The sequence below is a fragment of the Vicia villosa genome, unplaced genomic scaffold, assembly GCF_029867415.1.
Source record: "Vicia villosa cultivar HV-30 ecotype Madison, WI unplaced genomic scaffold, Vvil1.0 ctg.003510F_1_1, whole genome shotgun sequence".
Taxonomy (NCBI): Eukaryota; Viridiplantae; Streptophyta; class Magnoliopsida; order Fabales; family Fabaceae; genus Vicia; species Vicia villosa.
Window position 1 is genome coordinate 83,059 of NW_026706223.1, and position 72,089 is coordinate 155,147.

General features: G+C 32.7%; 2 protein-coding genes and 1 long non-coding RNA gene across 9 annotated transcripts; 2 read left to right on the top strand and 1 right to left on the bottom strand.

The window, feature by feature from the left end:
- The first annotated feature begins 12,557 nt into the window (after positions 1 to 12,557).
- LOC131641083 (long chain acyl-CoA synthetase 1-like) lies at positions 12,558 to 19,039 on the top strand. The gene is made up of 19 exons (XM_058911407.1): positions 12,558 to 12,705; positions 12,938 to 13,109; positions 13,192 to 13,255; positions 13,354 to 13,443; positions 13,704 to 13,760; positions 13,865 to 13,913; positions 14,113 to 14,189; positions 14,388 to 14,427; positions 14,526 to 14,620; positions 16,002 to 16,169; positions 16,269 to 16,379; positions 16,484 to 16,571; positions 16,673 to 16,739; positions 16,837 to 16,912; positions 17,029 to 17,146; positions 17,325 to 17,710; positions 17,797 to 17,979; positions 18,609 to 18,728; positions 18,835 to 19,039. Exons 2-19 carry the CDS (start codon positions 12,964 to 12,966, stop codon positions 18,886 to 18,888), a joined length of 1,989 nt encoding a protein of 662 aa, XP_058767390.1. The 5' UTR covers positions 12,558 to 12,705; positions 12,938 to 12,963; the 3' UTR covers positions 18,889 to 19,039.
- A 14,145-nt stretch (positions 19,040 to 33,184) lies between these two features.
- On the top strand, positions 33,185 to 36,928 carry LOC131641084 (uncharacterized). 5 transcript variants are annotated; one of them, XR_009295429.1, is made up of 7 exons: positions 33,187 to 33,469; positions 33,787 to 34,114; positions 34,524 to 34,691; positions 34,980 to 35,137; positions 35,277 to 35,711; positions 36,003 to 36,094; positions 36,213 to 36,926. It is a non-coding gene; the product is annotated as an uncharacterized LOC131641084 (long non-coding RNA). The 5 variants fall into 5 exon arrangements; XR_009295428.1 differs by having other exon boundaries at positions 33,185 to 33,469; positions 35,277 to 36,094; positions 36,213 to 36,927; XR_009295431.1 differs by having other exon boundaries at positions 33,188 to 33,469; positions 35,277 to 35,386; positions 35,560 to 36,928.
- Positions 36,929 to 39,558: 2,630 nt separating this feature from the next.
- Positions 39,559 to 43,557, bottom strand: LOC131641088 (probable pre-mRNA-splicing factor ATP-dependent RNA helicase DEAH2). 3 transcript variants are annotated; one of them, XM_058911411.1, is made up of 7 exons: positions 43,095 to 43,556; positions 42,574 to 42,776; positions 41,359 to 42,443; positions 40,819 to 40,944; positions 40,480 to 40,718; positions 40,251 to 40,369; positions 39,559 to 40,062 (listed from the first exon to the last, which is right to left on the bottom strand). In XM_058911411.1, exons 1-7 carry the CDS (start codon positions 43,359 to 43,361, stop codon positions 39,936 to 39,938), a joined length of 2,166 nt encoding a protein of 721 aa, XP_058767394.1. In that variant the 5' UTR covers positions 43,362 to 43,556; the 3' UTR covers positions 39,559 to 39,935. The 3 variants fall into 3 exon arrangements, 2 of the variants coding, with proteins under 2 accessions (XP_058767394.1, XP_058767395.1); XR_009295432.1 differs by lacking the exons at positions 39,559 to 40,062; positions 40,251 to 40,369 and having other exon boundaries at positions 40,696 to 40,718; positions 40,819 to 41,045; positions 43,095 to 43,557; XM_058911412.1 differs by lacking the exons at positions 39,559 to 40,062; positions 40,251 to 40,369; positions 40,480 to 40,718 and having other exon boundaries at positions 40,844 to 41,055; positions 43,095 to 43,557.
- Between the last annotated feature and the right edge of the window lie 28,532 nt (positions 43,558 to 72,089).

A 72,089-nucleotide genomic window follows, 5' to 3' on the forward strand; every position in this document is an offset into this window, starting at 1 on the left:
TAAAGATGCTCTTTTGACATAAACTTTAAACAAAATGCTATGCAATACTATAAATTAATAAACATGATAAACTTAACATAAAAGCAATAAAACAACCGAATGTGTTACCGAAATGATGAATTTTTGCCGGATAAACGACGGAAACTTAATAGAAATGGTGACCGATCACAACCCCAAACTTATCTCATTGCTTGCCCTCAAGTGATGTATTGAGACCAAACAGAGGTCACCCACGAATTTCTCTTTTCCACAACACAACCTTTGTCTTTCGCAATTCGCTTCCTTCCTTCCCGATCAAGCGTCTAGCTTCCTGAATCAAACTATCTACCACACTTTCACATCAGAGGACTTCTTTACCTGCAAACTTTTTCACACTCTCACCAGATCTCTCGGGGTTAAAGTGTTTGCACTCACAGTACCAAAGCATGCAATATCAACTCTTAATTTTGAATGTATTATATCTTCACTACACACAGAGATTCTACACACTTTATGAGGTCTTTTGGGTTGTAACGGGGCTTAGGTACGGTAGGATAGACAAATAAATGGATAACAAAGGGGTTTGGATTCGGCATTCATGATGTTTTTCTCACTTTTGTGACTAATTAATAGCTCGGGGTTTTATTCAACTTTGACTTTTATTCACTCAATTTTTCAATGAGCATGTTGGGGTCTTTAGTCACGGCAAGTGCTTTTCTCTTTTCTTTTTTTCTGCTAGGACATTTGCATGCCTCTAATTTTTTACTTCTTATCTTTTTTTTTTCTTTTTATGCACTTACCCTTTCTCTACGTGTTACCACCCCAAACTTATCTTTTCGCACACTTTATAATTTACAACAATCATGCCGAACAGGGTAGAAAGTGTATGGTTACGGGTGAACAGGGGTTTATTTCAAACAAAAAGGCTAAGGCTCAATGGGGGTTCACAAAGGATAAACATAAAGTAAAGGATGGATAGAAAGGCTAAGGGTTAAACAAACAACATGCCTCAGTGTGTGTCCTCATGTTGTGCTGTGTCAAAAGAACATACGCAAAATCAAAGTGATAAGGTCATACCTGACTGAAATCTCATGATGATATTTTTGTGTTTGGCCTTTGTACTCTCACCATGTTGGTTATGCTTACAAGCTCTGAAGCCTCCTTGTGTCATGTGGTTTCTTTCCCGACTCGGGTATACCATACAACCATTTCGGTCAGGTGTTACCAAATCGCGTCCAACCTTTAATTTTATCATTTCATGGCTGCATCAACTTCCGGGGTGCCTCGGGAGATCAAGTATGGGGAGTATCTTTCATCCACTAGCTATCAATCTCGGATTCATCCAACAACTATCTGTCACTCTGTAACACAATGGTACACCAGAAAACGAATAGTAATGCTAAAAACAAAATAAAAACAGAAACAAGAGCAATGCAAGAAAACCCCCCCACACCTGAACTAAACATTGACCTCAATGTTTTAGCCCAACTGCGGAAAGGACTCACATAGGGTACATCAACTCCGGCTGTCGTTTTAAAGCTTTCACCAGAGAAACCCCCTTTTTATTACCTGAAATAAAACAAAACAAAAGGAGAAATACGTTTGTTAAAAGTGTGGGTTGCCTCCCACGAAGCGCTTCGTTTATCGTCGCATGGCTCGACGGTCCATTCCCCTTGTTATGGTGGCATATATGACACAAAGAACACATCATCTTTTTTCTTTCTTTTGTTGGGTAGCAATCCCATGAACTTAAAGTACCAATGATGTTGCTGCCAAATCCTTTTCAGCTTGATTTTATTGAACAAGGCATAAATGTCTTCCAATACTTTGTCAATTTCTTGTCTTTCATCTGCCTTGTTGTAAAAATAGTTTTTGGGGATACTCTCTTGTTGATGATTTTCTTGTTGGGTGACCACATCTTCACAATTTGTTAAATTTGTGGTTTTATCCAAAACTCAATCATCTTCAAGTTTCCTTATTTCTTCTTCCCCATATTTCTTTTTTACCTCAAATTCTTCTATTCTTACTGCATCCTCTTCATCTGATATTATGCATTTTTCTTCTGGTTCCACATATTCTTCTTCCAACTCTAACTTTCTCCAAATAAACCTATCTGGATAAATGTTAGCTTCCTTACATTCATTCATAAGGATTCTTACCTCTCTCTTATATGCTTTAAAAATTGTAGTCGCCTCTTCCAAGGTGACTCCTGAATCAGGCGACCAACATGCAGGAGATACAGGTGGCAATGTATCAAAACAATACATAGCTACAAAACTCAGACAATTTGTTAGTAGCAAAGTATAGAAGAATTCATGAAGCAAAAATAATCTTACTTTTTTTCTTTTTTTTTATAATAAAATCAAATTCAAATAAACAAAAACTGAAAACAAAATTTTAGTTGACGAGCAACAAAATTTCAATTGAACTAAAATTAAAACTCTATATTTTGGCAGTCCCCAGCAACGGCGCCAAAAACTTTATCGGTAAATTAGCAGGTGTACTAATCTGCCAACATAGTAATAATGGGAAATCCCAAAGTATCGATCTCAAGGACTGCACGTTAATATCGAGTTTCAATAGTGGTTCAATTAAACAAAAACTATATTTGGATTTTTGATTTGCAATTATAAATTAACAATAAATAAAAATGACAGAAAATTGACTAAGTGGTTTTAACAAATATGAGAGCATGCTAGGGTAAAGTGTATGATTTGCCCTGTAATAACCTTGAATTTTGATTTCTTCAACAAGTTCATAACCTTTAATTACCGCCCTTTAGAGTATTTTCCCCTAAGTTCTTAGTGGGAAAACCTTTGAACATTCATCCTAAATCCTAAGTCCTTAGAGAATTATGATAAAATCAAGCCTTTATGTTATCAAGAGTTAACCGATAACTATAGGGTATCCCTAGTCCTAGGTGATATCTACTATAGTCTAATCGTACAAAAACCTTAACAACCGTTGTCCAGCTGGTTGTTAACCGTAAATCAATCTTGTCGGTCCGACAAAGAAAGCATAAAAACCTTGTACAATTAAATTAAATAAGAAAACAAATCTATTGATGAACTCAGGAATTCAAAATCATTACAGAATCAAATCAGGGACACCCCCTAGCATTAGGGTTTAGTTACTCATATTGTTCAAAGAAAACAAAATATAAAATAGAGACATTACAAGAATTGAGATGAAAGTTGATCTTCAATCGCTTCCGTTCATGAAAACCTTCTTCTCTCCCAAACCCTTGTTTTCTCCAATCTTCAATTGTGTCTTCTCCTCGCCAAAAAGTCCCCTTTTCCTTACATGAACTTCGTTTAAGTAGCTTCAGTATCAGTCTCAGTGTCAGCAAAAAGTCCAAAGTACCCTTAATACAAGACAGAGTAAAATAGATCAAAAAGTGAAGTTTTTGTCCGCACCCAAAAGCACGGGCCGTGTTTTTTCACACGGGTGCCCGTGTTTTTTTTCTGATTCACGTGGTTTGGAATTTTGCATCAGGCCCAAAAGCACGGGCAGTGTTTTTTCACACGGGTGCCCGTGCTTTTCCACTGTCTTGATGTTTTTTTTTGTGCTTTCCCTTGGCTTTTCCACACGGGCAGTGTTTTTTCACATGGGTGCCCGTGTTTTCCTCCTGATTCTTCAGAAACTTCCATTTCTCTGCCTTCCAGAGTCCCCAAATTGCGTCCATTGTTTCCTCTGATCAAACACATCAACCTGAAACACTAACACTACCAAACAAAGGCATAAAGATGCTCTTTTGACATAAACTTTAAACAAAATGCTATGCAATACTATAAATTAATAAACATGATAAACTTAACATAAAAGCAATAAAACAACCGAATGTGTTACCGAAATGATGAATTTTTGCCGGATAAACGACGGAAACTTAATAGAAATGGTGACCGATCACAACCCCAAACTTATCTCATTGCTTGCCCTCAAGTGATGTATTGAGACCAAACAGAGGTCACCCACGAATTTCTCTTTTCCACAACACAACCTTTGTCTTTCGCAATTCGCTTCCTTCCTTCCCGATCAAGCGTCTAGCTTCCTGAATCGAACTATCTACCACACTTTCACATCAGAGGACTTCTTTACCTGCAAACTTTTTCACACTCTCACCAGATCTCTCGGGGTTAAAGTGTTTGCACTCACAGTACCAAAGCATGCAATATCAACTCTTAATTTTGAATGTATTATATCTTCACTACACACAGAGATTCTACACACTTTATGAGGTCTTTTGGGTTGTAACGGGGCTTAGGTACGGTAGGATAGACAAATAAATGGATAACAAAGGGGTTTGGATTCGGCATTCATGATGTTTTTCTCACTTTTGTGACTAATTAATAGCTCGGGGTTTTATTCAACTTTGACTTTTATTCACTCAATTTTTCAATGAGCATGTTGGGGTCTTTAGTCACGGCAAGTGCTTTTCTCTTTTCTTTTTTTCTGCTAGGACATTTGCATGCCTCTAATTTTTTACTTCTTATCTTTTTTTTTTCTTTTTATGCACTTACCCTTTCTCTACGTGTTACCACCCCAAACTTATCTTTTCGCACACTTTATAATTTACAACAATCATGCCGAACAGGGTAGAAAGTGTATGGTTACGGGTGAACAGGGGTTTATTTCAAACAAAAAGGCTAAGGCTCAATGGGGGTTCACAAAGGATAAACATAAAGTAAAGGATGGATAGAAAGGCTAAGGGTTAAACAAACAACATGCCTCAGTGTGTGTCCTCATGTTGTGCTGTGTCAAAAGAACATACGCAAAATCAAAGTGATAAGGTCATACCTGACTGAAATCTCATGATGATATTTTTGTGTTTGGCCTTTGTACTCTCACCATGTTGGTTATGCTTACAAGCTCTGAAGCCTCCTTGTGTCATGTGGTTTCTTTCCCGACTCGGGTATACCATACAACCATTTCGGTCAGGTGTTACCAAATCGCGTCCAACCTTTAATTTTATCATTTCATGGCTGCATCAACTTCCGGGGTGCCTCGGGAGATCAAGTATGGGGAGTATCTTTCATCCACTAGCTATCAATCTCGGATTCATCCAACAACTATCTGTCACTCTGTAACACAATGGTACACCAGAAAACGAATAGTAATGCTAAAAACAAAATAAAAACAGAAACAAGAGCAATGCAAGAAAACCCCCCCACACCTGAACTAAACATTGACCTCAATGTTTTAGCCCAACTGCGGAAAGGACTCACATAGGGTACATCAACTCCGGCTGTCGTTTTAAAGCTTTCACCAGAGAAATCCCCTTTTTATTACCTGAAATAAAACAAAACAAAAGGAGAAATACGTTTGTTAAAAGTGTGGGTTGCCTCCCACGAAGCGCTTCGTTTATCGTCGCATGGCTCGACGGTCCATTCCCCTTGTTATGGTGGCATATATGACACAAAGAACACATCATCTTTTTTCTTTCTTTTGTTGGGTAGCAATCCCATGAACTTAAAGTACCAATGATGTTGCTGCCAAATCCTTTTCAGCTTGATTTTATTGAACAAGGCATAAATGTCTTCCAATACTTTGTCAATTTCTTGTCTTTCATCTGCCTTGTTGTAAAAATAGTTTTTGGGGATACTCTCTTGTTGATGATTTTCTTGTTGGGTGACCACATCTTCACAATTTGTTAAATTTGTGGTTTTATCCAAAACTCAATCATCTTCAAGTTTCCTTATTTCTTCTTCCCCATATTTCTTTTTTACCTCAAATTCTTCTATTCTTACTGCATCCTCTTCATCTGATATTATGCATTTTTCTTCTGGTTCCACATATTCTTCTTCCAACTCTAACTTTCTCCAAATAAACCTATCTGGATAAATGTTAGCTTCCTTACATTCATTCATAAGGATTCTTACCTCTCTCTTATATGCTTTAAAAATTGTAGTCGCCTCTTCCAAGGTGACTCCTGAATCAGGCGACCAACATGCAGGAGATACAGGTGGCAATGTATCAAAACAATACATAGCTACAAAACTCAGACAATTTGTTAGTAGCAAAGTATAGAAGAATTCATGAAGCAAAAATAATCTTACTTTTTTTCTTTTTTTTTATAATAAAATCAAATTCAAATAAACAAAAACTGAAAACAAAATTTTAGTTGACGAGCAACAAAATTTCAATTGAACTAAAATTAAAACTCTATATTTTGGCAGTCCCCAGCAACGGCGCCAAAAACTTTATCGGTAAATTAGCAGGTGTACTAATCTGCCAACATAGTAATAATGGGAAATCCCAAAGTATCGATCTCAAGGACTGCACGTTAATATCGAGTTTCAATAGTGGTTCAATTAAACAAAAACTATATTTGGATTTTTGATTTGCAATTATAAATTAACAATAAATAAAAATGACAGAAAATTGACTAAGTGGTTTTAACAAATATGAGAGCATGCTAGGGTAAAGTGTATGATTTGCCCTGTAATAACCTTGAATTTTGATTTCTTCAACAAGTTCATAACCTTTAATTACCGCCCTTTAGAGTATTTTCCCCTAAGTTCTTAGTGGGAAAACCTTTGAACATTCATCCTAAATCCTAAGTCCTTAGAGAATTATGATAAAATCAAGCCTTTATGTTATCAAGAGTTAACCGATAACTATAGGGTATCCCTAGTCCTAGGTGATATCTACTATAGTCTAATCGTACAAAAACCTTAACAACCGTTGTCCAGCTGGTTGTTAACCGTAAATCAATCTTGTCGGTCCGACAAAGAAAGCATAAAAACCTTGTACAATTAAATTAAATAAGAAAACAAATCTATTGATGAACTCAGGAATTCAAAATCATTACAGAATCAAATCAGGGACACCCCCTAGCATTAGGGTTTAGTTACTCATATTGTTCAAAGAAAACAAAATATAAAATAGAGACATTACAAGAATTGAGATGAAAGTTGATCTTCAATCGCTTCCGTTCATGAAAACCTTCTTCTCTCCCAAACCCTTGTTTTCTCCAATCTTCAATTGTGTCTTCTCCTCGCCAAAAAGTCCCCTTTTCCTTACATGAACTTCGTTTAAGTAGCTTCAGTATCAGTCTCAGTGTCAGCAAAAAGTCCAAAGTACCCTTAATACAAGACAGAGTAAAATAGATCAAAAAGTGAAGTTTCTGTCCGCACCCAAAAGCACGGGCCGTGTTTTTTCACACGGGTGCCCGTGTTTTTTTTCTGATTCACGTGGTTTGGAATTTTGCATCAGGCCCAAAAGCACGGGCAGTGTTTTTTCACACGGGTGCCCGTGCTTTTCCACTGTCTTGATGTTTTTTTTTGTGCTTTCCCTTGGCTTTTCCACACGGGCAGTGTTTTTTCACACGGGTGCCCGTGTTTTCCTCCTGATTCTTCAGAAACTTTCATTTCTCTGCCTTCCAGAGTCCCCAAATTGCGTCCATTGTTTCCTCTGATCAAACACATCAACCTGAAACACTAACACTACCAAACAAAGGCATAAAGATGCTCTTTTGACATAAACTTTAAACAAAATGCTATGCAATACTATAAATTAATAAACATGATAAACTTAACATAAAAGCAATAAAACAACCGAATATGTTACCGAAATGATGAATTTTTGCCGGATAAATGACGGAAACTTAATAGAAATGGTGACCGATCAGTATATACAATTTTACTTGGTGAAAATATTAAAAGGAATTTGATTTTAAAAGGTTTTTTAAAGCATACAAGATTTATTTTTGATTTAATTTTTAAATGACCAAATAATAAATATTTTGGGGATTTTAAAATATATTCTCAAAATAGACGAGATAAATGAGAAGTGTGCAAAAAATTAAGTTAAAATATTTTTTTTTGCTATTTTCAATGATTTATTAAAGTTGAAATAAAAGTGAATAAACTAGTGACAAAAAATTAAGGTTTGCATTTGGTGGGACTTGAACTTGTGCCCTCAAGGTTGCAGCTCAAAATCTTAGCCACTGGGCCAGGCGTTTACATTTGATCATAAGGCCCAATCAGTTTATAAAATAGTAAAATGAATGGTAAATGGTTAAAACGAAAACAAAACAACAAAAGTGCGAAAAGGGGGATTCGAACCTACGCCCTCATATACTAACGCCCTAACTCACATATTCTTGCCATTGGATCAAACGATGAAGTCAGTTAAGAAATGCATATCATTAAAAATAAAATAAACTAAGTTCATGAAGTTTGAAAACCAACGTCATCTTCAACCTCACGTTCACCATTTTTTTGGAAAATCAACATCATCAAAGCTCAACCATTTTCAAAGATACAAACATGAAAGTTGTTCATTTTTTAATACGAAGCTAACCATGTATCATTCATTCATTGATTTTAACTGTAACTCACTAATTTCCAGAAAAAACATGATGAACCCTAAAACTTCAAACTAAAATTAAATGACTAATATGTACAATCAATCCCTAAAACCTTAGGGCTTTTATTTAGCACATCAAAACTAACAATCTGGTATCAAGAAATGTTAAAATTGATGCTTAAATGATGAGGTTCAAGGATGAGCTACTTACCTCTGCAACTAGAAATCAAGGATGGACTTAAAGAAGTTCTGGGAGTGTTTTAATGATCCAGTTAGCTTCCCTGTGTTCTCAGGAAGCTTTAGTAATGCTAAGTTTGGACTGAAAGTGGTTCAATTTTTCTGGAGACCTCGACTTGCAGAGATGAACAAGTGAAATATGGAGATTTTGATTTATGTGTTTCAGTTAGATTCTAATGCATACATAAGTGTCTATATGTTATATAGAGGGTTTTTGAATGGTTAATTTGCAAAAGGGATTACAAGAGATGAGAGATTTGAAGTTATGGACTTCAAAGCTAAAAATGGAGAATTTTGACCAATTCTGACTTGAGAGAGTTTCAGAGAGGTTTGAGGGTGATTTCTGGTGTGTCTTAAAGCTTAGAATTGGTCTCTATTTATAGGGAAATAAGGGAGCTTCAATCTGATCACATGGAGTCTTAAGGCTCCATAACTTGTTTTTGAAGCAAAGTGGTGATCATGGTTCCAATGCATAGTACAAGCATGCTTAGAGTTGTTGGATGCTTTGGACAAGTTTTGTATGAGCTTTTGGTGGAGTGTATGTAGAAGAAACAAGTTAGAAGCTCAAGACAAATTAACTTTTTGATTAAATCCTCTTAATCATAATGGAAGTCAAGCCTTTATGCTTAAAATGGTATAAAATTTTGGATAATGCTTGAAACACTTGGGAAATGGCTCAAAAGCAAGTGTAATCCTCTGATCATGGGGTGTTAAACAAGTTATAGGACCTGTCTTTGTAGATTTTGTGATTTTGAATTGGTTTTGCAACTTGGTTCCTTCTTGTTCATGACTTGAATTTCAAGTGTTATGGTGCCATCTTATTTAATTCAAAACTTCCAATCTACACATGCTATAGAGGTGTTCTTGTACTCTTTGAAAAGATATAACAATGATCTTCAACTTTAGTCTATGGTTCTCCTTCAGATTCATCTTGGATCTTGGTGAAAAATGCCCATGAAGTTTGAAGAAAATTAGGTTAAAACACTTAGAAAAATTTGTTAAGTGTTGGAAGAAACTTTGTGAGTCCATAACTTTCAAATGGTTGATTTTTTGGGAAAACGTTGCAAGTGGCAAAGTTGTAGTTTGGACTGAGATCTACAACTTTTATGTTGGAAGTTTTTCCAAATTCTCCTTTGATTTTTAAGTAACTTGGGCCTGAAGTTATGACTGAAAAGCTTAAAAACACAGAAATTTTCTAAGTACTTGAAATCTTACAACTTTGACTTTTGTTGACTTTTGATCCTTGATTGATTTTCTTGATTTTTCTTGATCAAATGACTTTAATAAACATATATTCATGATTTTGATCTTCTGAATTCCATCGTTGACCACATTTCTCAAAAGTCAAAGGCAGTATTGAATAGTTGAATTTTTCCAAATAAATTGCATTCTTGTAAATACTAATTGAATCAAGCTCTTCTAATCAAATAGATGATGTGAGTGAATTATAATGAGGCATTGGAGATCCTTGAGCCATGATTTGAGCTATGGGGTCATGTCTTGATTAAAAGTCAGCTCCCCATGTGAACTAGGTCAAAAAGCCCTAATTAGTGCACCGGATGAAATTGGAAGTTGTTAATCTTGAATTGAGTCATCCTTGGACTTGGATTTTGATGAGGGGAATCACTTGAGCATATGAAAATGCTTGAGATCCTTAGTGGTCCTCAAAACCCTAATTTGCCTGAGTCTCCTTGATCAGTCACCTACCTTGGGAAACAAGCAACAAGCACAACATAATTTTTTTTGTATATTTTTGGTTAGTAAATGATATATGAACAATAATGATAATCACACTATTCTCAAAATGAGGTGGGATCTCAGGGTAAAAAGTGGGGGTACAACAAACACCAGTAAACATGAATGTACTTCTCAACCCTCGCTAGCAAGTTGTTAAAGTTTTGGGGGAATCTAATCCCAATATGTTTCACGAACTTAGACCCTGGTTGGAGTAAGAGACTCAAAGATAATTTTCCGCTTCATCGTCGACACTTTTGACCAGATGGCTTCCATGTTGAACCTTTCAATGTATGATTGAAGGGATTCATCTTTTTCCTGTCTAATTGAGCTTAAGTTTTCCACTGACTATGGTTTCTTTCAAGATATTTTGAAGTGAGCAGAAAATCGCCTATGGAGCTCTCTCGAGGAACTAATTGACTCGTTTTTTAACCAATCCATAACCTCTGCTTTTAGGGTCACAATAAATAACTCGCACTTCTCTGACCCCCTAGATACTCTAAATTTTAATAGGACGTAAAGGATTTCCCCGTACTTATAGGGGCATGTCCAATAGTTTTTAGAGTTACCTGTGTATATGGTGTTTATCCATTCTCCTAGTAAAATCATTTTGGAATGATACATCCCCGTCTCTTTCGAAAACGTTAGAGGATGAGGAACATGAGACATGGTGGTTGCGATGATGGAGATTCCTCTGAAGGTTACTCTCAGATTCTAATCCTAAGGGAAAATGCATTTGTGGGAGTGGGGAAAGCGTTTCACACCTACGATTGCCACTGGGTTGGCAATGTTGGGAAAACTCTGTCACACTATCAGCATAGTTTGTTACTACATTATTGTGGATCCTAGGTATCACAAAACAATAAGTGTCAATGGTTTTGACTCCCCCTCCCCTTGAAGTTTATCATTTTTTAGTTTCAACGCCTCTGAGTTTCTATTAATTGTCATCAACAAATATCTCTATAGGGTGTTAGCCTTTGTGTTTTTCACTGACATTACTCGAGTGTTGATTTGAAGTGTGACATTGTCTCATTTTAGAGGAGGAGGTACGATTTCTTCGACTGGGATGGGAATCCCTAAAGGTCGATGAAGTTTGTTCTTCAGTGGCCGAACAGGGATGGCCTCAATCAGGGTTTTAAAATACCGTCTACAATTGCAAAAATGGCCACGACAAACGGTATTGGTAGATGTCATTACCGATACCGTTATCATCATTTTTTGTGTTAAAGAATAAATTATGGTTAATTCACACCGCGATGACCGTGATCAATCTCGTGACACCTGTACAGACCGAAATTGTGAAAGCCTTTACACGACCGTGACACAACTGCGATTTTTTAAAAATCCCGGCCCCAATCGTCAGCAGGGGTTGAATCGAATTCCCTTAGTGTGGGGAGGATGTCATGAGTCCATCTGTGTTGTTGTTTACCCTCACGATCTTACTGGTGACAAATGGGTACGATTAGCATTTTGCGTGATTCTTCTCTCGCGGTTCACCATTTTGACGTTTGAATAAAGTGTTTGAAAGTAGTCACTCTCAAGGGTGTGAAGTTGGTATGATTTAAGTGACTTCTTGTAAGAGATTGTGAGCTCCAAATGTGGTTTAACATCATGATGAAGGTTGGTACTTGCAAACACTGAAACGTCCAAGTAAATTTCTATTGGAAGCAAGAGGTATTTTTATGCAAATAATGTGTGTACCTTGATTTGACGTTTTTCTTTCCTTTTATATAGGTAGTTTCTAGAGTTTTTGAAGACCTAAAACCTTCTTGTGCACGACAACGATCCATATGGACATGAGTCAGGGTATAATTTGTTTTCTCATCTAACGGTCCTCCTTCAATCATTTGTTTGAGTTAGGTGTTTTTTTTAAAACATATCCATAGCTGGTGGAATGGTACTTTTATCTAAAGTTGTTCGCTTTCTCGTCATTATAATGTTTTCATGTTTTAATGAGATAGTTCTTCGGCCTCCGGTGGTAAGTAAAGAGTTTGATAGATTTGTTATGAATTAAATGCCTCATTGGACCATTGAATCTGCTTTCAGCCCAGACAATACACGTTAAGTTCTCAAAAAATTCAAATAGCTTTTTAAACTTTTATATGATTGAGTTTGGATACCATAACCACATCAATATCCCTATTTCTAAGTGTAGTGTCACTAAGTCCTACTATTGATTGTTTCTATCTAACTATACTATTTTGTAAGAATAACAGTAAAACTCTGGTGGCTACAAAAACTGCATTCCACTTTAATGAAAAACCATGAGTCACTGAGGTGGTACTCAACAATATTTATTAGTTTTCTAACCACCACATTTACAACTCCTAGCTATTTTTCATGCTATAAATATCATTCACAACCTTCTTCACTCTCAAATAATCAAATACTATTTCATCACATGCCTTTCACTTCCATTTTCAATTAAAGTTTCACCAACTCATTGTAAGTGATTTTTCTAAAAAAAAAATTAATATGATCTCAAGTTTGAATTTCATGATTTATAAGATTCTAGCTAGCAGTTAGCACCTAATTATAATGTTGTCTCTATGTGACAAGAAACAATATAGTTAAATTTATCAGCATTGATATTTATTATGCAACAAAAAGTGGACCATAGAAATTAAAGTTGGATTGGACCTTTTCAATTTTGAGATTCTTAAAGTGCGTCATTCAGGTTTTTTGTGGCAAGTTAGAACAAGAATGAAGAGGTTTTCAGTTGAGGTTGAGGATGGAAGAGAAGGTGGAAATGGTAAGCTTTCGGTTGGTCCGGTTTACCGGAACCTTCTCTCGAAAGACGATTTTCCTCCAATGGATCCTGATTTCAACTCTGCTTGGGATATTTTCAGGTAAATTTTTATAATGTTTTGTGATTTATCAATAAAATGAACATTTTTCTGAATGTTTTGTTTTTATAATGATTGATTGTAGTATGTCTGTCAAAAAACATCCTCAAAATCGGATGCTCGGATGGCGAAAAATTGTTGATGGAAAGGTTGTTAGAAGTTCAATTTGTGTTATGTAACTTGGTTTAGTTATGTATCTGTAAGATAAGGTAATTTTTTTTGGTTTGTTTTTGGTTTATGTTCATAGTTTGGACCTTATGTGTGGAAAACATACAAGGAAGCTTATGATGAAGTTTTGCAAATTGCTTCTGCTTTAAGAGCTTCTGGTGCTCAACCGGTAAGTCTTTGCAAAAGAGCTAACTCCCTCACAATGTCGGATATGAATTGCGTGGATTAGTGGATTTAGTAGTCATATCGGTAGTTGTTTGAACAAGATCAGACATATCGGACATATCGTTCAGATTTTACATTTTTTAATTTGTATCGTCTGATTTTGATCAACCAATTATCGATATGACTGACTACATTTTTACCGCATATAGTCAAAATTGCATAATTTATACTTAAAATTAAATTTTTATGGTGATTTTATCATAGGGTTCTAAAGTTGGAATTTATGGATCTAACTGTCCACAATGGATTATAGCAATGGAGGTTTGTCACTCTATTAAATTTTTTTTTTAATTCTCTTTATATATCATTTCTTCTATAATGTTATAATAATTCATAATCATGTTTTGTTTATCATGTTGGTGCAGGCTTGTTGTGCACAAAACTTCATTTGTGTCCCTCTCTATGACACTCTAGGTAAGTTCTTAAAAGAGAACATTTTCTTGATTTAATGGGAATTTCTTAATTAGTGCTTTGGTATAAATGAGAACATTTTTCTTGATTTAAAGAGAATTTTTTGAATTAGTGCTTTTGTCTAAATGAAAACAATTTTCTTGATTTAATGGGAATTTTTTAATTAGTGATTTGTTCTAAATGAAGAAATATTTTGATGCAGGGGCTGGTGCTGTAAATTTTATCATAGATCATGCTGAAATAGATTTTGTTTTTATTCAAGATAAGAAGGTTAAAGAGGTAACTGAAGCTTAAAATTTATTTCCATATTTTAGATGAATTTATTCATACATTATAGATTCAGAATTCAATTATTCAAGATGAGAGGATAAATATCTCTTTCAATTTAATCAGAGATCTTGCGAATAGAGAATATTCAAAAAAAATTGCAATTAATTCAAAAATTGGATGAGTAAATAATTACCTCTTTGTTTTCAGGTATTGAATTCTAAATGTATATCCTCTAAGAGACTAAAAGGTAAATTTACAAGTTTTTAAATTTGGATTTTAATATATGTTTAGGTAAGAATTAAAGGCATTTATGTATGTACCTAAGTTTGGTTGTGGTGGTTACAGCCATAGTGGGTTTTACTTCATTAACTGAGGCAGAGAAAAATGAAGCCACCAACATTGGAATTAAACCATATTCATGGGACCAATTCCTAGACATGGTAGGTCTATATGGATTTTCTCATTTAATTTATTTAATCATTCTCTCAACTTTTTATATTTAAGAATTAAGATCTAATTTTTAGATATCTTTTGTAAATACACATGTCTTTTTTATCATTAATATATTCTTTTATGGTCAAATATATATAAAAAGGAGAAAAAAATATACTGACATTGTAAAATAATTTTACACTATCAGCCAATTAGACACGTGTATTCAACCAAATCACAATTTTAATTTAAAAATAATAATATGACATGACCGAATGTTATAAATCTATTGGATGAAGGTATAACATTAGTTTACATTAACATTGCATTACCACTTCATAAAAAAAACTGAATTCCCAATCAAAAATAATTCTTTTTAATTGAAAAAAATATAGAAATAGATGACAATTGACAAATGATCAAACAAACAAAAATTGTCCCCACTCAATAATAATTCATTAATTATGTATTTTTAAATTGGTATAATTTTATATTATTATTCTTATCCATTAACCTTTATATAAATAATCACTCATAATATTTATATAAATAAAAAAATTCTAAATTTTTCTATAAAGACAACAACAATTATTTTTTATTTTAATAAACAGAATCGAATAAGAATCAATTTTTACTATAATATTGTTGGTTCTATTCAAAAAAACTAAAAAATTTATAACTAAAATTTTCTGTTTATAACAATATATTATTTTTATTTTATATATTTTTCATTTTTATGCTTTTGAGTTTTCTTTATATTTTCTTCATCCTTAAAATAAAATGTAAATAAGATAAATTTTAATTGTTTTTAAAAAAGAAAAAAGGGATATGCACTGACAGTGTAAAATAGTTTTACACTGTCAACCAATGACGATCACGAATCAGGACAAATCAGACTGAAAATTTAAAAAAACTTATATGACATGACAAAACGTTATATTCTAATTGGATGACAGTGTAAAACTTTTTGACACTGTCAATGCATAATCATTAAACTCTTTTAAAAAAAATTAATTGTATTATTTTCAAATATTAATTTACATTTTGTAATTTTTCTCATAGTAAAAATGGATATTATTTTAACTTCACATTTTGTTCATTGTTAATTTTAAAAGTTCTTTTAAAATATTGAAAGAAACAAAAAGTAGTATTTCTACTTCAAAATAAGTGATCCAACCCATAGTGGTTGGTAGGTAAATATTGAATGCACCCTAACTCTTGTCTGTACTAGCAATAAATGTTGTGGTCCTAAATATAATCCATTTTTAGTTACCTTTTATTGTAATAATATATTATTTTTATACAGAGAAAAAATAAGCATGCATTATTTATAATTACTTGTTTATATTATATTTCTCAATTATAATTAATATCTAATTTATTTTACAGGGAAAAGAAAACCCTTCAAGTATTTCTCCTCCTCTATCTCATGATATTTGCACAATAATGTACACAAGTGGAACTAGTGGAGACCCTAAAGGTGTTGTTTTAACACATGAAAATGTACTTGCTTTAGTTAGGGGAATGGATCTTTTTATGGAACAATTTGAGGACAAGGTAAATCTAAATATAACAATATTTAATAATTATATTATATAATTTTTATATAAATTATGAGAATAAATTATATAATTAATACTTATTTTATTTTTTTAGATGAATGTGGATGATGTTTATTTATCATTCCTCCCTTTAGCACATATTCTTGATCGTACAATTGAAGAATATTTTTTCCGTAATGGTGCATCTGTTGGATACTATCACGGGGTATATTTGTCTTTTTATTTAGAGTGGATAAAAATTAATTTTTTAAATTAATTGATAGGGATATTATTATTTAAAAAAATTATTTATGTGATTTTTGTGTGAAGGATTTGAATGCATTGCTGGAAGATTTAGGTGAATTAAAGCCAACATTGTTTGCTGGTGTTCCACGGGTTTTTGAAAAAGTATACGAAGGTAAGGTTAAGCTGATGAAATATAAAAAAATTTATTTTTTATTTATTGATTTTATTAAGATAATATTAACTTATAGTGTGATTTGATTATATTTATTTTAGGTGTTAAAAAAGCAGTGGCGCAACTAAATCCAATAAGGAGAACGGTTTTTGGCTTGCTCTATAACTAGTAAGTCGCCAAATTGCTCTTCTATATTTTTTTTGTTCAAAGAATTTTGCACCCAATTACATATATTTATGTGTGATTCCTTATTTAAAAAATATAGTAAACTTGGTTGGATGAACAAAGGATACAAACAGAAAGATGCATCCCCTTTTGCAGATCTACTAGCCTTCAGAAAGGTTGTGTACATCTCTTCTCTTGCAAATATAAATATACTATAACAATCTTCAATTACCTCTTAAACAAAGGATCAAATTCTTAACATCTTTTTTCTCCCTAATTAATCTCCAATTAGGTGAAAGCAAGGCTAGGCGGACGTGTTAGACTAATAATATCCGGAGGTGCAGCTTTAAGCTCCGAGATTGAAGAATTCTTGCGCGTCACTACTTGCGCCTTTGTATGCCAAGGCTATGGTAATAACCAATGAATGTCTCTTATATTATTAATACTATAATGTTTCATAACGATACACTGACATTCTGTGTAGCACCATCACCTCTGGAAAAATATGTGTCTGAAACTAACATAAATACTTGCAATTACGTTTACGTTAGTGTCTGTGTTTCATAATTGACATTAAGGTTAATCCAGGTTTGACAGAAACATGTGGGCCTACTACACTTACATTTCCCGACGAAATGTGCATGCTTGGCAACGTCGGTGTTGTAACTGTATACAACGAGTTGCAGCTAGAAGAAGTTCCTGACATGGGTTACAATCCTCTTGGAAATCCTCCATGTGGCGAGATATGTATCCGAGGGAAAACCGTTTTTACCGGTTACCATAAGAATCCTGAGTTAACCAAAGAAGCCATAAAAGATGGATGGTTTCACACCGGAGATATAGGAGAAATGCTACCTAATGGTATTGTAAAGATTGTTGACAGGAAGAAGAATCTTGTTAAGCTTTCGCAAGGAGAGTATATTGCACTTGAGTATCTTGAAAACGTTTATACCATTACTCCAATTGTTGAAGATGTAAGTATTTATTTATCAACATTTTCTGGTTTTTGTGAGGTTTTGATGAATTTCATGTTGATGTCTGTTTTTTGTTTACCTTTAAGATTTGGGTGTATGGGAATAGCTTCAAGTCAATACTGATTGCAGTGGTTGTTCCAAATGAAGATGTTACTAATAAGTGGGCATATGCAAATGGTCACATTGCTTCTTTCTCTAACCTTTGTGCTCTTGATCAGTTGAAGAAATATGTTCTATCTGAGCTCAAATCTACTGCCATGAGAAACAAGGTAACATATAAGGATTAATGATGCAAATTGCTTTGTAAAGAAGCTTTGTTTTATTTTTGTTAAATTTTAATCTTGCATTTCTTTTACTGGGGTGGGTGGCAAACTAACATATCCGCCCTATTGAGACCTCCTTACAAAAGCCTGAAAAAAAATTAAGCAGAGCAGACATAGTAGAGGGACGAATTAGAAACTTTAACTCACTCTGCTAAAAAATGGGGCGGGTTCGGCGAGTCCTACACTCCAAAAGAATAAAATTGACATAAAGTCATAATTGCACCCACTAAACTCGGCCAAAAAATGGGGCGGGTTCAACGGGCCCTACACCCCAAAAGATTAAATTTGACACAATGTCATGTTAGCCTGCAAAAAAAAAAACGGTGCGGATTCGGCGGGTCCTGCACCCCAAAAGACTAAAATATACAAAAAGTCATGTTTGCACCCACTAAAGTCGACCAAAAAAGGAGCTGGGCAAACAGGATACAGGTCTAAAGTCTTATTTCGGCCCGTCAAAAATTACAGAGCAAACATACATGTTTGGTGTGTCGGGTCCATTTTTCCATCTCTAGCATGGTATATGAATCTCTAACGGTTTTGTTCCCTTTTCAAATTTTTTGCTTTGTTGAAACTAGTTGAAGGGATTTGAACATATCAAAGGGGTTATACTAGACCCACTTCCATTTGACATGGAAAGAGAGTTGGTGACTGCAACATTAAAAAAGAAAAGGAACAATATGCTCAAGTATTATAAGGTACTAGTATTTCTTTTTTTTCTTTTTTCCCTCTTACTATTAATGCTATGTGTTTCTGTATAGATATATATGTTATGTGCTTACAAATTTCATGACATTGTAACAGGTGGAGATAGACGAGTTATTCCAAAGTTTGGCTGGAGATAAGCTTAAATTTTGAGGTTTCTAGACATGGTTATGTCTATTTAATAATACTATAGTATGTTGTGTGATGTATCTCCAATTGTTTACGTATTGTACCTAATGTTGAAAGTGTACCCGAGAATAAACCATTTCGTTTGAAGAGAGCAAGTATTTGAATTTGTTGAAAATCTTCGTATGCGTGAGAAGTGATATTAGCTTACTATTTTGTTTATAAGTAACACTTAATTATGAGGAATTATGAGGAGTACTAGAGAAAAACAAAAGATCTAGATAATTATCTATCACATTAGGTGAGTAGGGTTTTCTACTTCTATTTTTAACAAATGAGTATTTCTTATTAGACCTTTTAAAAGGTGTGTCCAACTTTGATGCGATAATTACATATCACCTTAGGTGAATAGGGTTTTCTACAACTCTTGCTAACTTTAAGGCTATATCTATTTGGAACTTTAGAGATTTAACCTCTTCCTTCATATTATGACGCACAATTTCTATATTTCATTTTTTTAATGGAAAAATAAATATATTGATAAAAAGAAAATTAAATTACAATAAATAAGCACAAAGCACAAGAGGTGTTTGAATATAAGATACTTCCTTCATTCTCTTTTATAAGAAACTTTTGACTTTTAGGTTCACTAGATAAATAATGTATTTAGATTATATCTAGACTAAATACATTAATTATTGAATAAACCTAAAAGTCAAAAGTTGTTTATAAAAGATAATGAAGGGAGTAAAAAGTAACAAACTCGACAAAAAAAAGCCTCATGGGGGGACAACCAGAAGCAAAATCACAACTGCTACAGAACCACCTTGCTACTCTCAGGGTAGAGCTCGATACAACTAAATCCACCATCAACAGATCAAATTCCAGCATGGTAGACATCCACCACCACACACTGAATCAGAGCAAACACTCGATCAACTATAGGTGCAGTTAGAGGATAAAATTCTAAAATCAATCCACGAAGGTGTAAGAGTTCTCCCTCACCCTACCCAAAAACCAATTTCAAGCCAAAAATATGATCTTCTCCTCCACTTCTTTTGCTATTTTTGTGACTCCATTTAAAATAACATCGTTTCAAGCTTTCCAAATAGACTAGATTACATCATGCCAAACCGTAAGGTAATCACTCCTATACTTTACCCTCCCTCCTAAAGAAAGGAAAAACTCAAAAAGCAACCTAAGATCTTGGTGAATAACTACCTGTCACCCCAACCACCTGAAAACACTATACCGTGCTAACGAGGCTATCTCACAAGTAATAAAAAAGGTGAGAAGCAGTCTCAGCCCGAATCTCGCAAAAGGGACAAGAAAGTCTAGATCCTACAATAACTACTAGGAAAAGACAAAGATCTTAAATGGAGCCCAAATATCCCAAATAAGGGAGAGAATATGACTCTGAAATGAAAGTGATGCCATAGAAGAAGTCAAACGCCCCCCCCCCCCCACTAGATGAGGTAAGTGGAAGCCACTGAAAAATTATTGTCCTTAGAATGCTTCCAAATATACTTATCTTTGTCTAAGGTAAGGATAACATATCTAAGTAAGGCATGAAACTCCTCAAGAACGGGAAACTCATGAAGGAAGAAGGATTTCATCTATCAAAAGTCTTAGGTCAAGACCCTATTGACGACCTCCATTATCTCGCCCACCAATCCTTATGGTTGGAGAGAATTGGAGAACAAACCAGGATACTTAGACTTTAAAGGATTCTCCCTAACCAAGGATCCTTCCAAAAAGAAATATGAAGACCCGACCCTACTTTTCTAGTAATGCCATCAGAAAAACAATCAGATCAGTTATCTTCCTCTTTTGTCCCAAGGAGAGATATCACTTTCCACCAGGACGAAGAAGAACAAAAAACCCTAGCCCTACATCCATTATGAGAGGGTAAAGAGATATCTTCATATTTAGCTATCAGAATATCTCTCAAAAGTCTTGAATCCCCTACAAGCAACCTCCATCTCCACTTAGCTAGAAGAACATAATTAACCAGTCGGATATCCCTCACTTCTAACCCCCTTATGCTTTTAGGATTACATACATCATCCCAATTTACCCTAGGAAACTTAGACACATTCTTCAACCCCCCCCCCCCCATGAATCTTCTTTGTAAATCCACAATCTTTTTCTAAACCATAACATATATTTTCAAAAAGGACAAGAAGAATACATGAATTTCATTAAACACCAAAATAAGAATAACCACTCTACCCCCTAGGCTCATATATATGCTTCCAATTGTTGATTCTTTAATCCAACAAAGAAAACAAAGGATTCCAAGTAAACTCAAGACGAGGGTTAGCCCCCACTAGCAGCCCAAGGTACTTGAAAGGAAGAGAGGATATCTCACAGTGGAGAAAGTCTTCGACTGAAGTTAGTAATATATGGTATACATTAACCCCCAATAAGACTACTTTTGAAGAAGTTAACACGAAGACCCGAAGCCCTCTCAAAACCTCTAAGAATATCCTTAATACACCATAAATTCTCTAGAGATGGATCAGCCACCAAAAGAGTGTGATCAGCGTACTGAAGGTGAGACATTGTCAATCGAAGATTCCCAATTCTAAACCTAGAGTAATGACCAAGCTCTTGGGACGTCTAAATTACATCGCCCGATTTATCGCCCACATGACTACTACTTGTGTGCCGATCTTCAAACTGTTGAAGAAAGATCAAGTGGAAAGGTGGAATGACAAATGCCAGTTAGCCTTTGACAAAATCAAAGAATATCTCCAAAAACCTCCAATCTTGTTGCCACCTGTGGAAGGCAGACCTCTGATAATGTACCTAACTGTGTTAGAAGACTCAATGGGGTGTGTACTAGGACAACATGACGAATCCGGCCGAAAGGAGCACGCAATCTACTATCTTAGCAAAAAGTTTACCGATTGTGAAACAAGATACTCACTACTCGAAAAAACTTGTTGTGCCTTAGCTTGGGCGGCTCGCCGACTAAGACAGTACATGCTAAATCACACCACTTTCCTAATCTCCAAGATGGATCCCATCAAATACGTGTTCGAAAAACCTGCTCTCTCTGGAAGAATAGCGAGATGGCAAATGATCTTAACAGAATATGACATTCAATACACTTCACAAAAAGCAATCAAAGGAAGTGTGGTAGCTGATCATCTGGCTCATCAAGCAGTGGATGATTATCAAGCATTGAACTTTGACTTCCCAGACGAAGACATTATGCTAGTCAATGACTACAAACAACCAGGACCAGAAGAAGGACCTGAGCCAGGATCCCGGTGGACTATGGTTTTTGACGGAGCTTCTAATGCACTTGGCAATGGCATCGGAGCTGTGATCATTTCCCCCGCAGGAGGTTATACACCATTCACTGCCAGGTTATACTTCAATTGCACTAACAATATAGCCGAATACGAAGCATGTATTCTGGGTCTTAAAGCTGCAATCGATCTAAGAATCAAATTCCTGGAAGTCTACGGAGACTCGGCCTTGGTAATCTACCAAGTCAAAGGGGAATGGGACACGAAGCACCCAAATCTAATTCCTTACAAAGAATATGTGCTGAGTTTGATTCCTTACTTCGAAGAAATCACTTTCGAACACATCCCACGCGAGGAAAATCAACTAGCTGATGCTTTAGCTACCATGTCATCCATGTTCAAAGTCAGGTGGGACAACGAGGCGCCTATGATCACCATTTACAGGCAAGATGAACCATCATATTGCAATGAGATCAATACCGAGGGAACAGAAGAAAAATCATGGTTCCATGAAGTAAAAAGATATCTCGAAGCTCAAGAGTACCCTGAAGGGGCATCTATTAACGACAGAAAGTTTCTAAGGAGATTTGCTGCCAAATTCTTTCTAAGCAATGGAACCTTATACAAACGCAACCATGACTCGACTTTACTTCGCTGTGTAAACAAGAAGGAAGCAGAACAGATCATGAAAGAAATACACAATGGTGCCTTCGGTACTCATTCCAGTGGACATACAATGGCTAAAAAAATCCTTAGAGCAGGTTATTACTGGTCTACCATGGAAACAGACTGCCATCATCACTCCCGAACATGTCACAAATGCCAGATATACGCTGACAAAGTACACGTACCTCCAGTTCCATTAAGCGTCCTGACGGCTCCTTGGCCTTTTGCAATGTGGGGTATTGATATGATTGGAGAAATCAAACCTACTGCCTCCAACGGACATCGCTTTATCCTGGTCGCTATTGACTACTTCACAAAGTGGGTAGAAGCAGCTTCATTTGCTTCTGTTACCAAGAATGTGGTGGCCCGGTTCATCAAATACAATCTCATTTGTCGGTACGGCATCCCTGAACGGATTATCACGGACAATGGCACAAATCTAAACAACAGAATGATTACTGAACTTTGCACACAGTTCAAGATCAAACATCATAATTCTTCTCCATATCGACCAAAGATGAACGGCGCGGTGGAAGCTGCCAACAAGAACATCAAGAAAATCATACAAAAAATGACAGTAACCTACAAAGACTGGCATGAGATGTTACCTTTTGCTCTTCATGGTTATCGCACATCTGCGCGTACTTCAACAGGGGCAACTCCATTCTCCTTAGTCTATGGTATGGAGGCAGTTCTTCCAATTGAAATTCAGATTCCTTCCCTAAGGATTATGAAAGAAGCCAATCTAGACGAAGACGATTGGATTCAAACACGGTTGGACCAGATAAACTTGATTGATGAGAAAAGGCTCGCAGCTATTTGTCATGGTCAGCTATACCAAAAGCGTATGATCAAAGCCTTCAACAAAAAAGTCAAAAGTCAAGCATACCAAACTGGTGGCTTGGTTGTCAAACGCATCATCTTACCACAAGGTGATCCCAGAGGCAAATGGACTCCCACCTACGAGGGACCATTCATAATCAAGAAAATATTCTCCGGCGGCGCCATGTTGCTTACCACCATGGATGGTGAGGATTTCCCACACCCTGTGAATGTTGACATAGTCAAAAAATACTTCGCTTAAAAAGAAAAAAAAACAAAAAAAAACAGCTCGCTAAGTTGAAAACCTGAAAGGGCAACTTAGGCAAAAAATGAGTGTCTCGGTGGATTGAAAACCCGAAAGGGCGGTCCAGGCAAAAATTAGAGACTAAACAAATACTATCCCGGTAGGCGGAAAACCTGAAAGGGCAACCTAGGCAAAAGTTAGGGAATGAAGCATACAACTATGTTCCGTTCAGCTGCCTACTCACCATCAAGATTCAACACCTCAAAGACACCGATCAGTCCAATCACTTTCTTCCAACAAGTGAGGGATGAGATGCTCGAAGACAGATTGGCAATAGCAGAATTGAAACTTGACTGGATTGTTTTCACATAGCTATTTATCTTTATAAATATTTTCCAAAACTTTATGACAGTTTCCTACTTCTAGGATTGTTGTCTCCCTGTGCGAATCAGCCTATCATGGCTCTTTTTCAAAAATCAATGCAGCTTAGGCTCAAAAATCACTATTTTCACTTTTTCTGTTTTAAATACGTAAACGTCCCAATGATAATTCTGAATAAACATGTGCATTTGAATATGATTGATGTTTACCAGGAAAAACAGGAATAGCATTCAGGTAATGTCCCAATTATCTGGACATCATCCCATCAGAAGAAAATCCCCAAGAGAAACACATTTCTCAGCAAATTCCTCAAAAATATTTTCTCTTCAAAAGAAGTCTTATCCCCCAGCAGGGTTGTTCCAGATTACTATCTTCAGAAGGTGTGATCCCCGCACCCGGACTTGGTCAGATAGTGCATCGGAGGATTATGCATCTTCCTCATTCCCATTTGAAAGGGCATCAGAATTTCCAGCTACCTTTCATTCCCAAGTGATAGTCAAAGATCCTTCAACAGAGTACCATGGTTCTCAAAGAATTTCCCCAGCCGAGGGTACTCAAACAAGACAAAAGATCATCAACAATCACAATATAGTCATATCCAGATGACTGACGGAAATTTATTTTCCCAAATAGAAGCTTGACATCATATTCATACATCACACATTCATATATTCATACATCACACATTCATATATTCATACATCACACATTCATATTCACATTCATACATCATACATCATGCATCATGCGCATATTCATGCGCATATTCATACACAACATAACATGCCTATTTCTCCTGTAGCTCACATTACATGCATCATAAACATTGCATATCGCTAACTTGATTTTTTCAGGTAGACAGATATCTTCAACAAAGATATTCTCAATCACATGCAGTGTTCACCTGAATTCCATGAACGGTTCTCTCAGATATAATCAAGCCAAAGATTCATTCTGATCACTTATCAACTCAAAAACAAACATCACATATCTAAGTCGATACCTCAAACGGTTCAAGAATGATCTAGCATCGCAGATCTAAAGTTGATACCTCAGACGGTTCCAGAACGATTTAACATTGAAGATCCAAAGTCGATACCTCAGACGGTTCCAGAACGATCTAGCATTGCAGATCTAAAGTCGATACCTCAGACGGTTCCAGAACGATCTAACATTGCAGATCTAAAGTCGATACCTCAGAAGGTTCCAGAACGATCTAACATTGCAGATCTAACATTGTTGATACCTCAGACGGTTCCAGAACGATCTAACAGTGCAGATCTAAGTCGATACCCCAGACGGTTCCAGAACGATCTAGCATCACAGATCTAAAGTTGATACCTCAGACGGTTCCAGAACGATCTAACATTGAAGATCTAAAGTCGATACCTCAGACGGTTCAGGAATGATCTAACATTGCAGATCTAAAGTTGATACCTCAGACGGTTCCAGAACGATCTAACATTGAAGATCTAAAGTCGATACCTCAGACGGTTCAAGAATGGTCTAACATCAAAGATCTAAAGCTGATACCTCAGACGGTTCCATAATGATCAACTGTCAAAATCTAAAGCGGAAAAACTTTGGACAAGTTCCGTAGCAATCATCCTCCTAGACTTAAAGCGGTAACCTTGGACGGTTCCGAAACAGTCAACACAAAGACTTTCAAATCCTTCATCAAGATATAATCAATGGATTCATTCCGATGAACAAACCCTCAACTCATTTACCAGGTGGCATCTGAAAGCCCATCTCAGGTAATGTTTCAATCTGCCAACAACATTTCGCAGACGACATTCAAATGCAACTTCCAACACCTCTTCTGATCAAGGTAAGTGCAAATTTTCAGGGCATCTAAATATTCAATCATCTTCTACCTTCAGATTTCAGACAATCTCTTCAGGTTTAAGAAGATTGAATAGGGGCAACTGTTATACCCCAAAATTTGCCCGCATCTTTTTTCAAGAAAACTCCAATCTGAAAATTAAGAGTCTCATATAATCATGGATTTTTATTTCAACAAATATCCTGACATATGAAATACTTAGTTTTTAGAATTTTTCTTATACAGTAATTTGGCTTGCAGTTGAATTTATTCTTACGCAAACGCCAAATACTGTTTATTACTTCACACATGCTATTTATTTATTTACAAATAAATAGTACTGACACAATTGGTACAGAGTTAAATCTTTTGCAGGCGCAGAATCAGGAAACTCAGACTGTACTGGTAACAGTATATATTAGTTATTTATTATGTCTGTGTTTTTTTTAACAAGTCATGTAAATAAACTTTAATTTTACACATAAAACAAAAACAACAAAAAGAAAATTAACTTTGACTGTTGATTTTTCACTCTAATTGCTACGTCAATACCTGAACAGTCAGTTGACAGCCAAACTGCTGGCAGTACAATTCTCAGTGTTTTGTACCATCAATCAAATCAATCTTTTACAATTCAAAATTCCAAGATTTTTGTTCTAGAAGTCTTCTGAATATCACGCGATTAGCAGAGACTCAACACTGCACAAAAATCAGGTACGCTTAACTATCTCCTACACAAACAGTCCCTGACTAGGGTTTTCTTGTTTTTACAGGAGAAACAAGTTTTTGAGACCTCAAATGGATTTCATGCACATCCATATATCTCAAAGTACCATCATACAAATTTTCAAACTTCAATTCACTCAGACGCACCGTCAGCAGCTCAAACAGTCAACAGACGACCCGTTTGACCAAAAAGTCAACAGACAGTCAAAAATGAAATTTTTTGTCAAAGTCCATATTTTGTCAAAGGATTCATCATTTGATCATTGGATGATCATAATTCATCAAGGAAAGATCAAAAATCAACAAAACCCTAAGATTCAAAATTAGGGTTTTTGCCTGAAAAGTCAACTCAACTTTGACTGGTCATAACTCTCTCATCCTTCATCCAAAAAATTCAAACCAAAGCTCATTTTGAAGGAAATTCAATTATCTTTCAAATGCAATTGATCCCATGGTCATTGCATTCACCATTTGAAAAATATGACCAAAGACATTACAGGTCATTTTCAAAGTCAACAAAAAGACACTTTTTTCAAAAGGACACACAAGGAGCATGAAAAATCATTTTGACATGAGACCAAAGACATTGGTTAGAGGACTCTTTGAGGTTTCCAAAAAGTGCAAGAACTCCTTCATATGACAAAAATTGAGGGATTTACACCTTGTTGAAGTTGGCTAAATTTTGGAAAATGCATAAAAACAACATTGCTCAAAAATGCATGGGGCCAAGTTTTCATGGTTCAAACATCATTACCATAATATTATGGGCCTCCCACGACCAAGACAAGGCCCACTCCATTTTTTATTCATTTTTGGTTTAATTTTATCACATATAAGATTAAATTAAAAAAGAAAAATGGATGGATAAAGAATAGCTTACAAACCAAGCATGACTCATCAAGAGAATCATTCAACTCTGCCCCAAGCCAAGTACAAACAGAAGGAGGGTGGAAAATCAAGCCATGGTGGCTTAAATGCAAAGCTACTCATGTTGAAAAAGTCAAGATTCCACAAAGCTAATGAATGCTTCTTAGCTTCACTTCCAAGCAGCTCTTGGCCTATAAAAGAGCTATCATACTTCAGCAATCAAAGAGAGGACGAATTCAGAAGCATTCATAAGCATATATCACTCTTGTAACAACTTGTAATATTCAAAGAAACTTGAAATTCGAATTTTAAGTTTCAGTCAATTTCAATACAAACTAAACATTCAAACATCATCTCTGAGCTTCACTGAAACTATTCCAATCAATTGCAAGTCTTAAACCTCATTGAATCGAGCTACACAGGTCACGATTTGCTCAAACAAAAACCAACTCATATCTGATCATACACGCACATTTAACAAGATGTAGATATATATTTGTGTTTAGATTGGTGCTCTGGTCGTTTCTGGAGCTTTAATTAAGTTTTAATGACCGTTTGCACAAAACCACCATTTTAGGGTTTCTAAGCTCAAATTTAGGGTTCTTCATTAGAGCCAAAATTAAACCAAATTAAGGGCATGGTTACATTCAGTGGAACAAGACGAATTTAATGGTCCTATCGCGCCTGATTTCTATGCTTGTTTACACCTATTCGCTATTTTGCAGGGATGAGTTTAATCTATTACAGCGCTTCTAGCCAGAAAGCGCTGTTAAAAGTGGTGTCTGGAGGTTGAAGATGATGCGTGTCCTCACCCCATTGGCCAGCCAGCGCGCGCGTTCTTTTAAATTTTCCTCTAATCAAGTGTTTTGCAGGTATACTGATTGCCATGCGCCTCAAAATCTGAGCCTTCTGATCCACTTTCCATCCAATCCAACGCGCCAGATCATGCATGAACATCATACTCCCTCATAATCAACCACATCTGATTAGTATCCTTTTATTTTTTATTTCTATTTTAATTTCTTTGCAAAATTAATTAAAAATAGTTAAAAAAATCCAAAAAATACACAAAAAATATTTTTAAGCTTCTAAAATAATATATTATTTTCTGAAATAAAAATATTTTATATTTCTTCATAATTCCAATATTTTGCATAATTAATTAGTATATATTTATATATTTGCTTTTTAATTATTTTCAACCAATCAAAAAAAATCATAAAAAAAATTGTTCTTTATATTAAATATTGTTTATATATTATAAACTAATTTTGTACATATTTAGGATAATTTTCTCTTTAAGTTTTAATTATTTGTATAATTATTTGCATAATTATGTCTTAATTAACTTAATAAACTTCAAATCAATTTCAAAAATTCCAAAAAAAATTAGTTTTGTTTTAAAATTAATTAACAAGCACATTTGAACATATTTTTAAGCTTAATTTCTAGGTTTAAATTTATTTTCTTTTTCTCATTTTAATTTAATTAATTATGCATTAATTTTAAATTAAAATCAATCATAAAAAATCCAAAAATATGCCTTTTATTTTTCTTGCAATTTAAATTCCTAGATAAATGTATAGGATGTCAAGATCTCCATTACGTCGTACGATATATCAATCCGAAGAACTTACTTTCAGTTGTAAGTCATCCATTCTGCTCCTATCTAAAGTGATGCTAGGCTGCTTCACGCAGGTGCGCTTCGCTCGGCCACATGATGAACATGTTTTAAGCTAACTGCATGTCGAGCAATCATGTAAATAGGCTTAGTTTACATTTCCTGCACAATCGATGTAATAGCGTAGATTTACTTTCCGCACTTTACATTTCCGCATTTTAATTTCCAGCAAATATAAACTGCGTGTATGTCAAAGATAAAATTGAACCGTTAGATCACTAACTTCAAAGATAAAATATCTGAATCCAATCACAATCACACTTGCACCTCTTAAGGTAATCCCTTCTCATTCTTTTCAAAATCAAAGTCAAAATTCTACTGTTTCGAGTACAAAATCGAACCTTTCGTTTGTATCCGGTGAAAGGATAGATTTTTAAAGGAAATAGGATAAAGACCTTACAACTCAGGGTAGACCTCCTAGTTTGCTTGTTCAAATCAAAACAAACAAAATTCTCATACACTGTTGTTTTTCAAAACAAAACTTTCCAAAAAGACAATATTTTGTATACATCCAAACACGGATCATTACAAAGTTAACGTTCTTTTCAAAACATCTTTCGAAAGATAAACAAACATTTTGTATACATCCGCACAAGGATCATTACAAATTCAATTTACAAAGGTATTTGAAACCACATATGAGCATTCTAAAGTAATTGAAAAGTGATCGAAAAACAAGTGAGCTAAGCAAACTTAAGAGCCCATGGATAACCATGGATACAGAGGGTGCTAACACCTTCCCTTTGTATAACCTACCCCCTTACTCAGAATTTCTTAAAGGTCTTTTTCTGTTTCTTTTATAAACCTTTCCTTAATTGGATAAAATAAAAGGTCGGTGGCGACTCTGTGAATTTTCAAAAATGCGAAAGCATAAGCGATAAAAAAGAGTCAGTTCACGTATCTCTCCCGCTCAGAGGTATGGCCCGAAAAACGGAGGTCCACAATATCCATTTACCAACACCGCAAGATTCCCAGCAATGACACATGCTTTCATTCAAGACCTCCAGTTCTCACTAAACTTGAATCTAATTAGCTTAAAATCTATGAAATTCCAACTAACTGAATCATATACTTTCTCAAAATCTACCTTAAGAATAAAGCAAGGTTTTTTAGATCTTTTAACCAAGTCAACCACCTCATTAATAGCCATAAGTCCATCCGCCAACATTCTCCCCTTAAGAAAAGATGATTGGTTAGGATAAATGAGCTTCTCCATCATAGGATATAGCCTAAGGGCAAGCACTTTCGCCACCCACTTATACAGGGATCCAACCAAGGAAATAGGCTGAAAGCCTCCTATATGGGAGAGGGAATTAACATTAGGGATTAAAGTCACAAAGTAAAAATAAAAACTACGAGGTAGAAATGCAAAATGATGACATTGATCGAACATGATCCCTAAGTCGCCTCTAAGAAGATTCCAGAATATTTTGAAAAATGAGAAATTAAAACCAAATGGACCTGGACTTTTATCTCCCTCACACTGAGAAACAGCCATATCAAACTCTTGGAGACTAAAGTGAGTCGATAAGGAAAGGTTATCATCCATATAGATGGGGTCTATCAACATAAGATTCTCTAAATATTTCAGTGAAATGATTCACAACCTCTTGTCTAATATCAGAGGCCCCTTCAATCGAAACCTCTCCAACCTTTAGCGTTAAAATAATGTTTCTCCTACTTTTGTTCTTCACAAAAACATGAAAGAAACCAAAATTTGCATCACCTTCATTGAGCCAGTTAGATATAGATCCCTGAATCACTTGGGAGTCCTTAATCCTAAGGAGGGACCATAAATATGATATCACTTTGGATATAGTCTCAATCTCCTCCTTAGATAAGACACCAAGGGCAACCAAAGAATCAATCATGTTAACTTTATCTCTCTACCTATCAATCTAGGAATCGAGGTTACTAAAACCTCTTTATTCCAAGATTTAAGTACCATTTTGATAGATTTAAGCTTCTCCAACAGAACAAAAGTTTTCCAACCCTTGACCTCAACAGTGTTCCATAAGTTAGTAACTAACTCAGGTAACTAACTTAGGAAGGTTATTGGGAGCTGACCAATAATTATTAAATCTAAAAGGTTTTGGACTCCACGACTGATTGCTCTACTTCAGGATAATAGAACAATGATCAGAGACATCCCCTCGGAAGAGCCCGTTGAGAAACCTCCCCCCCCCCAGTTGTCCCGCCATCCACTCAAGATCAAAATACGATCAATCCTACTAGCCATCCCTCTTTTAAGCTGAAACCAGGTAAACTTTGTTTCGAGGAAGGGGAAATCTATAACCTCCATCTAAGAGATAAAATTTGAAAACCCAAACAATCTGCTTTCCCAAAAGAGGTTGAAGAATGACTCACTCCTACCTTTTCAACAAAAGAACATGTTGAATTCAAATCCCCCATAACACACTAAAGAGCACCTACAATGATGGTTTTCCTCTACTATTTCCTTGGAGTCTAAGATCAAAGCCCAAGGATTTATATAAATACCCTAAACCTGGTTTTGAGAAAGAAAGTTAATCTCATTACGTAAATACCACATATACAAAGCTCTTCACCTCTCTGCGTGAGCTAGCTCTAAACTCCGCAATACACGTTAAAACCCTTTGACAACCATTAACTACTAGGAGTTGTCATGTATTGTACTTTTAGCAAGTACATAAATTTACTAGAGATGACGGTAACAGGTACGAGTATTTATGATGTGAACCCAAGATAGAGATTCAAGAATAAGGATCTTTTCCATAATTGCATTTAATATTTTTCAAATAATTATTCAAGAACTGCCGTAAAGCTATGGGTGGCAAACGGACATGCCCGCCCCGTTTAGGCCCGCCTCGCAAAAGCCCGTAAAAAATGGTGTGGGGCGGGGCAGGCATAATTGAGTGTGCGGGCCTAAAATCTTACCCCGCCCCGCACAAAAGTGCGGACGGGGCGGAGAATATCTGCAGGCACTACACTTTTTAGGCCTAAAATATATAAAATTGTGTTAATTCACATGCCCGCAAAAGCCTAGAAAAAACGAGGCGGAGCGGTCACATTAAAGGACGATGGCCTAAATCCTTGACCCGCCATGCACTAAAGTGCGAGCAAAACGGACATATGCCCAATAGACCGAGCCCGTTTTTCCAACCCTACGCCAAGCACATACAAGAATCAAGAAGAAATATAAAAACTTATAAAAGGTGGATTAGAGTATAAGATGAAATGGAGATGAATGCACTCCACTTCCATGAGAAAGATAAGATCAAAATGCAATCGCGAGATTTGAAAAACTCATTGATAAGATTTACAGCGGTTCAACTAAGAACCATGTGAGAGAATTATATACCTCACACACAAGTTTCAAACTTGTAATTTCTATTATGATCAAAAACTCCTTAAACAGTTTGTAACATTTTTGTTGTTTTGCTCAAAAACAACACATAACGTGTTGTCTTAATTTATCAAATTTTTTGTTTTCTACTATATTCAATTTTTTTTATGATAGATAAATATAACATTAATATAACATTAATCATACATAATAATAAAGCAAAATGAGTTTTTAGGCAATTTTGACAAGTGTCGCACTTTGAGAGTCCTTACTATTTTTACATTTGCTATTAATAGAAAACTTTCTATAATTATTTTTTAAATATTTATTTATTTAACTAATTTATTTCTAACTACATTTGTCATCTACTGATGTGCCCTGAAATTCTCCACTAAACTCTTCTTAATCTAAGTTATTTTGCATCTAATTATAGGGTTAATTTGGTCTAAACACACTTTAATGACTTATCAACTATCTACCTACTATTTACTCTTTACATTTACCATTTGTCATTAAATTTGTTCACTTTCTCCATATTGATTTCACAATACTCAATGTATTGAAATAATGAAAGGTCATTTTCAAATTTGTATTGAGTAATTTATTTGGTTTCCTAATTACATCACCAAGGTTAATATCTTATTGAAAAAACCTTTCGTTCTCTGCTTGCTACCCCCACTACCGCTCCACTCTGTGTAACCTGCAGCTAGAGTTCGAGCTTTGTCTTCGCCTTCTTTCTTACTAAGTTCTTCGATCGCCCGCCCTCTCCATAGCTTCAAATCCATCGCACCCGTTAAGAAAGATTAACCAGGTACGTTTAATCTTCGTTATTTCTCTGAATAATGTTTATTTGCAATTTTGAGAAGATTTTTTTATTTATTTTGGAAAACCCTTGCTTTCCCATTGACTGATTTTGTTTAGGGTTTGGATAATTTATCAATTTTTCCGTGAAAACCAACAAACTTAAAAACTAGGGTTTTTGACGCACCTATCTTCTTCCTCTTTAAGCTTGATTTCGTTTCCCCATCCACTCTCAATGCAAGTTCGTTATTTTTTCACCTTCATTCCATTTCTCTTTTTATTCAGCTTTCGATTTTGTTAACTAACATTTCTTGAATCTCTTTGCAGTCATGGAGGAAGTTGTTCAAGAAAATGTTGCTGTCATTTCATATCCATCACAGATTGATGTCAAACTCTTCAACCTATGGAGCTTTGATGATGTCCAAGTTTACTTCAAATCCATCATAGTTTTTTGTTGTAATTTGTAATATATACTCTGTTGAAGTTTTATAAATTTATGATTTTTGTTTGTTGGTTGTAATTTTGTTGTTTTTGTTGTGTTAGCTCATTGATGTTTCGTTGAGTGACTATATTGGAGTTGTGACAACAACAATTCCCCCACTGCTGGGAGATAATCTATGAAGAGGTTTAGGAAATCGCAGAAAAATACAACAAGGTTTATTTTTTCTCTCCTTGAGTCAAAGTTTCTACCTTTCATCTAATCATCTATATTTTTTAGTTAACTAATATATTACAGCCTCTATTATGATCTTCATAATTACAGGGTAAAAAGGTTAACTTATTCCAACCTACTGTTGAGTTCCTTCATATGATAGATGATGTGGATATTCGATAAATTTTCTGCAACATTTATCAAATTTTCTAAAAATTATCGTCGTTACTGGTGTTTGTTGTGATACAAAATATGTTGTTACCAGTCCAATAACAAATGCACACGAAAAGGAAATATTTGGAACAAAAATATGGAACTTTGGAAAAATTTAAGGATGCACACGAAAAGGCTTTGAAAGGAGGGTAAAGGTTTTATGAATCTGAAAAATTCAATTCGGTGCATTGTCATGTAGGTTTTATGCTGCAAATATGAGAAGAGTGATCTTTGAGGTGTTTGATCGGTGCAAACAAAAGGTATTGGTGACGGCGAATCCGAAGGTGATGGTGGAAGCGTTTGTGAAGGACTATCTAGCTATGGAAATAAAAGAATACTGGATTCTGAATTCATATCTATTTGCAAGGTTTTATTTCTACTACTAAATATTTTGCATTCTTATATATACCAATACTGAAACATCTTCGAGGTTATGATTACTGTCAGAGTGTGTTTGTATACTTATACAACAATTATATATATTTTGATATATATTATTAATCAAAGTGTCAAAACCTTCTTTAAATACTTATAATGTCACTACGTTTTCATCCATAATCATGCAAATTGAGACAATGTATTCCCGATGAGGTAGTAACAATTCAATCCTGTAGATGTTAGTGAGAAAGCAGATTCATTCGTTCTATTTTGTCAGGTGCAGGCCGTATGATGATCCATCTATTAAAACAAAGATTGATCTGCTTCATAAAGAGATCAACAAGAAAAAACAAGCTCGGTTTCAAATCACCGAAGAACTGAAGGCAAGGCGAGTGAGTTCAAAATGATTCATCATTGTCTGGACATGCTTTTTTGGTAAGATATTTTGGACTGGAGTGGCAACATCCTCGGATGATTAATAATTTTAGTTGCTGATGCTAATTGAAATGACACAATCTTCTTAATCTAGCACTTCAATTAAACTAAATCGTAGTTTGTGTTTATTGAAATGTAGGACACCTTTTCTTCCCCTCTGTGTACTTTAGTGCAATCATCAATGCAAGCTGTCATTGGAGATGCTTTTCATTTTCCAGAATTTGGTATTAAGTTATTAACGCACTTATGGTATGTGCAGGTTTTTTCAATAAATGCTCTGTTATGGACTTATAGTGCACTATTTTTATATGTTTTTGCCAATCATATTATTTGAAGTTTTATAATATCATTGCATTCAAATTGTAGAAATTTGTAAGTAAGATGAATATTGTTCCTTCTTTTCTCATGCTGCTACCCTAAAGAGCTCTGATCACCATAGGGCCACTAACACCAGTTCCAGATTGGGTGCACAACAGAAGAAATTGAATCTTCCTATTCTTCCCAACCACTACAAATGATCTTTCCCTCAGACTTCAGATCTTAGAAGGGTTTGCCGTTAGTTCAAGGCCAAAGAGTAAGCATAATTCATCTTCTTTTTCTTCAGTTATCTACTACATCCAATAATTATCACATTTTAACACTTAACATGCTCTATGTAACTATATGAATAGGATCTTTGAAGAGGGTTATACCAAGATGTGTCCCTATTGTTGTCGTTGCTATTGATAATGCAACAAATGTTGGGCTGTTGGTTGTGAGGATATTGAGTGTTGCCGATTAAAATCTTATTTCACAAAAAAGAAAAAATGCAAAACTATTTTACACTTCTGGCTTACATAGCTATAACATTTATATTGCTATGCAGGATGATCCAATATCAAGAGGACCAAAAAGAAAGTGTAATGGCGGAAGGAGAGAAGTTAGAAAAGCTTGGTTGAAAATCCTACCTAAATGATAGTAATTTGTTGAACTCATTAATTTAGTGAATTTGTTGAATCCTACTTAAATGCTTTCTAGCTATTCTTGGGTAATGCCTAATGTGAATTAAAAATGGTATTTTATTTGTTAACTGCAGGTATGATAAAGACCTATTGAATTAATTGCAATGTTTAATGAAAATGAAGAAGTGGTATGAAGGCCAATTGATCATGGCTTTGGGGGTGAAGTTGTTTCTACTGTACAGTCTCAAAAGAATTCAGCCACAAAAGCAGTCGACAAAGCAGTCAGCATACAGTTTTTTCAATAACAAATCACCACCAAACAATTCTATTAACGAAAGCACAATGTTGTAGCAGCGTCTTTCGATGATGAACTTAAAAAGATATCAATGTTTATATCAGTTAAGAGAGGTTGTGATACCTACTGAAATTCTAGATAATGGTCTCTTGTGTTATCTGCTTTGGTTTGATCCTTACTCTACTGTTTAAAGTTGGCAAGATAATGACCGAGGTGTTCCGTGTACTTTTGGACTTGATGTTATCGCAAATTTTTTGGATAAAAATGATATTGATCTTCTTTGTCAGGGACATCGGGTAAACCTCTTCCTTCATTTAAGAATGTTGAATGAATCGGTACATGTTTTTATTTTGCTGTTATAGTTGCACTTCTATATTTTTTATCAACTTAATTGGTTATCAATTCACAAAGAGGGAACAAAATATCATGGCAAAACAAGACTCGGTCGAAATATACACAAGCATTTGTATCTCTTATTCTTTTGATTCAATCTTATTTTTTCCTTTTTATGTTACTTCTACCATCTTTTAATTAAGGTCTCATTGTAATTTGTTAAAATAGGAACAAGTTCATCAAAAATGAATTTTAAGAAGGTAAATTTCATGAATCTACTATTGTAATTTTCAGCATCTTGATGTGTATTTATAAAACATATTGTCTTGACATCTTTTTGCAGCCCCCAACATTGAGGTAGATATAGTAATTAGACAGCAATTTTTGTTTCAAGTAGGACTCCAAATAGTAATCAACTGTGTTAATTTTGAGCATCTCGATGTTTATTTATATTAACATATTGTCTTAACTTCTTTTTACAGCCCAACATTGGGATAAATATAGTAATTCGACAATGGTTTTCAGTTCAAATAGGAATCCGACTAACCCAGTTGAAATCGTCAAGTAGGAGTTTGACATGGTAGAGCCAAACATTTATTTCAAGTTGCATATTGAAAATCTTATAATGGTTGAGAAACCATATTGCAAGTTGAAATATCCATGCATCCTTTTGCGCACAAGCATTAATTGAAAAGTCATCTTTGTATGCAGATTTCTACAAAGATGATACTATTTATGAATGAAAGCCTACTATTTATGAAGCCATCTTTGTAGCATATGAAGACTTGCAAGTAATAGAAACAGAATTCTGCTGCATATCTTTATGTTTTGTCAGTTATATAGAGCTTTCTTAAATGGACTCTAACATGAAATATCCCACTCTCCCCTTTCTTTTCTTTAGTTTATATAATTATATATGTTACATTCATGTTTATGTCTCCATATTGCAGAGATATTTGCAGCTTTGATTAATTCTCACTCAATAGTAATTTAAAATACGTAATTTTTTACAAGGTGAAAAAAGTGGACCTGTGATGGCATGCATAGCAAGATAAACATAGTGGTACTATGAAATGTATAAGATCAATGAGTTTATAATTCATTGTGCACCACTATGTTGACTCTCTTATAAAATTCAGCTTAGTGCTTCTCTTACTTGCAAGTCTTCAAATGCATTTTGTCTTTTGTTATGAAACTATTACTACTTAGTACTTTCAAAAATGTATGTGATCATGTTAGATTAAAATGAATAAAATATATAGTTAGATATATGTGGGATGCACTATGAAAAATGGCCAATATTACTTTTTAACTCTAAATCATTCTTTCATTTTTTTTTAAGTATGAAACTGCTAGGAATATATAAGATTAGTCACTTCACACATTGACTCTAAAGCCAACTTATTATTGTAAAGCAAGTAAGACATACTCACACATTGGCTCTAAAAATTTATTGAAGTACTGATACTATTCACAACTCCTTGAAAAATATATCTTACTTATTATATTTTATACAACTAAAATAATCAATGAATAAATACAAGAAAAACTAAAATATCTTACTTAATATATCTTACTTATTATATTTTATACTGATACTATTCACAACTCCTTAAAAAAAAAATATATATATATATATATATGGAGCATATCAAGTGAGAGCATTTTAAAGGAATAAATATCAACCATTGGATCCATCAAGAGTGATAAATTAATAGTCACATTAATGCATTAACCTTCTCTCTTGATGAATCCAATAGTTGATATTTATTCCTTTCATCTCTCATTTTAAAATGCTCTCATTTTATCCATATTTTTTAATCATTAGTTTAACATAATTATTTACTATTTATAATAACGTTGCGGTGACCTATCGTCCTCCAAATAAAATTGGTATTTCTTTATCTTTTGATTTCCTTCTTCAGCAAGCTTTCCCATTATCAATACATATTTATTAAACTCTTTTATGTAATTTAAAGATTTTATACTATTGTTTTAATAAACTCTTTTATGTAATTTAAAGATTTATACTATAATTTTAATTAATATTCAATTCATAATACTCATATTTAATTTTAAGCCTTAATTTTATGGGAGACGTTTAAAATATTAATTAAAAATAATTTAATTATATAAACAAAAATAAGTTATAAATATTTTTGTAAACATGAAAAAGTTTACTGTTGATACAATTATTATTATTATAAATTGTAATAAGTTATAAATATTTTTATAAACAGGAAAAAGTCAACTGATGATATAATTATTTTAATAAACGAGAATAGATTACAAATATTTTTATAAACGGAAAAAAGTTAACTATTGATACAATTATTTATCGAGTTAATGTTTTTTTTAACTTACACAAATTATTAATAAATTAAAAATGCCTAAAATTTTTATAATTTACAAAAAAAATTAATTAAATAATTTTTTTATGTATATTATTAATAACAATGACATTTTATTTATACAATAGTAATCTTACTATAAATAAAATTTATAAATTATAAATATTTTAAAATGAAATTTTTTATTTAAAAAATATTTAACCCGTGCCTCGCACGGGTTTAAGTACTAGTATATTATATTTAAAACAATTTTTGACTTGTTATATTAAAAATCATGTTGTAGTATCATCTTTAAGTAATCTAGTTCTTAAAAATAAATTATATTTAAAGTAATAAAATATATTTAAATAAATAACAAAAATAAATATTCAAGATTCAAAAAATATATTTAAGCCTAAGAATGACAATTTTGGAAGGAGCGAAGCAATATACGCAACATACGCTGTTTTCTTATAAATAAATAAAGAGTATTCAGATAAAGCATAACCAATTGACAATATATTAAATCAAAATCTTATAATTCCGGATGCTTAATTATCAATGCTGCTAAATATACCAAGTCCACTAATGCAACGGTGAGGGCATTTAACCTTTGACGACACTAGAATCCCAAAAACAAATTTGAAGCCAATAAATAAAATCCGTAAGGTACAACAGAACAAGGTCTAGGAATATAAAACATGTTACTACTCTAATGGTACAAGGAACTCTGCCAACTCTTTCACTAAAATTACTGACAATCAGCATGTCCTTTATGAAGGTAATAAGGAGGTAGTAGTATTAGTGAACATTCCCATGACGATATTATGATATCAACCTGCAGGAGATGAAACATCAAATTCCGATCCAATGGCAGAAACGGTAAGGTAAGGCTTTCTTCATTTCCGATTCCGGGCTTCATCCTTTTCCTTTTCTCTTTTCTTGTACAGCTTTTCAAGAACTCGCTTCGCTTCACATTGTGGAAAATTAGACAAATCATAGTAATGTGGTGCTATATCTACTAACCTGTAAAATAAAAAAATTATCAGAGTTAAACATATTTCAATAACATCAACAATAATTAGAAACAGAATCCAAGTAAATATCATATATTAAAAAGCATTTACATTTTGCCAGCTCAAGGTTCTCAAACAAAGTCATTTGCTAGAACAACCATTTGGATATTACAGATTATTACAACAATAAAATCTTACCATTCACCGCGTATATCTGTCACAGTACGTATAAAATTCCGACTGGTGAGAACATATTCATTATAGATAACCCATTCGGGCTTGTGATCCAGGCAATTTGATGGATGCAAGTGTACCACCTACATCAGAGCAGAATCATATATTTGAATACAATCTTTCACAGGCTAGAGAATAGCTATTTTGGTAATACAAATGAAGAACAAAGGAAAAAAAAATAACTTTAGCAAACCTGGTTGTCTTTCACTGTCAAATAGTGCCCTGTCCGTTCAAGATGAGCCACCTGCATGAAATATCCTGCTAGCATTGCCTTTCTAATGTTGACGTAATAGTCGCGACTATTGAAGTCAGTGCTGCATAACTTCAGGTTAAACCGAGCCATGATACGCACTAGCTGTTGTCGAACATTATCAGCTGACTTCAGTGCCCTGTTATTGACAAAGTTGTCGTAGCACCAAGATGCATCCTCATCTGGAAATCAATTCACATATAATTAATAAACTTAAACATCAAAAATAAAAATAAACAGCAAGGTATGGAGAATAAAATGAAAAGAGAAGTATGCACTTACTGTTTTGCTTGTAGGCATGGTATACATTCAAGAGTGTGAGATGATCTCCATCAATGTGTCCAAACCTAGCTTTCGCTTCATCCGCAGCTTTTTGTGCCTCCCTAGGCCGGATAAAGCAATTGGGTACTAAATAAAGAAATTGATTACCACAGACGAGGTCCACGGAAGGTCAGCAGATGCATAGAGGCGAGAGCACACCATTTTCTTCATGAGAGAATACTGAGAAACTGCAACTATCTGCATCAGCACTTACTTAGAATCCTATGGTACATGCCAACCGGGGGCATGGAACCCAGAGAACACAGTTGCTGATGACTACCTAACTGGACACACTCCAGAAACCGCATTCATGTGCAACTAAGCACACATGTAAGCAGTTAAACATCCCTGCCATATGCACAGAACTGCCTATGCACATGTACAAATGCTGGGCCTCCATTTAAAAGAAGCCCAACTCAACTATATTCCCTTAACATTAAGGCGGGACTCTAGACAGACACAAAGCGATAATAAAAAAAGAAGGAAAAAAGAGAAGCATACCTGACAACATGGCAGAAATTGAAAGAATCTCATTTGAACAGTTGAACTCAGGACTAACAACAAGCATCTTTGACATCTGAGGGTCCAATGGAAACTCACTCATAATCTCACCTAACTTGGTTAAGTTACCCTCATCATCCAATGCGCCCAAGTAATTCAACACTTCCAAAGCCCGCATTAATGTTTCAGGGGCAGGAGGGTCCATGAAATCAAAATGCACTAAATCATCTATACCCAATTTCTTCAGTGTAAGAACTGTGTTGGCTAGATTAGATCTCAAAATTTCAGGATAGGTTTGCGGCTGAAGATCATTATTGAAACTTCTCTCGGTATAAAGTCTAAAGCATTTCCCTGGCTGAGTTCTTCCAGCACGTCCAGATCTCTGATGTGCACTAGCCTTTGATATTGGTGACACCAGCAAAGACTCGACACGAACTCGAGGATTATAAACCTTCTGCTTCGCAAATCCAGGGTCAATAACATAGACTATACCGTCAATTGTCAAGGAAGTTTCTGCTATGTTTGTTGATACCACAATCTTCCTTCCAGGAGGGCCTCCCTCCTTAACTGGAGGAGGAGCTGCATCAAAAATCTTCTGCTGCATAGCTGGCGGAAGAGTAGAATACAACGGCACCGCTTTCACAGGGCCCACCTGATCCCCCATATTTGCAACTTCTTTTGATATTTTGCGGCACGCATCTTCTATTTCTTCCTCTCCAGTAAGAAAAACAAGTATGTCTCCAGCAGGTTCACACATGTGAATCTGCACAACTGTCCTAATAGCAGCCTCCAAGTAATCTCTCTCTGGTTCTTGAGTATAAAAAATTTCAACTGGATGTAACCTACCAGGAACTTTCATTAGAGGGGCTCCAAAGAAATATCCCTGAAACTTTTCAGCTTCAAGTGTAGCACTCATAACAACCAACTTCAAGTCAGGTCTGTTTTTAAGAACTTCCTTAAGAAGGCCAAATAACACATCTGTAGCTAAAGTCCTTTCATGTGCCTCATCAAGAATAATTACTTTGTATCGTTCCAAAAGAGGATCCGTCATTGCCTCTCTCAAAAGCATACCATCTGTTAAATACCTGCGGAAACGACGAAAAAACATTATATTTGAGAACAAAAAAGATGGCGAAAACAATTTCATATCAAAATAGTATAACAAGCTTCATATTGATTACATAACACAATTTCAAATGATAAAATAATACATACTTCAAAACTGTCCTTGCACTACTACAATCTTCAAATCGGATGCTATAACCAACCTCTTCCCCAATAGTAACATCCATCTCTTCAGCCACACGGCGCGAAACAGACATAGCAGCCACTCTACGAGGCTGAGTACATGCAATCATCATCTTCTTGCGTTTATCCGGGGTCTCTAAATCAACAGCTTCCAAAACAAATTGAGGAATCTGTATCCCAAAATTACACAACAAAATTAACATCCTATACACACTTAAAAATAACCAATTTTATCCCATAACACTATCACATCTAGCATTATTAACTTGTCTCCATCCCTCAATTAGCTTTTCACTTCATTAAGTTCATATGATTTGGCAACTACTTAACATATAAACATTAATTAGAGTTTGTTTAAAATTTTTTAATCTTTACTTAAGGAACTAAATTGATGGTTTATTCATTAATTATGATCTAAACCTAAAAAAACAAAATAGAATCATAGCATCAAAATTTGAAAGAGAGAGTTAGAATACAGAAAAACAAACCTGTGTAGTTTTACCACTACCAGTTTCACCAACGAGAATCAAAGTCTGGTTATCCTTCAAAACCTGCAAGAAATCCTCTTTCTGGTGCCAAACGGGAAGTGTTTTCCTCTTCTCCAAAATCTCATAGTACCGTTGAGAGTACGGCTTTCCGTTCCAGTGGTTAATGAGGCTGTTGCCGATTAAGCCGCCGTTTGTTTTCACCATCTTAGCAGCGGCGTCGTCAACGACGTCGAACAAACTCACCTTTCTCTTCCGTTCTGTACCCATCAAAACCCTAATAATGAAGGAGCTTCGATTTTTGGCACCGTTTCAACGAAATAGGAATATACCTTTCGAGAATTGGGTAATAATAATATATTCGGAAGTGTGAGTGAAAACACAAGGGCCTCGGCAATGCTAGGGCTAAGTTGTTGTGAAGACGAGGAACGTTTTTGGTGTTAGGGCTGCGGAGCTTGTGGCAGCTGCTGAACGTTTTTGTTTGGGATTGTGTTCTTATTTTTATTTGGGCTTTTAGTTTGGCCCAATTTTATTTAACCAATTATGTCTGAGAATTTTATCTGGCACCCTCTATTTTAGACTTGGCACTCTCACACTTTTTACTTTATGACAAAATTACCCTTTTCATTATTTACCTCATTCAAAAGTTACATTTTGAAGAAAAAAATTCGCTCTCAAAGAACAAATAAAAGCCAAAAAAATTTGGGTAGTCTATTTAAAAAAATATGGTAAAGTTATTACTTATCTAGAAGCAAAGGCAATATCTACATGTAGGTCTACCATCAGAGGTCCATTCACGGAAATGCAACATTTGTTGAAACTAGTTCATGATGAGAAATACATGTTCTAGACCATAAACATGGAGGAATCAGATGTTATTGCTAATATATTATGGACACATCATGATTCTATGAAGTTGTTAAACATATTTCATTCCATGTTGATCTTTGACTCTACATATAAAACCAACAAGTACCAGCTCCTACTACTTGAGATCCTTGGTGCAACATCAACCAAGTTGAATTTTTTTGTTGGTTTTGCCTACTTGGAAAATGAAAGGAGACAAACTTCACATGGACATTGATGGACATTGAGGAAGTTGGAAATGCAATGAGTACATCAAATCTAATAGGTAAGAGCATGATTTGGATCTATAGAACAAAGTCATGAATTCAAATAGTGTGTTTCAATTTTAGCAACACTTGCAGCTATTTGAGATAGTTTGTGTTGACATATTAAGTATGTGCACTAAACATGGTTGACACCCTATATAGAAAAGTTTGTTGCTATATGGACTAACTGGGTGACTCATTTAGGGATTACAATAACAAACATGTTCATCCTTGAGTACTAGTAAAAAAGATTTGTGTAGATGTTGGGATGTTGTGAACACCATGTTAAAGTTGCAACTAGGTGCAATTAGAGAATCGTTTCAAAAAAGTGTTACCAACATTGAACATCGTTATAACACTCTATTTTACTCGAGATTGCATAATTTCTTATCGAGACAGTGCATACAACACATTGCAAAAAAGTTGGTGAAGACAAGGTTACATGTGGTTTCTTCATTTGGAAAACATATGAGTTACCTTATGTGTGTGAACTTGCTGATCTTCAGATATAACCCTTGTTTCGTACTAGAACCAGAATTGGTATTCATCGATGATGGAAAACCCTAATTTAATGACGCTGATTTCTGATACGGTGGCGCAGAATGGACCTGCAAGGTTAGCACTCCAACACTAAACTCAGTTCATAGTCCAAGATGAGTATAGTGAAAATTAGAGATTATAAAAGTGTACCTTGAATCTCGCAGGTGCTGCCTTTATACGCTGGATTATTTTGATTGGGCTTGCATTTGGTTGGGGCTTTGGCCAACCCATAACACTTTCCCCAAAGGCTTAGTTGGGTGATAATCAGTCGGGGAAGTCTTCAAAGTCGTGGCTAGCCTCTTAAAAGTGGTGTCTGACCTTGGAGAGAAGTGGGAACATTTGGATATATTACAAAATTAGTGGGAGACAAGCAAATTAAGTGCTCTTCCATCATTGAAATGTTTTGCCGATTTTTTTCTACATGTGGCTTTAGGCGATCTGCTTATGGTATGTCACTTTCTCCTATTGCACTTGAGTTCACTTGAGTTTTTTTATATTCCCTATGAGAAATTCATCCATTAATCTTATAGCTTCTATCTCCCGCTAATCTGGTTTATTGGCTACCTTCATCGTTATATAAGGGTTTTCAAGTTTTAGGAAAACTTTTTGCTTCCCTTAGGAATCAATTTTTACTTGAGCGATTTTCCCTCTTCTTTTCCAAGAGTATTTCTCAGAGTGATCGCTATTCTTTGAACAAAATTTCCACTCTCCCATTTGAGATTTTCATTTCACATCAGATTCTGCTTCTCCTAAGTACCATCCTTACTCGAGCGTTTCCATATCTTCACCATTTCCTTCACCATAGCCAATAAGAACGATAGGCCCATAAATTTGTCTAGCAATTATGGGAATGATGATTCCTCTCCCTTAGTTAGGGTAGAAGTATCTTATAATCCAAATCCTTCTCTCTTAATCATTGATAATTCAGTCCATGATGTCATATATGTATCTAATGACATTAACTTAGAAAAGCTTTCTAGAGGATCTTCGTGAAAGGATGCTTCTTCCAATTATTCTTTTTTTGGTGTTTTCTTCTTTGATGACGATGAAGAAGATGAACGAGTAGGAACTTTGACTTCGCCTACTCGGTTGACTCCAAAAATGAAGGTTGTTATTTTGAATATGGAGAACGCTAAAAATTGCATCAAGACTTATCGAAAAGCTTACAGTCAAGACCCAAGCGATACTAACATCAAGGATCATCTAAAACGTGGAGCCTGGTCGGATGAAGTTAGTTGACTTAAACTCTTTGAGATCTTTAAGGCCGATGAGTTTCCCTTGTAAAAGGATATGTTAGTGGAGTCGATTGAGACAAACAAATACATTTGGGTGGACTCGGATTTAGTGGGGACCCCCTCCATTTTCACTTGTTTTTTTTTTTTACGATATTTTCATTTCTCTAATTCACATACGTGCCATCTTCTAAGAATGTGGCTTCGTGCCAATAACTACTTTTGTTAGTAGTGCTACAAATAAAAAACACGATAAAATTATCAATTAATCCTAAATTCGACTGCTTGCTAATCTCGTATAACAAATTATATATTTATGGGTTGGCCAAAGCCCCATCCATGTAAAAGTGCAAAATAACTTAATACTAACACCAATACTTATCAATTTTTTTCTTCATCTCACAACCATTTCTCTGATTACATCATCTTGAAAATATATCTTCATCCTCTTTAACTTTTCTTTATCACTTGAAAAAACACATTTATGCAATCATATCTCATCTCGATTATTTTTCTCTAATATTTACCAAAATCATTTTTTAATAGATCAGCCAGAAGCCCGCTTGGCCCGCCTAGCCTGACTCATAAAAAACATAGGTCCGATGGATTGAGCCTAAAAAAATAATATCGTATTTTTTAGGCTTAATACATCTTTTGGTCCTTTAACTTAATTTTGATCTCTTATTTAATAAACGTTATATTTTAGTCCCTCAAAAACAATTCGGTTAGCCAATTTAGTACATTCCGTTAACTTTTAACTTTAAATGTATTAGGTGGAACAATATTCTTTATTATCCACCATAAACTTTATTATTTTCGAATTTTAACCATTTGTTTTTTTAACGAATTTTACACCGTTGAATTTTGAGAGTCTATTAACTATAATGATACACCATCAACACCTAATATTTCTTTCCTATCTTCATCTTCTCCACCTTCGTCTTCATCACCATCTTCATAGATTTTCATCCAAAACCCAGAAAATTCTAAAAAAAATTAAAATTTTAAAAACCAACAAATCTAAATCTCTCAACAAGAGAAACAACAACTCTCATTAACAAATTGAACCCCAAAATGTTACTTTGATAATCAAAATTCATATGTTTCAATTTTGCCCAAATTCAAAAACCTAATTTTAACAAATACTGATTATTTCTCATTAACAGATATTGATTATTTCTCACTCAAATTTAAAATTTGTTGAAACAGTATTGTTTAAACTTTTGCAACATTCATCACACTTTGTTCGTGTGAAGTGAAAAGTGAAGGAAGAAAAAACTAGATATGAAAAATGCTTTTCACATTTAATTTTAAATTTGCTTTTTAAAGAGAGGAAATATGTGTTAATGCAGGAAAAGGGTATAGTAATAAAAATATATAAAATAAAAAAATATAAACATATACATAGAGCTCAAATTGATGAATGAATTGTTTCATGGGTCATAATACGATATTCATTAGAAAAGTCTACGAATGAACTTTCTGACTTTAATTTGGATGAAGATGGTGATGACTGATGAAGATTAAGATGAAGAAGATGAAGAAGGTGATGAACTTTCAGTTTTTCAAGTTTTAATTTTTTTTTTTTGGAACTTCCTGGATTTTGGATGAATATGGTGATGAAGATTAAGATGAAGAAGGAGGAAGATGAAGATAGTTAAAGAAAAATTAGGTGTTGTTGGTGTACCGTTATAATTAATAAATCATCAAGATCTAAATGTGTAAAATTAGTTGGAAAAATCAAATGGTTAAAATTAAAAAAAAAAATAATGAAGTCTATGGTGGTCACTCAACAACATTGTCTTACCTAAGACATTTAAAGTTAAAAATTAACGGAATGAACTAAATTTGACTAACGGAATAGTTTTTGAAGGATTAAAATGTAACGTTTATTAAATAAGAGACCAAATTGAAACCTTAAATTAAATTAAGGGACCGCGGCACCAATTAAACATATTTTTAAGGCATTTTGTGGCTTGACCCGCACTAAATTATTGAACTTATGGCCGAACCTATTTTGACAGCTCTATTACCACATATATTTAATGTAGGAACTCAAACTTTTATTATACCATAGAAAATTAAAATCTTTGTAAGTTGGAATTATGAAATGTCGTCATAGATAGACTTACAAGTTGGTTGAGATATTGTCTCATTTGAAAGCAAAGAAAAAACGGATGCAAAAACATATTTTATGGGTAGATTATTAATTTCAGAATCATTTCTAAAAGATAAACACAAACTCCTATACATGTTCCAAATCCGAGCAAAACGGGAGTATTTTTTTCTTAACACTTGTTTCCAAATTCCAAACCACATTTGTGGGGGATGCATTGTATGCGTACGTTTCACAATCTTTGAACCAGAACAGAACCGTTGGTGGTTGTTTGAAAACAAAGGAAGTGGAATCAATTGTTGGAAGTTGACAGTTTCCTCCTGTTTCGTCATTTCCAAAACTGATTTGCCCATGATTTATGAAATCGTTAATTCCATCGCTTTCGTTACAATTCTCCTAACTATCATCATCGCTGAAAGTTCCACCATTCAACCATAACGGTTTAGCCTCCAAGTCTGTCTCCTGCATTGCATTCCATAATATCACTTCTTCTTTTTTTATATTCTAATGAGAAAATAAATATGAGAATTAATTTTAAGAGTTGAATGATAGTGTATTGTCGGCAGGGGCGGAGCCAAGGCCCAGCTAGCCCAGACAGGCGCCCAGACTCAACCCCTATTTTCTTTGTACTCCCCGCAATTTAATAGTCGATTTTTAGACAAAATTAGGGGCAAAATTAGTAAAAATAAAGTTTGAAAATTAAAATAAATGAATAATTAATGGTGTAAAGTTTTTGCCCAGGCTGTCTAAAATTCCTGGCTCCGCCACTGATTGTCGGTGTAAAAATATTTTATACAATCAAAATATTTTAAAATGTTAAATTATAAAAATATTTTTAAATTTACCGTATGACTTAACAAAATACATAGTTATTATTGATTGACAGTGTAAAAATACATCGGGTCTGTTTGGTAAAAATAACGGTTAACTGATAAGCTAACTGATAGCTTATAGCTTATGACTGATGGCTGATGACTGATGACTTATAGCTTATAGCGGATGGTTGAGATTGATAGCTTATAAGCTAATTGAAGTGTTTGGTAAAATTAGCGTTTCAATTAACTTATTAATGTAAAATGACATAAAAGATATTTAATATATATTTATTTTATTTTAAATTAAAATAAATTACAAGGGTTAAAAATGAATTTTAATTAAAATAATAAGGATAAAAAAGGAAGAAAAAATGATAAGCTATAAGACATAAGCTAAAACGCTATTTGAAATAGCGTCTGGAAAATAAGCTATAAGCTAGTAAAATAAGCTATAAGCTCGTGATGAAAAGACCGTTACCAAACGGGTCTAAATTATCATACGAGCTTATAAGACATAAGACATAAGCTATAAGCTCGAAAACTTGACTTACCAAACAGAGCCGATCTACTTCTCTAATTTGAAATCTTAGAAATGTAAAAAATTTATTTAATAATAACATATTATATTTGCCCCCATAACTATTCTAGCTGCTAAAATATTTTTATAATTATTATTATTTTATTATTCGTAATGAGCAATATATTACTAAAAGAGTGAAACACTTATTATTCTTTTAATTTTAGAAGAGTTCAAGTCCTTCCTCTTTAATTGTGAGAAAATCTTGAGGAAGATGAAGCGCAAAGTGGTGTCGGTTATTTGATTTGCCATAGTTTGGAGTATATGGCTAATGAAGAATGATATTATTTTTAATAATGTTAGTCCGAGTTTCGTTGATTGTATGACGACCATAGTTTTTAGATATTGGATTTGGCTATCTTCCTTTTGTAAGAATATTGATTGTAGTAACATTTAAACCTAGAACACTTTTCCTCTCCTTTGTTTTGAGATGAATTAGCTGTTTCGGTGTTTGTATTGTCGGGTGGAGCTCCCTTTAGCTTCCTTTAATAGAATCCTTGCCTATTAAAAAAAATTCTTTTAATTTTAGATACATGAATAGATGAACTTATTCACTCTTTTTTTAACATACACTAGTAAAGGACCCGTGCATTCGCACGGGTCATGCAAAGTCGATATAAACAATAAATAAATATATAACGATGGTTAATAAATATATATAAAAGATACACAAATTAAAAATAAAAAACAATTGAAATTATAATTGTCAAATAAATATTAATTTAATCTAGTTAGAAATATATACTTTAGTAGAAAAAATAAGAAAATTTCTTTAGCCACCTCCCTATGGGGGTCACCCCCAGCGAAAAACCCAAATTACCCCTGCTTTGGAAATGAACTTCCGAAGCTTTGATTTTTTTAAAAAAATTTCCACAATTCGGAAATGCATCTCCGAAAACACCTCATGGGGGGTGTGTTCGGAGATGAACTTCCGAAAACACCTCATGGGGGGTGTGTTCGGAGATGAACTTCCGAAAACACCTTTGTTCAGATTTTGAGGGGTTTCGGAAATGCACTTCCGAATTATGCAGAAACAGAGATTTTTTTTTATGTTTTTCTTAACAGTTTCGTATTTTTAATTAAAAGAAACCGGGAAATAAAATAAACGACATATAAAGGTGAAAATACTAATATGATATAAAAAAGTAATATATACAACCGATCTGAATCCAAATAATAATAATAATGTGCTAAAGATACAATCCGAAAACAAAAAATAAATAAATCCGACCACTACTGGGTGTGCCTAACCCTCTCTCCCTGGGACCTCCTCTGTCGCCTGTATGCCGCCGCACGGCCCGCATAAGTGACGATCATCTCCATCACGGCCACAACCTCTGGACCGCCCTGCTGAACGACACCTCGATCCAACGCGTCCCGCCCAAGCATCTCTATCCGCTGGCAGATCGGCATGAGATCAATGACGTGGTCATCCTCGGCCTGCTGGTTCTCCAGGATCTCCTCGTGTGCTGGCCTAGGAGCGCCGGGAACGTCGGGTCTCAGCAGAGGATGTGACACCCGATAGAACCATGTGACGTATCCCTCCTCACTGTGCCAGTCCTGTGTGACCCGAGTGAGACGGTACTCCTGCGGTACCACATGATGCTGCCAGTCCTCCCATATGGCAGTGAGCTGCACTCGGGTCACTGTGTCGGGAGCAGCCTCAAAGGGTGACCTGGGTATCCGCTGCACGAATCCGAACTGACGCATGCACCGCTCAGGGAGATACCGGACCATGATGGTAGTCCCGCATGCCAGCCAGCCTGAATATAGAGCAATGCCGTCAAAGGGGACAATCTGAGCGTAGTCGCTGAACGGCCTCCAGGTGACGTCGTCGTGCATCGTGCGGTCCAGGTATCCACGGTATGGTCCCATCGCATCGTTCCCCCTCTGGAGAACGTATCTGGCGGCCCTGGGCATGGCGTCCACGTACGCAGGATCGATGTGAAAGCCGTGGATGCGGGAGAAGTAGGAGATGATCCAGCTCTGAAACAAAAACACGATAATGTATTAAAAATAAATACGAAACATAAATAAATAAATAAATATGATAATGTATTAAAATAAAACGTACCGTAAGTAGTGTGCAGGATCTGACCAACTGCCTCGTCCTCTAGTTGGAGGCCTCATTCAGCTTCTGGTAGAGGTATGCCAGAGTAGTTGCCCCCCAGTTCCACTGGTGAACGGTATCCAGGTCCATGAAGTAGCGGAGGTAAGTCACGTCGGCGTACCTTGCACTTTTGTCCACAAAGCATGCAACGCCTACCACATGCATGTACCAGCACCGAAGAGCGCAGCCGCGGTGATACTGTGTGAATAGCTCGTCACCCTCCTGCTCGGCCTCGGCCGCCGCGTCCAGGTGGTGCTCAAAATAGCAGCTCAGTGTGGTGAACCGGACATGAGGCCCAGATGTCGTGACGCACTCAAAGTGAGCAACCTCGTGCTCCATGCCCAAATAGAGCGTCATCCACTCAATGGCCTCGACCCTCTGGATCCGGGAGTGGTGCAACAGCGGCCCCCTAATCGGCAGGTGGAGAAGACATTACACGTCATGCAAGGTGATCGTCATCTCCCCAACCGGCAAGTGGAAAGAGGACGTCTCCTTGTGGCAGCGCTCCTTAAATGCCCCCTGCATGCCGGTGCTGATGGTGGTGTACCCCGTCATGCAGAGCCCGCTAAGCCCTGAACCTCGCACATGGTCGTTAAACCACTCAGCTGCTGGTTTAAACAGACTGAAAATCTTCCGGGCGTGGTTCACCATTTTCAACGACTCTCTCTTATGTTACAAAAAAAAACAAATAAGCGACATATATTAAATAAGCGACAAATAAACGGTTAAATTATAAAAAATGGTGACAAATAAACTGTTAAATTATAAAAAATACCTCTCCCTCCCAGATACGCCGAGCGACGTGATCGTGGTAGTGAATCAGCACAGAAGTGTCAAAGGGCCCTCCCAGATAGCTGTCCTCCTGCTCATCCTCCTCCCCGGCTAGAGGGTCAACATCCGGTACCCCCTCCGACTCGTGGTAAATCACTGCCGCCACCTCCTCCTCATCCTCCTCCTCCTCCTCCTCTCGCTGGCGGGAAGAAGATACCTGAGCCAGCCGACTCCTAGATCCTGAAGCAGATGTACCCTCTCCCTCGCCCACGGGAACTCGCACACGTCGTCCCCGGCCCTGCCCCCGTCCCTGTGTCGACGCCAGCTGCGCCGCCGCCCGCTCGCGTCTAGCCGACGTAGTCTGGGTCTCCCTACCCTGTCTGATGCGTGCTGGTTGGTTGCCTGACATGTTCCTGTAAACAATTGAAATCGATTAATATGCGAGACAAAAGAAAAAAACTAAAAAAATTGAACTTCTGATACAATTCGGAAGTTCATTTCCGAAACTGGGATGGAGGTGTTTTCGGAAATGAACTTCCGAAACACCCCTGCGAGGAAGTTTTCTGCAACTTCCATGGAAGACCCCTAAACCAAACATCAAACCTATGTCTACACATTCTAAACATCCTAAATATCAGTATAAACCTAACCTAATACATTTTTTGCTATTTGTAAACACCCTAATATACATTTTAATCATAGATCTTAAAATCAAAATGCTTACCGATTGAATAGATTGGAGGACTTTTGAATGTAATAGAGCAAGTAGATGGAGCCTTTGAGGTAGCTTGGAACTGGTTTGAACAAAAATCTCTTGGGGTTGAGTTTGGAAGAAGATTAGGGTAAATGATTAGGGGAAGGGGGCTGTTTTGCTTAATCTGTAAAACGCGCAGTATTTCGGAAATGAACTTCCGAAATGCTGTTTTCGGAAATGAACTTCCGAAATGAGACAATTTTTTCAAAAAAAAAGGCGCTTTCGGAGATGCATCTCCGAAAACACCTTTTTCTTGCATTTCGGAAATGCATTTCCGAAGTTAGGGGTAGTTTGGGTTTTTCACCAGAGGTGACCAAGAAGACATGGGGGTTGATAAAGAAATTTTCAAAAATAAATAAAATAATTAAGTAGTCATCTACCCGTGCGTTCGCACACATTATACAATATAGTTATAATCTATCGTGAGTAGTCATCTACCCGTGCGTTCGCACGTATTGCATAATATTATAAATAATAAATAAATATAATATATGTGATTATATTTATTTGATTTGGTAACAGGTACCAAAATTTTTTGTCCAAATTTTGTTTATTGTCACTCATACCCCTATCTTATTATAAGCATTTGAAATCTTTTTACTTATTTTAAATAAAAATTTCAATATATTTAATAGATTAATTTTTTCAAAAATATCAGTTATAGGTTAATATGTACATATAAAAAATAAAGGAAATAATTAAGTATTTATCTATCACAGTTGTAAATAAATATAATATAATGATGGTTAAAAATGTAAATAAAATATATACACATTAAGTAGCTTTGTCTCGTAGCTTTGTCCCGTCGAAAAATGTATATTTTAGTAGAAAAATAAAGAAAATAATTAAGAAATCATTTACCCGTGTGTTCACACGGTTCATACAATGTTATTATAAGAGGTGTGTAGGTTTTCCAAGAAGTTATGGAGGCAAGTCATAATGAATTTGGTTTTATCAATACGTTAATGAATGGTCTGCAATAAATAAAATTATTAAAATAGGTTTTTTAGTAAAAGGTATAATAGGTTTTTTTTAGTAAAACTTATAATAGGTAATCATGGTACTACCTCTTAATGATTACTTTGAAAATAAATATACTATCTTAAAATTTAAGAAATTTTATATTATAGGCTTGTTTATATATTTTACCTGTAATATATTAGTTGACATAGTATATTTTTATTTGTAATTGAATTTGGGAAAAAAATAAAATTTATGTAATTGAAATGAATATTATAATTAAAAAAATTATTTAATATTATATTAAATAATTATTTCTCTTAATTTGTTTACAAATAAGATAGTTATTTTATAATAAACACTACTAGAAAAAGTTAAAATAGCCACGGAAATTTAAAATAATGTCATTATCTGAAGAAATTGATGTGATGTATAAAGATTTAAATAACACAATGAATGAAATAAATAAAAATATTATATTATTAATAGAAAATACCAATAAAATTGCAGATTATACCTTTAATAAAATAAAAAATGGTCTTAATGAAATAAATAATATACATGAAACCCTTGATGAAATTAATAGAGATAAAGAAATTGATGAAGATATAAATATTCAAAAAATTAGGAAAATTCTTTATCAATTAGAAACCTTGTTAAAACATGAAGAAAGTAATAGAAGTATAACAATAAAAGATTTAGAAGAAATATTAGTTAGAACAAAAGAAGTAAACCAATTAAAAGTAGTTAAACAAGAACCTATAACTACATTTATGTTAATAAACCCATCATCTTCATGGAGGGGATAAAAACTGAATACATAGAAGCATTAAGAAGATCTAATGATATTGAAGAAATTAGACAATTGATGGAACAACTACAAATAATAGAAGAAGAAAATAAACAAGTAGAAAAAATAGAAAAAATGGAAACTAAGGAAGAGAATGAAGAAGTAATATTAAATTATAATTCTTCAGAAATAGGATCTGAAGTAGGATCTGAATCAGATATAGACGAAATATTTATGGAAAAAGGAGAAACAAGTAATTCTAAACAAAAAAGAAAACGTGAAGAGAGTTGGAATCCCCATAGTTCTTGGGAAAACTATGAAAATGAAATTATGAATCAAAGAGGTTATGCAAAGGGTAGTGGAAAATGGACAAAAGTTGTGGAAGAATTTAAACCTTACTATGAAGAAACTAAATCTAAAAAACTATTAAACTTAGACTGTGTAAGAAATCCAGAGGATATACTACAAAGATGGTCTAATGATATGATTATGCTTATAGCAACCGATGAAAAATTTTCTAAGATAAATCTAATGGATATCAAGAATTTAATAGCTTATAGAACAACAGGAAATGTGCTGAAATTCTTAACAAGTATTAATGATGAAACATGGAATCAATATATAGGAATGGTAGAAAATAATAATCAACAATTTGCTAAACTAATAATGGAATTAATATATAAAGAATTCATAGGCTACAACACTCTTGAACATAAAACAGAAGTAAATAAACTTTTGCGAGAAAAGGCAGAAATTCATCTAATTAATATGCAGATATGTAATATGTGTGAAATAGATAGTTTCATTTGTGAGTATAAAAAATACTATTATGAATTAGATAATGAAACTAGGGAAATATATCGAGGAGTCTTTATATCCAAGTTACCATACCCACTTAGTGCAAAAATAAGAGATATATGGAAATCCCAACCAATTGAATTAGGTGATAGCTTAGGAGGAATTATTCAAATATTATATAATGAATTAAGACGACAATGTATAAAGAGTACAAGAGCTAAACAATTAAATAGAGGTAGAACCTCACTTTGTTGTGATATACCAGAGATAGAGCAACCAGGAAATTATGGTTGTAATCAACGAAGTAGAAAGAGTTATAAAAGAAAACATAAATTAAGAAAAACTTATCCAAGAAAAAAGGCCTATAAAAATACTAGAAGAAAGTATTTTAGAAAGAGAAAACAAACACCTAAAAAATATTGTCCAAAAGGGAAAAAGAAATGCGTATGTTGGATATGCAATGTAGAAGGTCATTATGCCAATGAATGTCCAACAAAGAAAGAAAAAGATGTTAAAGAAAAATCAAAACTAATAAAGAAAGTATATAAAATATATAATTTAGAACCATTAGAAGATGAATTAAGTGATTCTGACTGTAGTGTATATGAATATATAGAGGATGAATTATCTTCAGAAGAAACAGAATCTGAATAGTACATATATCAAAATTAAAATTGAAAAAGAAAACAAAGAAACTGAAGCCTATATAGATACAGGAGCAAGTATTTGTATAGCAACCAAAGCATTATTTAGTAAATGGAAAAGATTAGAGAAACCATTAAAGATTCAAATAGCAGATGGCTCAATACACCCACTAAATTGGGTAGCTACAAGAATTACTTTAAATATTGAAAATAGATTATTCATAGTACCTACAATATATCAACAAGAAACAGGGTTAGATATAATAATATGAAATAATTTCTTACGATTATATGCACCCTTTTGCCAATACTTAGAGTATATATCGATTAAGGCTCCATATATTAAAGGAAAACAACTAAAAGAAATTATAGATATCCCTATTATTCATTCCTCACAAACAATTTATTCAAGAAAACAATCAGAGCTCTCCAGACTAAAACGTGGTGAAATTATAGATTTAGTTTGTAGAAAAATGCGTTATGCATTAATTAATTTAGAACCAGGAAGAAAAATCCCAATACATATTGAAGAACTATTAGATAAAGTGTATAGTGAAAACCCACTAGATCCTAAAATTAATAATAAAAACATGGAACTAGTTGAATTGAAACTAAAAGATCCAACAAAAGAAATTAAATGTAAACCCATGATATACACAAAACAAGATAGAGATGAATTTGCTGAAGATATTAAGCAAATGTGTGAAAAAGGATTAATAAGACCATCAAAGAGTAAACATTCAGCACCAGGATTTTATGTTGAAAATCATAATGAGATTAAAAGAGGAAAGAGAAGGATGGTAATTAATTATAAACAAATAAATGATGCTATGGAAGGTGATGCGTATTTTCTTCCAAGAAAGGATTTAATTATTGAAAGAGTTAGAAATATGAATTGGTTTAGTACTTTTGATTGTAAATCTGGATTTTATCAAATACGATTATCAGAAGAATCTAAGGCTTTAACAGCATTTAGTTGTCCTCAAGGTCAATATGAATGGAATGTTCTTCCAATGGGAATGAAACAATCACCAGGTATTTTCCAACGCAGGATGGACACTATCCTTAAAGAATTCAAAGATTTTTGTCTTATTTATATTGATGATATATTAGTTTTTTCAAATAAGGATCTAGATGATCACTTTAAAAAAGTAGAATTAGTACTTAATAGGTGTTTAGAACATGGAGTAGTATTAAGTAAGAAAAAAGCTATAGTAGCTCAAAATAAAATCAATTATTTAGGATTAGAAATTGAAAAAGGGAAAATAATAATGCAAAAACATGTATTAGAAAAACTTCAAAATTTTCCCACTAAACTAAAAGACAAAAAGGAATTACAAAGATTTCTTGGATTACTAACATATATTTCAAATGAAGGTTTTATTAAAAATCTTGCAGCTGAAAGAAAATTACTTCAACAAAAACTTAAGAAGGATGTTATTTGGTCATGGACCGAAGAAGACGAAATACTTATTACTAAATTGAAATATTTATGTCGAGATCTTCCTGAATTATATCATCCATCAGATGATGATCTAATTATTATTGAAACTGACGCATCAAATGAATGTTGGGGAGGTGTTATGAAGGCTAAACCCCCTGGCCAAAAGAAAGAATTACTATGCAGATATATGTCTGGAACCTTTTCAGACAGTGAAATTAATTATCCTACTCATGAAAAAGAAACATTAGCATTAATTCGGATGTTAGAAAAACATCGAATTTATGTTCTTGATAAAGAATTTATTGTTAGAACCGATTCTACTTATGTTGCAGGTTTCAAAAATATTGATCATAAAGGAACTTACAAGCAAGGGAGACTTATAAGATGGCAGATGAAACTAGCCGAATATAATTACTCAATTACTCACATTAAAGGCGAAAAGAACATACTTGCAGATATACTTTCTAGAGAATGAAACGAATCTCAGAAGAAATTTTGAAACAACAATTGGAGTTAAAAGAAGCACTAAGAATTCACAAAATAAAAGAGCAAGAACTGATTGGAAAGGAAGTGGAATTAATCGATAAGGAAATAGAAATTATAAAATCTCAACTTAGAATGAAGAATCCACTTGAAGAGATTAAATAAAAAGAACCTAAGAAATGGTATGCAGTATTTAACAGACCATTTCCAGGAATTTATGATGAATGGTATAAAGCAGCCCCTCACTGTACAAAAATCTCAGGAGTTACTTATAAAGGGTATGCCACCAAAGAAGAAGCTGAACAAGCAATGAATGATCATAGAGAATCAGAAAAATCAAGAAAAGAGATTTATCTTGGCCCAAGAACTTTTTTCAGAAACAACAAAGAATAATGCACCAGAAAGAACATCCATGAAAATCTTAGGAAGAATTCCTTCTTCCCTGGATAATTTGCCAATTATGTCTCGAAAAGAGCATGAAAATCAGGTTAAATTCTCTGAAGAAAAATTTAAGGAGAATTTAAAAAGACTTACTTACTGGACCGAGAAAGAAAATACTAATTGTTTCTATATGGTGGATAGAAAGCTTTTTGGAGTAAAAGCTATAATTACACCAGGAGCATCCCAATTACTAACATTTAATATGTTCCAATTTGGACTTATTGAATACCTTTATTTAAGTAAAAATCTGGAAGAAATTAATCTTTTCCCATATAATTTTAAAAAATCAGTCCAGAATTTTAAAAAGAATATTGCTGGGGAAAGAAATATTTATTTAAAATTTTATTCAGCCTATCCGGATTTTACAACGAATCAACCAGCCAAGCATTTTGTCTTCATTGGAGTAAGCAATAATCAATTTCCTTTAAGAGATGACTCAAAAGAAGAAATGTATGATGATGATCACTTAAATATAATTTTATCCAATCAACTTTCAAGCATATTCTTTCAATGTCAAGCTATTGGAAAGAATTCATGTATGAAAGTATTGTACAAAGCACCTAATCTCCTACTACTAAGCAAGACAAGTGGAAAGATACTAAAGGATAGAGATATCCATTTATTGACATCTTTTGAGCTACCATTCTATGCATTTGATAAGGAGACAATGAATTATAAGCCATGTGTACTTAAGGAGTTATGTTCAAATATAAAAAAGAGTGAAAATCATGCATGTGAAAGATGTTTTCAAGAAAAAGATGCCATGGAAGTGACTAAGTGTCTAGAAAAGTCTATGTGTCTTAAGGATGAGGACAAGGATGAAGCAATAATAGAGTCATGAAGATGAGGATAAAGGAAAGCAATAATAGAGTCATGAAGATGAGGATAAGGGGAAGTAATAATAGAGTCATGAAGTAGATAAAAAGTAAAGTAATTTGTCATGTAGTATTTAAGTGTTTTAAATAAGTGGTACTATAGATGAATAGTACTATGCATTGTTGTAAATAGAAAATAATATTATAATGTGTGTTTAGGGCTATAAATAAGTGCTTCTACGATGGGAAGAAGCAAGTTGTAGAAAACAACCTTTGTGTAAGTTTCTCTTTAGAAACATATGCTAATCCTTTAGGATTTAGCTTGGCACCTTTTGTGTGCATTGTTGTAACATAAACTTATATCAATAAAACCATGTTTCTACTTATTCAAGAATCATTCAATTAAATTACACAACATATATATCTATTAATCAACTATCTCATATAAACTTACGGAAGCAGCGGTGGACCAAAATTTCAGAAGAAATCATGATCAGGTATAATTTCTTTACTTACTTACTTTTATTAAGAGTTATAATTTTCTTATATGTCTAGCATAACAAAAATGGAAAAAGAAATAGTAAATGATATAGAACATTTACATATTACTGAAGAAGATGGAAATTACGAAGGAAGTATTTTAATAGATCCAACCTTATTTCAAAAAATACAAAAGGAAGACTTAGATTTAACTAAGGATGCAAATATGAAGGGAAAAGATAGAATTGGAGGAATAATGAAAAGATTTAACCAAAAGGATGATATTATATATTATGGTAAAATAATTAATGAAACACCAACTAATATAGCAGATGCCCAAGGACATACCTATATACAATTATTAAATAAAAAGAAACTTATGGAACTCAAGAAAAATATAAAGAAAGATGAACATAGAAATAAAATAGGATATATTCATATAGGAGCAGTGCAAGTATTAATCAAAACAACTTTTCAAGAAGGAATAAATTCTCCAGTAGAACTAATATTAAAAGATGATAGAATTACAGACCCAGTAGATAAAATACTTGGAGTAGTAGAAGGAAATTTAGCTTATGGTAAACTAAAATTTGAAATACATCCAAATATTGGAATACCTTTAAATACTCAAAGATTAGAGCAAACTTTAACTCTTGAACACAAATTCCTTAGAGGAAATTTAATGAGATCAGGAGATAAAATATTTTCAATCACTTATTGTGTTAATTATGCATTAACTAATTCTCATCATAGTATTACCTTTAGAAATAATAATAGAATTGATATTCCAAGTCTTTTTGAAGATATAGGAAAAATTTATTATCCAAAGAAAAATGAAATAACTGAGCTAGGAACTTTTATGAATAAATCAAAGTTTTTAGAGTTAAGAAAAAATCAAATACCAAAACCAATTAGATTTTATGAACCTGAAAAAATTGAAGAAAGTGATATTGATAAACTTTCAAACCAAGTAAAGGACTTAACAACATATTTGAAAAATAGATTATAAATTTAAACAAAATGAGTATTGCTGAATTTAGAATAAAAGAAAAAGAAATAGTTATAAAAATAAAAGAAATAGATATAACTTAATTTGATAATATTGAAAATAAAGAGAAAGATTTTTATGAAAAACTAAGATGTATTTGGAAATTTACTTTACCAAATGACTTTAAAACAAAAATATGTAAAGAATATGGAAAATTATGTGCACAAGCTATACTTTTTGAAAATGAAATAGATTATGCACTAAAAAGTGATATAAATTATATTTTATTAGTTGAAAGTTTTTATGATGATGAAGTTATAATAGACTTAGCTTTAATAGAAAATGATGAAATTTGGGACTATTTTGATGATGATTAAGCTAATAAAAATAAATTATAAAATTATTTCAATAAATAATGAGGTATCATTTTGAATTTTCCTAATTTTTTGAATATTTATATCTTCATCAATTTCTTTATCTCTATTAATTTCATCAAGGGTTTCATGTATATTATTTATTTCATTAAGACCATTTTTTATTTTATTAAAGGTATAATCTGCAATTTTATTGGTATTTTCTATTAATAATATAATATTTTTATTTATTTCATTCATTGTGTTATTTAAATCTTTATACATCACATCAATTTCTTCAGATAATGACATTATTTTAAATTTTCGTGGCTATTTTAACTTTTTCTAGTAGTGTAGTATTTCGGGTCATATAGGTATCCCATACTATAAAACCATACGGATCCGGATACCTATTTTAACTTTTTCTAGTAGTGAAGTCTTTTTCAATTTCTAATCCTAAATAATTGATTTTATTTTGAGCTACTATAGCTTTTTTCTTACTTAATACTACTCCATGTTCTAAACACCTATTAAGTACTAATTCTACTTTTTTAAAGTGATCATCTAGATCCTTATTTGAAAAAACTAATATATCATCAATATAAATAAGACAAAAATCTTTGAATTCTTTAAGGATAGTGTCCATCCTGCGTTGGAAAATACCTGGTGATTGTTTCATTCCCATTGGAAGAACATTCCATTCATATTGACCTTGAGGACAACTAAATGCTGTTAAAGCCTTAGATTCTTCTGATAATCGTATTTGATAAAATCCAGATTTACAATCAAAAGTACTAAACCAATTCATATTTCTAACTCTTTCAATAATTAAATCCTTTCTTGGAAGAAAATACGCATCACCTTCCATAGCATCATTTATTTGTTTATAATTAATTACCATCATTCTCTTTCCTCTTTTAATCTCATTATGATTTTCAACATAAAATGCTGGTGCTGAATGTTTACTCTTTGATGGTCTTATTAATCCTTTTTCACACATTTGCTTAATATCTTCAGCAAATTCATCTCTATCTTGTTTTGTGTATATCATGGGTTTACATTTAATTTCTTTTGTTGGATCTTTTAGTTTCAATTCAACTAGTTCCATGTTTTTATTATTAATTTTAGGATCTAGTGGGTTTTCACTATACACTTTATCTAATAGTTCTTCAATATGTATTGGGATTTTTCTTCCTGGTTCTAAATTAATTAATGCATAACGCATTTTTCTACAAACTAAATCTATAATTTCACCACGTTTTAGTCTGGAGAGCTCTGATTGTTTTCTTGAATAAATTGTTTGTGAGGAATGAATAATAGGGATATCTATAATTTCTTTTAGTTGTTTTCCTTTAATATATGGAGCCTTAATCGATATATACTCTAAGTATTGGCAAAAGGGTGCATATAATCGTAAGAAATTATTTCCTATTATTATATCTAACCCTGTTTCTTGTTGATATATTGTAGGTACTATGAATAATCTATTTTCAATATTTAAAGTAATTCTTGTAGCTACCCAATTTAGTGGGTGTATTGAGCCATCTGCTATTTGAATCTTTAATGGTTTCTCTAATCTTTTCCATTTACTAAATAATGCTTTGGTTGCTATACAAATACTTGCTCCTGTATCTATATAGGCTTCAGTTTCTTTGTTTTCTTTTTCAATTTTAATTTTGATATATGTACTATTCAGATTCTGTTTCTTCTGAAGATAATTCATCCTCTATATATTCATATACACTACAGTCAGAATCACTTAATTCATCTTCTAATGGTTCTAAATTATATATTTTATATACTTTCTTTATTAGTTTTGATTTTTCTTTAACATCTTTTTCTTTCTTTGTTGGACATTCATTGGCATAATGACCTTCTACATTGCATATCCAACATACGCATTTCTTTTTCCCTTTTGGACAATATTTTTTAGGTGTTTGTTTTCTCTTTCTAAAATACTTTCTTCTAGTATTTTTATAGGCCTTTTTTCTTGGATAAGTTTTTCTTAATTTATGTTTTCTTTTATAACTCTTTCTACTTCGTTGATTACAACCATAATTTCCTGGTTGCTCTATCTCTGGTATATCACAACAAAGTGAGGTTCTACCTCTATTTAATTGTTTAGCTCTTGTACTCTTTATACATTGTCGTCTTAATTCATTATATAATATTTGAATAATTCCTCCTAAGCTATCACCTAATTCAATTGGTTGGGATTTCCATATATCTCTTATTTTTGCACTAAGTGGGTATGGTAACTTGAATATAAAGACTCCTCGATATATTTCCCTAGTTTCATTATCTAATTCATAATAGTATTTTTTATACTCACAAATGAAACTATCTATTTCACACATATTACATATCTGCATATTAATTAGATGAATTTCTGCATTTTCTCGCAAAAGTTTATTTACTTCTGTTTTATGTTCAAGAGTGTTGTAGCCTATGAATTCTTTATATATTAATTCCATTATTAGTTTAGCAAATTGTTGATTATTATTTTCTACCATTCCTATATATTGATTCCATGTTTCATCATTAATACTTGTTAAGAATTTCAGCACATTTCCTGTTGTTCTATAAGCTATTAAATTCTTGATATCCATTAGATTTATCTTAGAAAATTTTTCATCGGTTGCTATAAGCATAATCATATCATTAGACCATCTTTGTAGTATATCCTCTGGATTTCTTACACAGTCTAAGTTTAATAGTTTTTTTGATTTAGTTTCTTCATAGTAAGGTTTAAATTCTTCCGCAACTTTTGTCCATTTTCCACTAGCCTTTGCATAACCTCTTTGATTCATAGTTTCCATTTTCATAGTTTTCCCAAGAACTATGAGGATTCCAACTCTCTTCACGTTTTCTTTTTTGTTTAGAATTACTTGTTTCTCCTTTTTCCATAAATATTTCGTCTATATCTGATTCAGATCCTACTTCAGATCCTATTTCTGAAGAATTATAATTTAATATTACTTCTTCATTCTCTTCCTTAGTTTCCATTTTTTCTATTTTTTCTACTTGTTTAGTTTCTTCTTCTATCATTTTGGTATCAGAGCACTAAGATTCAAATTAATTAAATTTTTAAAAACAAAAATTTATTTTAAAACTAGAAAATGAGTATAGTTAATGAAAGATTACGAATTATAGAACTTAATAGTTTAATTAAAAGAACAAGAGGTCACATAAAAATATTATATGATAGACTAGATTATTATTTAATAATAGGAGTTGATTTTGAAATTGAAAGAATTACAAAACACCTTTTAGAATATGAAAATAAATTAGATTTTTACAAAGCAAGGTTAAAAGAATTAAATGAATATAAAAATATCCGTCACTGAGATCTGCGACCAAGGAATTAGAGACCAAAGTAAAAATTCGGTCAGTAAAAACCATCACTATCAAGACTTATTTTAGCTGTGAAAGAGTAAGTTTTTAAAGAATAAGATAGTCAATATCAACTCTTTCCCGTTTTATAAAAAAAATTGTATAAACAGTTGATTTTTTCCCGTTTATAAAAATACTTATAATTTATTACCGTTTATAAAGAAAAATTGTATCAAAAGTAAATTATTTCTTGTTTATAAAAAAAAATTGTATAAACAGTTGACATTAGTTATTAAATATTGTATAAAATTAGTGTCATTTGTTTTTTTTTTTATAGAGAGTTATTTGAATTCCACCTTTTTATGATTAATTAATCATAATGATTACTTTTAAATATTGGAATTGATTGGAAAACTTGTAGCATGCAACAAATAATAATTGTTATTAGATATCGTTATTAGATATCGTTAAATATTAAAGACATAAGGCATGCTAATATTTACATTCCTAATTAATAGTAAATATTTCTATATCGTTGAAATTAGATGAGTCATAAAATAATATATATATATATATATATATATATATATATATATATATATATATATATATATATATATATATATATATATATATATATATATATATATATATATATATATATATATATGGGAGCGTATCCGGTGAGAACTGATATCTTTTATGAGAAATGAGAACTATTGATATCAGCCATCAGATTTAATTAACGTTTAAGATTTATTGATTCTATATTTAGAGCACCTTACTGAATTTTTATCAATTATGATCAATATTTAAAAATTCCATAAATAAAGTATCTTTTCAAAAGAATATTTCTAATTCTTTAATTATTAAGATATTATCAAAATAAGAGAATTCTTTTCAGAATTATTACACTTAATATTTTAATGTTATCACAATATTTTTTTTACTAATGTGCTATTATTTGATCAAATAAGATTAGAACATTGGTGATAAATATATTTTAATCTTATGATTGAATAAATAATATTTTAATCATATTTATCACTTATAAGATTTATTAATTCCTTACAAATAGAATATTATTGTCTTTTTATCTAGTTTGCTTAGTATTTAAATTTTTCATAAAAAGATATTATTCCCGATTTTTTTTACTTGCTTTAATTATTAAAATTTTAACACAAGTATAATTTATTTTAAATGGAGATGATCGTTGGAATTTTAAAAAAAATAAAAATTACCAAGCTTGCAAGTTAATAAATCAACCAAATCTATATATATCTAATAATTTTACATTCTTAAAACTTTTAATCAAATTAAAATATATCTGATAAATCAATAATATGTTTTAATTTAAAATAGTCACAATAATAACTTGCAAGAACAAATTATTTTGAACTTTCAAATAAATAAATCAACCAAATTAAAATATAAGTAAAAATTTCTTTTTCTTCAATATTTTTAATCAAATACAAATATAAATAATAGATTTTTAAAAAAATATTTAAAATGGTTAGAATGGTATAGCATGCAAAAAAAATTAATTTAAAAATAAATAAATCATCCAAATCAAAATATCAGTAATAAAGTTACATTCTTAAGTTTTTTAGTTAAATGAAAATATAAGTGACAAATTAATAACAAGTTATATTTATAATTATGTGAAAAATAAAAGTTTATGAATTCTTAAGTATAAATTTAATTTTATATTCATACTATTATTCAAAATTAAATAATGAACAAATCAAAATCAATTATGAAGAATAAAATAATATATTATAAATAAAATAATTTATTTCATTCAAAATAAATTATAGATCAAATTATAATGGAGTTAGAATTATAGTAAAAATAAAAATTATTGTGATAACATTTAAATATTAAGTGTTATAATTCCGATTTTTTTCTTTCTATTTTGATAATATTATAATAATTAAAGAAATAACAATATTCTTTTAAAAAGATACTTTATTTATGGAAATTTTAAATATTGATCATAATTGATAAAAATTCAGTAAGGTGCTCTTAATATGGAATCAATAAATCTTAAACGTTAATTAAATCTGATGGCTGATATCAATAGTTCTCATTTCTCATAAAAGACATCAGTTCTCACCGGATACGCTCCATATATATATATATATATATATATATATATATATATATATATATATATATATATATATATATATATATATAGGGGACGACTCAAGTGAGAACATTTGGTTATTATGAGAAATAAAAACAATGAATCACGACCATTAAATTTGATTTTAATGGACTGGATTGGTTTCTCTGTCCATGATCCTTAATATTTATTTTAAATCAACACAGAAAGAGAAACCAATCCAGTCCATTAAAATCAAATTTAATGGTCGTGATTCATTGTTCTCATTTCTCATAATAACCAAGTGTTCTCACTTGAGTCGTCCCCATATATATATATATATATATATATATATATATATATATATATATATATATATATATATATATATATATATATATATATATATATATATATATATATATGAGGAGGGTTATATTGAATCCAAGAGTAAGTTATAATAACTTACTCCACATCTTGACCATTAATTCTTTTCAATCTAATGGTTAAAAATAATAAGTCATTAAATGTGGAAAGAGAAAACTATTCCTTATTATTTTTAACCATTAGATTGAAAAAAATTAATGGTCAAGATGTGGAGTAAGTTATTATAACTTACTCTTGGAGTCAATATAATCCTCCTCTATATATATATATATATATATATATATATATATATATATATATATATATATATATATATATATATATATATATATATATATATATATATATATATATATATATATATATATATATATATATATATAACAATAAAATAGAAATAAATCAGACTATTAATCATGACATAAATGTAATGATGGTTTTAGTTTTTGATTTTTTTTTAACTTGTCGACATAATTATTTGCCCTGATCATATAAAAAAATGTTTAAGGCAGTAATAACGATGAAGCAAATTTAATTTTTTAAATTAAAATAGTAAATAATAATAGTATCAAAAACATAAAAATAAATCAATATTGATTAAAAACAATTAAAGTTAACGAAATAAAATTAAATCAATATATTAAAACTTGAAATTAAATCAATATATTTTGTTGGTTAACCATTTTTCGAAAACATAAAAATGGTTAATAGTAGATGATAGGAGATAATAGTAGAAATTCAAAACATAAAAAAAAATCAAAATAGATTAAAAACAAATAATGCACTTATTTAAATAATTAGTAATAACAAATATAATGTCATTAACATGTTTCTAAGGATCATATAATCATATATTAAAAAGTGTATATTTGAAAACGTATATTTTACAAATTTGAAAATAATGTTAATATTTTAGTTAATATTAAAATTAATTATAATTAAATAAACATTACTTTTACATACACAAAAAAATTAATTTATATTGGAACAAAAAATTTAAGCCTATTTATAAACTAATTATTTATTGTTAATGCACTTATTTGTATTACAGATTAATGATATGTAAAAAAAATTAGAAATTTAATAGACATTTAACATATTTTATTAGTTTGTTACAACAAATTAGACCAAAATACAACACAACACTTATCAATGTATGAGAAAATACAACTTTTCTACACTAAAAAAATATGTATGATGACTCATGCAGATTGTCTTGAAGTAAATGTCTTTTCACTTTTCTGAAAATTGTATTAAAAAATTAAAACTAAACCCTAAACCCTTCAATGTTGCAAATGAAAATATAAATTATAAATAACTGAACCCTAACTCTTAAACCCCATGACTTAAAAACATGATAGAAATTATAACTTGAGTTGTATTACTGAACCACAACCCTTATTATGTATTGCAAGTCAGATAAGATGATAGAAATTAGGCGACAATCTTCCTGTAATTGCAAAGAAAAGGACATATTAGGAACAAAAACTTAGAAATTGAAAGTTATAAAAAAAATTAAATTATAAATTAATTCTTAGAAATCAAAACTTAGAAATTAAAAATTAGAAATCAAAATGTGGTAATCATGAACTTAAAGATATATTTTCTGTATTAAAAAATATGGATAGGTAGAAGTGGAAACAATAGTAGCAAATACAAAATGAATGATTTCAAAGATAAAACCAAACATGTATTTTTTTTCAATTGAAAATTAGAAATCATATTAGAAAATACAAAGAGATGGATAGTTTGTGCCTTTAACAGAGAAAATGAAGCATATGCAGTTTTGGAAGAATGAAGCTTACTTGAATTTTTGATATAAAAACAACAGTAAGAATGAACCATATGAGATAGTAAAACATTGCAGGCTGAGAGAAAAGTAATAAAAAATGCAACTCAAAATACCAAAATTCAACATCTAAACATTTCACGTTTCCAAAATTCAAAATGTGAACATTTCAGCTAATCAAACGAAGAGAGAAAACAACAATTCAACTCCACAAATTCCGTTGAATAATCCTTCCGTCGTTTAACAATTTATGTCTACGAAATTCAATTTTCATCACACTCAATAAAAAATTAAACCAAATTATATCAAATGATTAAGTAAAAATAAACAAAAGTTCATAAACTATAATAAAAATAAAGGTTAATGAACTTTTTCGTCCCTTTAAATATTTCAAATTTCGTTTTTAATCCCTCCAAAATTTTCCTTCAAGAAATCGTCCCTTCAAAAATTTTCTTTCGAACTATTGGTCCCTAACGTCAAATTTCGTAGCTAATAAGTGGCTAAAGTCGTAGCTAATCTCTAGCAAATTTGACGTTAGGGACCAATAGTTTAGACGAAAAATTTTGAAGGGACGATTTCTTAAAGGAAAATTTTGGAGGGACTAAAAATGAAATCTGCAATATTTAGAGGGACCAAAAAGTTCATTAACCCTAAAAATAATTACCTCAAACCCACAACCTTGGCGGAAAAAGAACGTTGTCAGGTTCATCACTGTTAAGCATATTTATAGCCATTGCAATGGAACCAAAACCTAAAACAACATCATTATCAACATCGTTAAATTAAAACCTAAATCAAAATCAGAAACTAAAACAACAAATTAGGTGATACAGAGGGTAACTGATTCACTATAACAGACACACGTTGTATCCAAGATCGGCTGGTTATATAGAAATACATTAAAATCCAAAATATTTATATTTTAATATGAAGAAAATCCAAAAGTCATAAAAGTAGATAAAAAGCTAAAAAGGTTAAGACCAAATCAAATAATTAATTCTCTCAATATTAATGCTAATAAATTTGAAAGAGACTATATGTAAAATTTATGAAGACTTTTTGACCAACCAATAGGATATGAACATTTGGTATTACCATTAATTAAAATTAAAAAAAATAAATGAAAGAAACCAAACCAACACGTGAATTTTTTTCCATCATTTCAATCACCTCTCAACTCGTTTAACCATGGAAAAGAAAAACTCATGCCCTTTTTATGACCAAACTTCATGAAAACAAACTAAGAGTTTCCATCCAAACACAATTGAAACATACCAAAAACAAATTCCCTCAAACTCAAACCCCAATCTGAATCTCATCTCAGAATTTATGGACAACAAACCATACGCACAAATCGATTCAAGAAAACAAACCCTAAAATCCTAAAATCGCTCGGAATAAACATCAAGAAACAACAATTAAAAGGAAAAAACGTTTTACAACATCAACATCATTGAAAATGGAGAAAAAAAAGGTTACCTACGAAGATGATAATTTCTCTGGTAACGAAATCTAAGCTTGACGGATACTATATTTTGATTCCTTATTTATGTGGTTGGTGAGTTTTGGAAAAGGATATCAAATACCATGATTGATGAAAAACAAAAAAGTGTAAGATGAGGAAGAAGCATACCGTATTGAGATAATTTTTTCAAACAAAAAAAAAGAAGAGTGGAAGATGCAGTGAAGATGAAAGATTTGTCTTTCAATGATGAAGGAAAAAGCAAGGAGGACGAAAGAAGTGCAAGAGTTTCAATTTTTCTACGTTTAAAAAGTAGATGGGAAAAAATGGGTTTCGAAGAGGGAGTGAAGCGCTTCTAAAGGTGGAAGCCGCTTATTTTAGGGTTTGACGGCCAAGGAGAGAGGATGGAGATAAAATGGAAGAGAGAAGAAAAATATTGTTATTGTCTTCAGATTGTCGTGTGAATCTCAATAGTTTATTTGATATTGTTTGGAATATATAGAGGGAGAATAATGATACCCAAAAATTTAGTTTATTTGATATTCCAATGAAATAATTAATTTGGGTGCTGCAATATTCCAATAAAAAAATTAAATTAATTAGGCTGCTGCAATGAGTGGCATAGAACGTAGTGCATATTTTCCATATTCCAATAAAAAAGATTTGCATTAAATTAGTTGTTGGAATGTAATGATTATTAGTTGTGTAACTACTCTCAGGGATATGTAAAACCATCTTAAATTGATTGTGATTAGGGTAATTAAGGGAATTTGGTGGTAATCGATTTTTATATATTAAAGTAGATTATGTATTAATCCCTTTTTGCTTAGCCTTTTCAATAGATATCCGACTCATCAACTTAGTATTAAAACAACGTTATTTAGTAATCTAAAGCAAATCATACTAGCTTAAATTCTAAAAAAATCATGGCTTCTGGAAACTCGACTGAGTCGTCGATCAATTTGAAGTTAAACAAGAGTTAAATATATCACAACAATACATTTATTTTATTCAAAAGATTAATATTTTATTAAGCTTCACATCTATTCAACAAAATGTGGTATAGTTCATATTGAGCAAAATAAATACAGCACAATAAAATCATAAGTTATACATTCCTAAACAAAGAGAATATACATGACTAACCTAAGAAACAAATTTGAACCATTTGTGACACGCCTCTCAACATTGTATTCTTTCATAACAGAAGTGGGACAAGAGATAGAATCAGTTAGGGATGACAATTTTGTCCATACCTTATGGGTATCTGCAAAAAATACTTATAATGAGTAGGATTTTTCAAAATAAGTATGGGTACGAGCACAGGTAATTACTCACACAATAAGCGAGTATGGGTGCGGACACATATATCTTACTACCCATCCCGCCTCATACATGCATTACATATTTATATAATGTTATTTAGATTATTACATAAAAATTCATGTCTATTAATTTTTTAAAAAATATATCGCTATTAAACTCTTACAAATTTTAATAAAAGTGTTTATTTATTTCTCAACTCAACAATAACATTCATAATAACTTTTTAATATGGTTAAAAAAACTTAAAATTATATGATATTTTGTAATTAATCGATTTCATTTTACTACAAACGCGGGTAAACGGGTACGGGTATTAAGGTACCCATATGATAGAGGTACGGGTAAGAACATTCGTGTCCACACGGTGATGG

What these genes read in the sequence shown, in the direction of transcription:
- LOC131641083 (XM_058911407.1), top strand. Translation starts at nt 12,964, where the DNA reads ATGAAGAGGTTTTCAGTTGAGGTTGAGGATGGAAGAGAAGGTGGAAAT. An exon ending in CTGTTGGATACTATCACGGG is followed by an intron (nt 16,380 to 16,483) that starts GTATATTTGTCT and finishes TTTTGTGTGAAG; the next exon opens with GATTTGAATGCATTGCTGGA. An exon ending in CTACTGCCATGAGAAACAAG is followed by an intron (nt 17,980 to 18,608) that starts GTAACATATAAG and finishes TGTTGAAACTAG; the next exon opens with TTGAAGGGATTTGAACATAT.
- LOC131641088 (XM_058911411.1), bottom strand. Translation starts at nt 43,361, where the DNA reads ATGGGTACAGAACGGAAGAGAAAGGTGAGTTTGTTCGACGTCGTTGAC. An exon ending in GTAGTGGTAAAACTACACAG is followed by an intron (nt 42,777 to 43,094) that starts GTTTGTTTTTCT and finishes TTTGGGATACAG; the next exon opens with ATTCCTCAATTTGTTTTGGA. An exon ending in AGTGCAAGGACAGTTTTGAA is followed by an intron (nt 42,444 to 42,573) that starts GTATGTATTATT and finishes TCGTTTCCGCAG; the next exon opens with GTATTTAACAGATGGTATGC.